Here is a 72,089-nt window from a genome sequence, read left to right as displayed (position 1 = left end):
CAGTTCAACCAGGAAATTCTGCAGGAAAACAAACACATTATAACAAGAAAACTGGAAGAATAGTGTGGGAACAAATAAATTTTCCAAAGTTGAATACTACAGTGGATAAAGTATGGGAAGACGCTCTCCTAATCTATGATATTTCAAAACCACATAATGTAGGCGAAGAGCCACCGCCAGGGAGGAGGAGTAAAGAATTTTGTGTCTATCATACATTCCATGGTCACACAACAAGCAACTGTAGAAATGTGAGGAAGATTATATTACGAATTATTGATCAAGGAAAGTTGGACCATTTCTTACTAAAAAAACCAAGGAATTTACCACCACCACCACCTCAAGGAAATACATATGCAAAGGAGAAAGACAGGAATACATTTGTTATTGAAGTGGGCGCGAAGGAAAATAATTTATATTGTAACTCGATCATACACTCATTCAAAAACATTGAATATTTTCATGATAATATCTTAAGTCGAGTATATGCAAGAGATGCTGAAGGAAGGGAAATTCTTAACCTGGAAATGACGGATTCTACAGAGGAAAGACAGAGAATCGGGAACGAATGACCAATTACAGCGAGTGAAGGAAATGTGACGATTGCAGAACTTAGGCAAAGATTAATAATTGAACGAAGAAGAAAAGAAGAAGAGTGTGCGAATCTAATCCGTCAAAATGATGATTTATGAGAAGAGAATCTTAGACTACAAGAACAAAGGTCAAGGAGTGTTGCACGTTCAAGGTCAAGATCAAGTAGAAGTTATTCCCGACAGAGTTGATCTAATCGAGGAAATGATAGGCGAAGGCAACATATGGAAGTCATTGAAGAAAACTCGCAAGAAAATGAAAATTTAGAAGATCAAAGGGAAAGGAAACGTATAGTTGACTTGGAAACTAATCGGTACGAACATCCACGTGAACTTCTTCGTCACGCACATACTAATTTTGAAAGGGAAGAAGAGGATCCAAGGCAAGGACAAATGATATTACATGGCACAGAAATATTAAGAGACGAATATGAGCGCGAACGAGAGATTGCACGTGCGAGAGATAGACAGAGAAGAAGGGAAGAATTAGAAGAGAGAGAATTACAAAGCGGATTGCGTCAAGTTGATTATGATGATCGAGGTAGGAAACCCGAGCGTCATCACATAAATGATACAAAACAAGGTCGAGCTACACCACAAGAAAGAGAAATATCAAGACATTGATATGATCGCATAAGTAACGAAGAAAGACATGATAGAGTACAAATTGAAGCAAATACTGAAAGGGATAGGCGAAGAAGAGAAGAAACTGAACAACATGAGATACAAGAATCAATACACCAAAAAAATCATGAGAATATATTGAGACAAGCAAGATTAAAACGACCCATGCGAGAGGATTTGGATCAATCATTAAGCAAAGAAATTCTTAAGGAGATGGCAGAATTAAGAGAAATGATGACTACAAAAAGAAATGATGGAAAAAGACAACTAGAGGAAGTAGTGGAGGAAGCTGGAAAAACTCCATTTACAAAGGAAATTCAGAGAGCACTGATACCATCTAAGTGCAGTTTACCGGCATTTACAAGTATATTTGACGGAAGTGCATGTGCGATACAACATGTGAAAGCTAATGCAAGATCTTTATTGCAATGGGAAAATAATGATGCAGTAATGTGCAAATATTTTGCTGCAAGTTTAGCAGGTGAAGCTTTAAAGTGGTTTGAAGGATTACCAATAGAATCCATTGGTTCGTTTCATCACTTACAAAATGTCGTTCCGGGGAAATACATAAGTAATAATATATCCAAACCGGGAATTGAGACAGCATTCGGATTTCGCAGAAGAACAAATGAGAGTTTGCGTCATCTAACGACACGTTGGAGAACCATGTGTAGTGAAATGGGAAGACGAGTGGATGAGCGACATCTTATTCTTGCATTCATTAATGCTCTCTTTGCAACAGATCTATTATATACCCAAATCTTCAGAATAAAGGATACAATAACAATGTCGGAGATGCGCGAATTTCAAGAAGAATACATAGCACTTGAGGAAAAGCAAAGAGATATGGAGTCTTACCCAGTCGCAATATCTGATTCGAAAGGTGGAAATACAAGTTTACTTCTGAGACTGACAAATGTTGTTGCGAGTACATCGCAAGGAGATCAAGGGAAGAATAATGCAGAGATGGAACAAAAGTTAGTGGCTATGGGCAGTGCAGATCAAGCAGAATTTGATAAAGAGTACAGAGAAAAGTAACTACAAAATCGTGTAGGTACTAATACAGTTCAACCAGGAAATTCTGCAGGAAAACAAACACATTATAACAAGAAAACTGGAAGAATAGTGTGGGAACAAATAAATTTTCCAAAGTTGAATACTACAGTGGATAAAGTATGGGAAGACGCTCTCCTAATCTATGATATTTCAAAACCACATAATGTAGGCGAAGAGCCACCGCCAGGGAGGAGGAGTAAAGAATTTTGTGTCTATCATACATTCCATGGTCACACAACAAGCAACTGTAGAAATGTGAGGAAGATTATATTACGAATTATTGATCAAGGAAAGTTGGACCATTTCTTACTAAAAAAACCAAGGAATTTACCACCACCACCACCTCAAGGAAATACATATGCAAAGGAGAAAGACAGGAATACATTTGTTATTGAAGTGGGCGCGAAGGAAAATAATTTATATTGTAACTCGATCATACACTCATTCAAAAACATTGAATATTTTCATGATAATATCTTAAGTCGAGTATATGCAAGAGATGCTGAAGGAAGGGAAATTCTTAACCTGGAAATGACGGATTCTACAGAGGAAAGACAGAGAATCGGGAACGAATGACCAATTACAGCGAGTGAAGGAAATGTGACGATTGCAGAACTTAGGCAAAGATTAATAATTGAACGAAGAAGAAAAGAAGAAGAGTGTGCGAATCTAATCCGTCAAAATGATGATTTATGAGAAGAGAATCTTAGACTACAAGAACAAAGGTCAAGGAGTGTTGCACGTTCAAGGTCAAGATCAAGTAGAAGTTATTCCCGACAGAGTTGATCTAATCGAGGAAATGATAGGCGAAGGCAACATATGGAAGTCATTGAAGAAAACTCGCAAGAAAATGAAAATTTAGAAGATCAAAGGGAAAGGAAACGTATAGTTGACTTGGAAACTAATCGGTACGAACATCCACGTGAACTTCTTCGTCACGCACATACTAATTTTGAAAGGGAAGAAGAGGATCCAAGGCAAGGACAAATGATATTACATGGCACAGAAATATTAAGACGAATATGAGCGCGAACGAGAGATTGCACGTGCGAGAGATAGACAGAGAAGAAGGGAAGAATTAGAAGAGAGAGAATTACAAAGCGGATTGCGTCAAGTTGATTATGATGATCGAGGTAGGAAACCCGAGCGTCATCACATAAATGATAAAAACAAGGTCGAGCTACACCACAAGAAAGAGAAATATCAAGACATTGATATGATCGCATAAGTAACGAAGAAAGACATGATAGAGTACAAATTGAAGCAAATACTGAAAGGGATAGGCGAAGAAGAGAAGAAACTGAACAACATGAGATACAAGAATCAATACACCAAAAAAATCATGAGAATATATTGAGACAAGCAAGATTAAAACGACCCATGCGAGAGGATTTGGATCAATCATTAAGCAAAGAATTCTTAAGGAGATGGCAGAATTAAGAGAAATGATGACTACAAAAAAAATGATGGAAAAAGACAACTAGAGGAAGTAGTGGAGGAAGCTGGAAAAACTCCATTTACAAAGGAAATTCAGAGAGGCACTGATACCATCTAAGTGCAGTTTACCGGCATTTACAAGTATATTTGACGGAAGTGCATGTGCGATACAACATGTGAAAGCTAATGCAAGATCTTTATTGCAATGGGAAAATAATGATGCAGTAAGTGCAAATATTTTGCTGCAAGTTTAGCAGTGAAGCTTTAAAGTGGTTTGAAGGATTACCAATAGAATCCATTGGTTCGTTTCATCACTTACAAAATGTCGTTCCGGGGAAATACATAAGTAATATATATCCAAACCGGGAATTGAGACAGCATTCGGATTTCGCAGAAGAACAAATGAGAGTTTGCGTCATCTAACGACACGTTGGAGAACCATGTGTAGTGAAATGGGAAGACGAGTGGATGAGCGACATCTTATTCTTGCATTCATTAATGCTCTCTTTGCAACAGATCTATTATATACCCAAATCTTCAGAATAAAGGATACAATAACAATGTCGGAGATGCGCGAATTTCAAGAAGAATACATAGCACTTGAGGAAAAGCAAAGAGATATGGAGTCTTACCCAGTCGCAATATCTGATTCGAAAGGTGGAAATACAAGTTTACTTCTGAGACTGACAAATGTTGTTGCGAGTACATCGCAAGGAGATCAAGGGAAGAATAATGCAGAGATGGAACAAAGTTAGTGGCTATGGGCAGTGCAGATCAAGCAGAATTTGATAAAGAGTACAGAGAAAAGTAACTACAAAATCGTGTAGGTACTAATACAGTTCAACCAGGAAATTCTGCAGGAAAACAAACACATTATAACAAGAAAACTGGAAGAATAGTGTGGGAACAAATAAATTTTCCAAAGTTGAATACTACAGTGGATAAAGTATGGGAAGACGCTCTCCTAATCTATGATATTTCAAAACCACATAATGTAGGCGAAGAGCCACCGCCAGGGAGGAGGAGTAAAGAATTTTGTGTCTATCATACATTCCATGGTCACACAACAAGCAACTGTAGAAATGTGAGGAAGATTATATTACGAATTATTGATCAAGGAAAGTTGGACCATTTCTTACTAAAAAAACCAAGGAATTTACCACCACCACCACCTCAAGGAAATACATATGCAAAGGAGAAAGACAGGAATACATTTGTTATTGAAGTGGGCGCGAAGGAAAATAATTTATATTGTAACTCGATCATACACTCATTCAAAACATTGAATATTTTCATGATAATAGCTTAAGTCGAGTATATGCAAGAGATGCTGAAGGAAGGGAAATTCTTAACCTGGAAATGACGGATTCTACAGAGGAAAGACAGAGAATCGGGAACGAATGACCAATTACAGCGAGTGAAGGAAATGTGACGATTGCAGAACTTAGGCAAAGATTAATAATTGAACGAAGAAGAAAAAGAAGAGTGTGCGAATCTAATCCGTCAAAGATGATTTATGAGAAGAGAATCTTAGACTACAAGAACAAAGGTCAAGGAGTGTTGCACGTTCAAGGTCAAGATCAAGTAGAAGTTATTCCACGAGTTGATCTAATCGAGGAAATGAATATGGCGAAGCAACATATGGAAGTCATTGAAGAAAACTCGCAAGAAATGAAAATTTAGAAGATCAAAGGGAAAGGAAACGTATAGTTGACTTGGAAACTAATCGGTACGAACATCCACGTGAACTTCTTCGTCACGCACATACTAATTTTGAAAGGGAAGAAGAGGATCCAAGGCAAGGACAAATGATATTACATGGCACAGAAATATTAAGAGACGAATATGAGCGCGAACGAGAGATTGCACGTGCGAGAGATAGACAGAGAAGAAGGAAGAATTAGAAGAGAGAGAATTACAAAGCGGATTGCTCAAGTTGATTATGATGATCGAGGTAGGAAACCCAGCGTCATCACATAAATGATACAAAACAGGTCGAGCTACACCACAAGAAAGAGAATATCAAGACATTGATATGATCGCATAGTAACGAAGAAAGACATGATAGAGTACAAATTGAAGCAAATACTGAAAGGGATAGGCGAAGAAGAGAAGAAACTGAACAACATGAGATACAAGAATCAATACACCAAAAAATCATGAGATATATTGAGACAAGCAAGATTAAACGACCCATGCGAGAGGATTTGGATCAATCATTAAGCAAAGAAATTCTTAAGGATGGCAGAATTAAGAGAATGATGACTACAAAAGAAATGATGGAAAAGACAACTAGAGGAAGTAGTGGAGGAAGCTGGAAAAACTCCATTTACAAAGGAAATTCAGAGAGCACTGATACCATCTAAGTGCAGTTTTACCGGCATTTACAAGTATATTGACGGAAGTGCATGTGCGATACAACATGTGAAAGCTAATGCAAATCTTTATTGCAATGGGAAAATAATGATGCAGTAATGTGCAAATATTTTGCTGCAAGTTTAGCAGGTGAAGCTTTAAAGTGGTTTGAAGGATTACCAATAGAATCCATTGGTTCGTTTCATCACTTACAAAATGTCGTTCCGGGGAAATACATAAGTAATAATATATCCAAACCGGGAATTGAGACAGCATTCGGATTTCGCAGAAGAACAAATGAGAGTTGCGTCATCTAACGACACGTTGGAGAACCATGTGTAAGTGAAAGGGAAGACGAGTGGATGAGCGACATCTATTCTTGCATTCATTAATGCTCTCTTGCAACAGATCTATTATATACCCAAATCTTCAGAATAAAGGATACAATAACAATGTCGGAGATGCGCGAATTTCAAGAAGAATACATAGCACTTGAGGAAAAGCAAAGAGATATGGAGTCTTACCCAGTCGCAATATCTGATTCGAAAGGTGGAAATACAAGTTACTTCTGACTGACTGACAAATGTTGTTGCGAGTACATCGCAAGGAGATCAAGGGAAGAATAATGCAGAGATGGAACAAATTTAGTGGCTATGGGCAGTGCAGATCAAGCAGAATTTGATAAAGAGTACAGAGAAAAGTAACTACAAAATCGTGTAGGTACTAATACAGTTCAACCAGGAAATTCTGCAGAAAACAAAACACATTATAACAAGAAAACTGGAAGAATAGTGTGGGAACAAATAAATTTTCCAAAGTTGAATACTACAGTGGATAAAGTATGGGAAGACGCTCTCCTAATCTATGATATTTCAAAACCACATAATGTAGGCGAAGAGCCACCGCCAGGGAGGAGGAGTAAAGAATTTTGTGTCTATCATACATTCCATGGTCACACACAAGCAACTGTAGAAATGTGAGGAAGATTATATTACGAATTATTGATCAAGGAAAGTTGGACATTTCTTACTAAAAAAAACCAAGGAATTTACCACCACCACCACCTCAAGGAAATACTATGCAAGGAGAAAGACAGGAATACATTTGTTATTGAAGTGGGCGCGAAGGAAAATAATTTATATTGTAACTCGATCATACACTCATTCAAAAACATTGAATATTTTCATGATAATATCTTAAGTCGAGTATATGCAAGAGATGCTGAAGGAAGGGAAATTCTTAACCGGAAATGACGGATTCTACAGAGGAAAGACAGAGAATCGGGAACGAATGACCAATTACAGCGAGTGAAGGAAATGTGACGATTGCAGAACTTAGGCAAAGATTACTAATTGAACGAAGAAGAAAGAAGAAGAGCGTGCGAATCTAATCCGTCAAAATGATGATTTACGAGAAGAGAATCTTAGACTACAAGAACAAAGGTCAAGGAGTGTGCACGTCAAGGTCAAGATCAAGTAGAAGTTCTTCCCGACAGAGTCAATCTAATCGAGGAAATGATAGGCGAAGGCAACACATGGAAGTCATTGAAGAAAACTCGCAAGAAAATGAAAATTTGGAAGATCAAAGGGAAAGGAAACGTATAGTTGACTTGGAACTAATCGGTACGAACATCCACGTGAACTTCTTCGTCCGCACATATTAATTTTGAAAGGGAAGAAGAGGATCCAAGGCAAGGACAATGATATTACATGGCAGAGAAATATTAAGAGACGAATATGAGCGCGAACGAGAGACTGCACGTGCGAGAGATAGACAGAGAAGAAGGGAAGAATTAGAAGAGAGAGAATTACAAAGCGGATTGCGTCAATTGATTATGATATCGAGGTAGGAGACGCGAGCGTCATCACATAAATGATACAGAACAAGGTCGAGTTACACCACAAGAAAGAGATATCAAGACATCGATATGATCGCACAGTAACGAAGAAAGACATGATAGAGTACAAATTGAAGCAAATACTGAAAGGCATAGGCGAAGAAGAGAAGAAACTGAACAACAGGAGATACAAGAAGCAATACGCCAAAACAATCATGAGAATAGATTGAGACAAGCAAGATTAAAAAGACCCATGCGAGAGGATTTGGATCAATCATTAAGCAAAGAAATTCTTAAGGAGATGGCAGAATTAAGAGAAATGATGACTACAAAAAGAAATGATGGAAGAAGACAACTAGAGGAAGCAGTGGAGGAAGCTGGAAAAACTCCATTTACAAAGGAAATTCAGAGAGCACCGATACCATATAAGTGCAGTTTACCGGCATTTACAAGTATATTTGACGGAAGTGCATGTGTGATACAACATGTGAAAGCTTATGCAAGATCTTTATTGTAGTGGGAAAATAATGATGCAGTAATGTGCAAATATTTTGCTGCAAGTTTAGCAGGTGAAGCTTTAAAGTGGTTTGAAGGATTACCAATAGAATCCATTGGTTCGTTTCATCACTTACAAAATGTCGTTCCGGGGAAATACATAAGTAATAATATATCCAAACCGGGAATTGAGACAGCATTCGGATTTCGCAGAAGAACAAATGAGAGTTTGCGTCATCTAACGACACGTTGGAGAACCATGTGTAGTGAAATGGGAAGACGAGTGGATGAGCGACATCTTATTCTTGCATTCATTAATGCTCTCTTTGCAACAGATCTATTATATACCCAAATCTTCAGAATAAAGGATACAATAACAATGTCGGAGATGCGCGAATTTCAAGAAGAATACATAGCACTTGAGGAAAAGCAAAGAGATATGGAGTCTTACCCAGTCGCAATATCTGATTCGAAAGGTGGAAATACAAGTTTACTTCTGAGACTGACAAATGTTGTTGCGAGTACATCGCAAGGAGATCAAGGGAAGAATAATGCAGAGATGGAACAAAAGTTAGTGGCTATGGGCAGTGCAGATCAAGCAGAATTTGATAAAGAGTACAGAGAAAAGTAACTACAAAATCGTGTAGGTACTAATACAGTTCAACCAGGAAATTCTGCAGGAAAACAAACACATTATAACAAGAAAACTGGAAGAATAGTGTGGGAACAAATAAATTTTCCAAAGTTGAATACTACAGTGGATAAAGTATGGGAAGACGCTCTCCTAATCTATGATATTTCAAAACCACATAATGTAGGCGAAGAGCCACCGCCAGGGAGGAGGAGTAAAGAATTTTGTGTCTATCATACATTCCATGGTCACACAACAAGCAACTGTAGAAATGTGAGGAAGATTATATTACGAATTATTGATCAAGGAAAGTTGGACCATTTCTTACTAAAAAAACCAAGGAATTTACCACCACCACCACCTCAAGGAAATACATATGCAAAGGAGAAAGACAGGAATACATTTGTTATTGAAGTGGGCGCGAAGGAAAATAATTTATATTGTAACTCGATCATACACTCATTCAAAAACATTGAATATTTTCATGATAATATCTTAAGTCGAGTATATGCAAGAGATGCTGAAGGAAGGGAAATTCTTAACCTGGAAAAAATATCACCCTTGAAGGAATGGCAAAAGCAGAAAATCTCGTTCAGCGCAGATGAAACATCAGGAGGAGGAGAATCACATGAGTTTCCATTGGTGGTGCGATTGGGAATTAATCCGAAGCCATCATAAGAAGATGAGGAAGAAAATGAGAAAAACACTTGCGCGATAAATAAAATATTTATAGATACCGGAAGTTCTGTAGATATTATGTTTTATCATACATATAAAACCATGGGTGGAAGAGATGATGAGTTAATCCCTTCAACATACAAAATCTATGGCTTTAATGGTTTTGCGAATAAACCAAAGGGAGAAGTGACTATGCGAATTCTTCTACAAAATTTACCAACAGATATCACATTATGTGTAGTGGATATCGAATCGCCTTATAATGCTCTCATTGGAAGACCATGGCTGCATAGTATATTAGCTGTTGCATCAATATTTCATCAATGCATCAATTTTCCTTTACCTCAGTGTGTTGGCATTATAAGAGGAGATACAGTCGAAAGTAAAAATTGCCAAGAAATTGATGTTGACAAATGCGAAGCAAGAGAATTCAAGAGACAGAATTGGAAAAGATATGCAGTCAAAGAGCAAAGAGACTGATGGTTGATGCGGTTTACGAAGTTGGGGAAACAAGTATGCGAAGTGCTGATGAATAGATTCTTCTGTAAATAAAGAATGTTAATCAAGGTTAGCAACATAGTTTCTATGGAAAGAAAAAGCGTAGAGGCGAAATATCAAAATTGGAGGGAACAGTGACTTTTGCACAAAGCCAATTGAATGGTTATGCGAATGAATATTCTGGAAAACATACGTGAACTTAAGAAGATTCAAAAAAGTGCAGAAGACAAATGAGTAGAATGAAGTGTATCTGATTTTCTTTGAACAAGATGATTCGATAAAAGCATTTATGTACTAGAGTTGTTCGAATTAAAAGATTGGAATGAGATATTTTAATTTCATATGGTAAATCTATAATAAGAAAACAAAAAGAGATCTTTATAATAAGACCTTTATAAAAGGCTACAAAAATTGATATTTATTATCAGATTGGCTAGGAATCCGAATGTGGCGTGCATCCTAGTTCGCTCATATGCAAGAGGAAATATAGTAAGACATATCGCACGTCATAATTGGAAAAAACTAGAAGGAATGACTCAAGGGAAGGCTACACCGACCCCGGAACTCGAGTTGTGGAGATTTGGGGTGAGAATTAAACGATAATACCCATCCGGGAGAGATACCTTAAAATTTTCAGTCTAAGATAATAATCTTAGATTGAGAGCCTAAGGTGAGAAAGGCTCTCCCAAGGAGTGCAGAAACTCGATCAGGGCCGAGGTACACGGTTGAGTCAAGAGTGCCCGGGACGTTTGGAGCGTACCTTGCCACTCTTGACAAGTCCTGACTACGATGCACTCGGTCAAAAGAAACCCCACTTAGGGTGAAGCCTTGTAGCGGAAAGGTTACAAGACTGCGAAATCAACTGGTTGTTGAAAAACTGGATGGGAAGATCCATAATATTAACCCGATAGAGGTAAGCTTCCTTGAAGGGGAAACCAGGGGGAAGATAAGGACGACACCCTCCATTAGGGAGCTGAATTTGTCAAAAGTCGTAAATATCACAAGACTTTTAACTCATACGAGTATTAAGACTTGTGATATTTATGCGAATTAACCTGAAGAGGAAATAATACAAGAAAATGATAAGACGAGATCAATGGGTCAATACACTATGGTGTAAAGACTGCCTGCGATTTCTTTGCACATAAACAGAGGCAACGTAAGACCTTTACATAGGAAGGAAAAAATAAGACCTCATAGATAATACAAGAAAAGAAAAGAAATCATTCATGTTCCACATGTGCTCGCACCAAGAGAAGTTTATGATAAAGGATAACAATCATACTTGGTCTATCAAGATATGCCAAATAACAAGTGGCAAGAATGGGAACGCAAAGGAAGTGTTATTTGCCCCATTTTGATAGTATTATATGCATATGAAGAGTTCATAAATATGAAGCGAAGAAAAGAAGATTTATATTAAAAAGATGAAAGCTGAGTTTAAAAGAATTTACAACAAGAAGAAGCGATCAATTTTGATCTTCCTCGTTTCGTTCAGTTTCAGAATTACTAGTTTCTTCTTCGGAATATTCTTCAGAATCTTCTTCTCCATCAGTAACTTGATATCAGGAATGGGTACATTTTTAGGAATCATTGGAAAACTGTACTTTGACAAAGGAATACCATTCTCCAGACAAACTCTTTTAACAGCAGCCTCACAAGAGCGATTAGCGTCGTTACTGTTGTTTTGGATTAAGTTGAACCAATTTTCCTTCAATTGTTGATACTTGGAGTTACGAGCGGATGATTCTTCTTCTTTAGAAGCTAAGCCAGTTTCTAACTCTGCAATTCTATTTTGATACTCCTTCTGTTTCTCTGCGAAGTATCAACAAATGAGTTAAAATAACGGACAATTATTCTTAAAAGTATAAGCGAAAGAACAACAAATGACCTTCATAATTAGAAATAATGTCTGCGATCTGTGTGCGATGCTCAGTTTGAAGACTAACATTTACACCTAAATTATTTCTAGCATCGTTCAGAACTTTAGCAGCCCAATTAAACTCAGCTTCACTTTCTATAAGGAGTTGAGATCGAATTAAGTTTCTTTCCTCGATAAGCATGTCCCTCTCACGAAAAGCTGAATCACGTTCTATTCTAACTTCAATAATAGATTCTTGAAAATGTTCTAATGCCTTCGCACCCCTAAGAGCGATTTCATCTTTTTCTATAATAAGTTTGTTCTTCTTCGCCCCCAATACTTGAATTGCTTCCCTCTTCTCATAAAAACGTCGTTTAAAACTATTGGCAGAGGATAACGCATTTCTATGGCATTGTCTAAGGGTAGTATATTTTAATTTTAACTCTTCCAATCTAAGGTTTTCAAATCCTCGAGTAGGACAATTATTTAAAGAGGAATTGAGGTGCTCTAAAAGAATTTCAGCATCGGGAAGATTAGCCGCTTCATCTGAAAGGTCATACAGGTCTGCGAAGATAACTAAGTAAGAAGTATGAATGATCGCATAAAAGAAAAGGAGTGAGAAAGTATAAGTTACATACCAATGAGTTCCTTGTTTCTTTCTCGAGTTTTGAGAATCAATCGAGAATTAGTTAAATTCTCATTTCTAAGTTTTGTATTCTCGCTTGTAAGATTCGCATTCGCATCCAAAAGATTAGACTTCTCGTGTCTCAGCTTGGCATTCTCATCTTGCAATTTTGGAAAGCTTTCTTTCATTGTCTAAATAAATTGCATAAGATATGCGGGCATTCTGTGAATATAAAAGAAGCATTATAAATAAAATAAGAAATGTTAAGGAAAAGATAAAAGACAAATGTTGCAGAATATTACCAAGCTATTCATCGCAGATTGAAAATCTGGGTTTATCGCAGAGGCAGCTCCACGAAGAGATCGATCTTCCCAATTAGAAGCAGTACATATCTTTGAGACCATCTTGAAGGCACGATCCATTTCATCATCCTCAAGAGTAGAAAAAGCATCTCCAGAAAAAAGATCGGATAACTTCTTCCGATACAAATCGATCGATACATCTTCTTCAGAAACAAAAGTATCTTCATCTGAAGATTTCGAACTTGAGGAAGAATCATATCTCGCACGCTTCCTAGAGACATCATCTTTTAACGAAGTTATCTTGGATACAGATTTTGAGGTGGGTTTCTTAGGAACTCTCTTGCTCTTTCCTAAAGTTATGTCATTCAAAGGATTCACCTACGCGAATAATCAAGATAAGAAACAGAGGCAACAATATTGTTAAAAATAGAAAGAGTGTTTCTTACTTTCTTATTCTGCGAAGTTGATACCTTGCGCGAAGTATTGAACTTTTTGGCAGCCTGCGAAGGAAAAGAAATAAGAGATAAGAAGGAAGGTTATGAGAAGTTACAAATTGGATCACGAAGATCACATACCGCTACTTTCTTTTCCTCATCTTCGAGTAATTTAAACTCCCAAGGTTGGTAAAGAGGGAAATCTTCGGGCAGAGGATTGTCAGAACCATCCTCAGCTTTACCAAATACAAAGGAACCTTCTAAGATGACAGGGCAATTAAGCCAACTAGAATCATTGGATCTGCGAGCAGCTCGGTTAGAATTTGAATTCCAGTCAACATCTCGCATAATTTTCTTATCTTCGGCGATATCATCTACTCTTCTTATGCGAACAACCCATTTAGTTACGTTACTCTTCATAACAGCGACGTAATAGTTATTAAGGAAATTATCAAGGGTATAATCAGCGGGATCTATAATTTTATCACGATGATCCTCTTTTCGCACTTCATCAGGGTAAGAATTTCCAAGACCAGCTGCGCGACGAGCATACTCTAATGGTATCCTAATAGCATCACCACTCAACTGAAATATTCCTCGTGCGAATCCATCATCAGCAAGAATTCTATAGAAGAGAGGAATCTCAGGGTTATATAGCGGAATTGGTAGAAATTGGAGTTGACCTAACGCAATGATGATTTTTCGATTATTCCATTGATCAGATTTGATTAGATCAAGGTTAAGTTTTGATGCGAAATTAGATGAAGGAGGAAGAGAAAGTTCATAAACCCTATGATTGATTTCAGTTTTTAATCAGTTAAATTCAATCTCCATCTTTTTACCAGCGGGAGCCATTGAAGAATGAGAATGAAGAGTATAAACTTGCAGAGAAGGTAAAGAAGAATAAAAGAAATAAGAGGAGTAAGGAAAAAGGTAGAAGAGAGCATATAGGAAAGTGCAACCCGTTTATCGAGATTTATTCTCATTAATGCGAAGAATTGAATGGATAGAAACATACGGTTAAAAGGACGTGTCGGAAGATGAGTGGTTAAAAGGACATTCGTACATAAAGAAAGCTTGAAATCAGGGAAATTGTCGGAAAAATAAAACATACAAGGATTAACATGTGCGATGACATAAGATGGAAGTTTCTCATATCGCTCACTCTGAAGAATAATCGAAGTGAGACGAGGCAAAATGTATGAGTAAAATATCGCACACGTTAGTAATCAAGCGAAGTAAAGAATAAAATCTAAGAGAAGAGAATCGCACACAACAAAGTTGAGATGACGCACCAGATGATGTCAGCAAAGTCACGAGTAAAGTGTGAAGAACTGTGCGAAGAGGTACGCTATGCGAAGATGAGAGATTGTGTATGAGCGAATGTTTCACATAGTGATCCCGAAAATAGTGGGTTTCTTAGCTGTCAACCACTATGTAAAGTCCTATATAAAGGAGAGAGGTCATTACTTGTGGGGGTTCTAGAGTGAGTCTTGGTCAAGAAATAGATAGAGAAAGTAAATCTAAGTCAAATAAATCATTGTAATAGCTTGATCAATCCTTGTAATTCTATCCACATTTCATATAATAAGAAGATGATTACCTAAATTCTCATTTAGTGATAGTGGAATGTAATTGTCAGATTTATGACAACTACACCATTCTCCATTCGAAGGGAAAATAAGTTTTGCAAATTTTGATAAGTCTAGTTATTTATAATGATATAATCTTGGAACTTTTTTTATGTTTCCCACCATTTCTTTCCGTTCTTTCCAGTGCATCCATTAGTTGATCAGAAAGAGTACTATATATCAAAATAAGAAGAAAAGTTGCGAATAAAAGAATCAACTCATGATCATGCAACATATGATCATATAATGGATATTACAACTATAAGACGAAAACACAATAATTCTGTTAAGATAGCGTTATTCCATATATCTTTAGTCCATTAGTGAATCCATTTCATTATATTTTTTGTTTTTGATGGATTAATATTCAGTTCATGTTCTTACTAACATCGTCAAAAAACTGTGAAACCCAATAATAACATTGAATCATTCTAACACCCTGTTTACACCAGTCTCCAGCCTGTCAATACTTTACACTTGTCATTCATCTATTGTTTCTCTCTGTGAGTCCCTATTGGCGGTGTAATCGACCTGTAATAAAAAGACATTGTCTTCTTGCTTAAGAGAAAGAAGCTTTGTGCATAACCGAATCGAATGAGTTGATGATGCTCTTGAGAATCATTCTTCAATACTGATCAAAAGTTCATGAGAGGTTTCATATCTGGAAAAATATGTAAGAACAAATTCTGAAATTGTTGAATGTATCCACAGGATGATTGATGTATCATCATCAATCCAATCAAGATACAGAGGATTCTCTATTCCATTCACCTGATTACGTTGATTTATATATTGAGGAGGACAGGGATGAGATCCATCAAGATGTTTTTGGATTTTGAATTTACGAATAACAGGTAACATTAGATTTTCCATGTGATGAAATTGCTATCAGTAGGTTTGAGATTAACAAAACGAGTGAGTTGATGAACTGGAATACTATAAATCGAAGTTGCAGTAGGATTATCCATTGATGAAGAAGCAGGAAATTCTTGAATCATGAAAAATTAAAGAAAAAACTTGAAAAAAATTTGAAGAAGAGGAAGCAAAGATCGGAAAACCTGAGAGATGTTGTGATCTCTGAGTCTGATACCATAGTAGAATCAGATAATATGGAATCCATTAATGTTTAAAAGAATATAATCATTTATAGAACCTTACACACTTTTACAGAAAACACAAATCTTGATTGATAGTGAAAGCAAGAAGACAATGTCTTTTTATTACAGGTCGATTACGCCGCCAATGGGGACTCACAGAGAGAACCAATAGATGAAATACATGTGTAAAGTATTGACAGGATGTAGCCAGGATGCAGAATGGTGCAAGCAGAGTGTTAGACTGATTCAGTGTTATTACCCAAAACAGGGATCATTCCAGATCATGTAATCACCGTCAAGCTACAAACAACAATATATAAACTATATATATCTAAATCTCTACTTGATCTGTTAGAACACAAATTGGAAATAATATAATTCCGCCCTTATTACTTGATCATGTAATAGAGTGTTTCTCTCCCAAGGAAGATGAATCCCAGCAGAAATCAATAGTTTATAAAAATCGGGTGTGGAGTAGGAGATACAGTTACAGGAAAAAGTGCAGTCTTTTCTATATTTAGATTGAAATATCGGCTTGGCTTATTAGGCGTCAACATAATCCAAATCGCAGGATAAATGGAAATAAATGGCTAGGATATTTCATCGAATCTTTTTGTTAAGCTCGGTCTGAATTGTGTGTGGAAAAGAAATTTTTTCTATATAACATTGTTTAACGAATTCTTATTGGTCAAAATATCTTCTTATGAGGCCAAAAAATTTAGAAATCGACCTTGATTAAGCTTTTAATCACGACAGAGAAAACTCACCTGAAATCATATTATTAATAGTAGTAATTCAAGCACGTACATGGAAGGAACTAACTAAGTACGCAGTATTCTGGACCTCACAACCTAATTTGTCACCATAACAAATACACATGACATGTTTAGATGTTCAATGGTTTGAGGTATTTACAGTAATTTCATTCTAGACAACACTAAAAGATCTAAGATCTTTCTCGAAATCGAAAATTCTAGTTGGTCAACATTGATACGAGTCTTCTACCTTTGACTGTTTTTTGCTTTTCATATCCTTTTTGATCAGCAAAAATAGATAGATACATTCTTTTTGCTTTTCATATTGTTTTTGTTAGTTATTTTTGGAGCAGCTCTTCATACTTTTGTCATTACAAGTGTATATCATATTAGGCTATATATCATTACTAGAAAATGATCAGACATGTAATTCCCCAAACCGAAAATCCCGTGAACCAGTGACGAAACTAAGTCGGGTTGATATTGACCCACTAATTCACCAGATTTTTATCCACCAGCAAAAAATAATATGAACTCATAAAATTTTCTACCATTGATACCTTTTTTTCTCCATCATCTCATCATTATCCTTCAGACATCATTAACATCCAGATTCCACTACCACCACAACCACAAAAAACCAACTCTAACTTGATTACAATCAACACCATCACCACTAACCTAAAACTCCACAGCCATTAAAGACTTGTGATGCCCTAATGTTGTTTTAATTTCTCAATTTCATCATTTAAGAAGAACAAGAAACTGAATCGGGTTTTGAATTACCAGTATAACTCTTGATAATCATAAAGCAGGTAAGTTTCCTAACCCTAATTTTGTTTTTGATTATATTTTTTCTGAATAGTATGACTTATGTACATGATCTAATAAAATTTTGTTGATTTTGGGTTGGCATATACTCCCTCCGTCCAACTTTACTTGTCTAAATTGTGTTTTTTTTTTTAAAAAAGGAAATCCAATGAGAGATAAGCTGCCCATGAGCATCATGGTATAGGTCAAAAGGAAAGCAGGAGGCAAGCCCTACAAAATTTGTACCAAAAAATTGGTATATTTCCTAATTTTTTTTTAAATTATCAAGAAAGAAACAAAAACTATGATATGAAAACTAGTATATTAAACAAACAATTTGAAAGATCGATGGTGTATGTGGAAGTAATTTGAATTTCTTTCAAGTTTTTACAAAATCCAAATTAAACAAGTAAACTTGGACGGAGGGAGTATAATTTAGTTGCTGATGTACCTATATACAGGCGAGTCTGATAATTGAATCAACAATTGGTTGATTTTTCTTTCATTTTTGTCTAGTTACATATGGTTTTGATTCACGCATGTTTAATATACGATGAAACTGGTTATTTAATTTCACTTATATTGAAACCAGGATGAAATTGGTTTCATCTAATTTACATTCAGTTGAATTTGGTTTCACCCATTTTCAATCTAGGACGAATTTGATTTCATATTGTGTTAGATTGTGGTGAATTTGGTTTCATCTATGTGTAAACTAGTTTCATCTAGTTTTAAATTGGGTTGAATTTCGTTTTGTCCTGTTGAAACGAGGATTTTTTTTAGATTGAAAGAGAAAATAAAATAGAGGAAAGAATTTACAATGCAAACTACCAGAAGTAGCATTAACAAGAGAAAGAAAAAAACAGAAATTACAAAAATAAGATGTCCCAATTGTGGACAGTAAAAGAGAAATTCAGATAGTTTTGAGACCAATGTAGACGCCCAAGCAATAACCGAAGACTTGGCTTCAGTACCCAAATCAGAGTCAGTCTTGAAACTGTGTTTTTCATCAAAAGTACGTGCATTTCTTTCTCCCCAAAGGACCCAGACTACAATAGTTGGAATGAGAGACCAATATTGCCTACCATTAGAAGATAAGAAATTGGAATCCCAACAATGAGCAAGATCATATAAGTTTCTTGGGAAAGACCAAGCCCAGATGGACGGGGTGAGCATCGACCAAATCCTATATGAAACTCTACAGTGTAATAAGATGTGATATGCTATTTCTTTTGCATCTCCACAAAGAATACATGAGTCATCAAGCATGGTTCCTTTTCTGGCTAGAACGTCTGTAGTATTTAGTTTACCATGCACGGCACACCAAAACAGAAAACTTACCTTTGGAGGAATATTGTTCTTCCAAACAAAAGATTGAGGAAAATTGTTGACTCCCCTATCAACATTGAGATTAGCATATAAAGACTTGACCGTAAAGACACCATATGAGGTTAGAGACCATCTTCTTGTATCGGGAAGGCTATCAAGAGAAGGCGGAGAATCTCCTATGACTTGCAACAAAGAAGCAAACTGGTTAGCTTCAGAATATGTTAATCTTTTTTTGAAGTTGAAACTCCAACTGTCGTCCGAAGTAATATGCTCAGCTAAGGAAGTGAATTTTCCTCAATCCAATTTACAGATGACAGGGAAAGAAACAGAAAGAGTTTCATGGCCAACCCATTTATCAAACCAGAAGGAGATTAGAGTTCCGGAGTGCACTATAATATTAGAATTATTATTGATCAGCTCTCTCGTTTCTGCAATTGCCTTCCAACAAGAAACATTATAAGAAGAATTAACTGTATCAGGAATCCAATGTGAAGATTTAGTCCCATGTTTCTCAGAAATAATTCGATACCACAGATGATTCTTCTCAATACTGAACCTCCAACACCATTTTGACAATAAAGCTGTATTCATCATCTTAAGATCCAAAACTCCTAAACCACCTTTTTCCTTAGAGGAGCGAACCAGATCCCAATTGATCAGGTGAGAGGTTTTGGCACCATCTTTATATTCCCATAGAAAATTTCTAGGGTCTGTTTGGGAGTTTGAAAACGGGATAACATATCCTGGAAAGGTTTACCTTAATTTAATTTATGATAACCTTGTTCATGGTTAGTTTTAATAGTGTTTGTCTAAAATTTTCTATCATATCTTGGGCTAGGTTAAATTGTGTTTGTTTGACTACAGAAATAGGTTAGTATAAATAATTATTTCTTAGACAATTACTTATTTTAAAGGAAAATAACTGTCTAACACAGGTGAGAATACATGTATCCCAGGTATTTGTAAGAATACCTTAACCTCACTTTTTTAGCTTCCTAAAATCAAGGAAGGTTTAGTAATCCTTATCCAGGATTGGAATTGCAGTGAAACAAACACATTTTAACAGTTTTTTACTGGATAACCCAACCTAGGATGGGATATCCAGGATACCAAACACGACCCTAATCTTTTTCTCCAGTTGTTCTATAACAGATGCAGGTGCTCTAAATGGAGAAAAATAATAAAGAGGTAAAGTTGTGAGAATATTTTTAATAAGAGTTACCTTCCCACCTTTTGAAAGAGATATTTGATTCCAAAGGGATAACCTTGAGTCAAAATTTTCAATCACCGGATTCCACAGATCCTATTAGTTTGACTTTGCACCTAAAGGCAAACCAAGATAAATGAATGGTATTGAATCAGTGGAACAACCCAATTTTGAAGCCCAAATACGTAACCATGGAATATATCCAATAGGTATAAGTCTAGTCTTTGATGTATTAACTTTGAGACCTGCAATAAACTCAAAGCAGCGAAGAGAAGAAAAATTATTATGAAGTTCTTCTTTGTTGTTGTCCAAGAAGAAAATGGTGTCATCGGCATAATGAAGATGGTTTACAACAATACCATTTTGAGTGTAAGAACACCCACTGAAAAGTTTCAAATTTGCTGCCCTGTCCAAGTATCTAGAGAAGCCTTACATAGCAATGTTGAAAAGCAAAGGGGTGATAGGATCTCCTTGACTCACACCCCTAGAACTTTTGAAATAACCAAAAGAAGAACCATTGATCAAGACAGAAAAGGAGGTTGTTGAGTAACAGAATCGAACCCAATTGCCCCACTTTGAACTAAAACCCATTCTCTTCATAACCATTTCTAGGTAGCTCTCAAAAGCTTTTTCTAAATCAATCTTACAAATGATTCCAGGTTTATCAGAAGTAAGTCTAGAATCTACCAATTCATTGGCAATCAAGGTGCCATCTATAATTTTCCTTCCTTAACATAGACACACTGTACATGTGAGATAATCTTATTCATAACCATCTTGAGTCTAGGGGATAAGACTTTTGAGATGATTTTGTAAACACTGGTCAGCAAGCAAATGGGTCTGCAATCCATCACAGTTTCCACATAATCTTTCTTTGGTACCAATGAAACTGGTTTCGTCCTGTTTTATACTGGGTTGAAACTGGTTTCATCCCGTTGAAACTGGACAATTTTTTCTTATTGCCAAAGTTGTTTTGTATTCCCGTTGATTTTGATATCATTATACAATTGCTAATTTGAAATGATTTTTTTTGAAGTCTAAAGAGAACAAAAAATATAGCTGTCTTCAAAAGGAACCTAAGCAGACGTGTTGGTTATTTATTTTTGGAGTGTTATGCCGCGTATGTAAGTAAGTATGATGTGATCAGGTTTTTGTGAATTTCTTTTGCACTTCTGTTGTTAAAGTTCGAAAATTTGTCATACTTCAATGCTATTCATAGGAGTGCTGGTGTTCTTTCTATTTTTTCAATGTCATGGACGTTGGGAGTAACACAATCTCAGGATGCTACTCAGTTTCACCAATGTTTAACCTCACATGAAACTGGTTTCATCCTTTGTTAGATTGGGTTGAATTTAGTTATGTCCATGTTTAAACTGGGATGAAACCAATTTCATCAAGTTTTAGATTAGGTTGAATTTAGTCTAACACATTCGTAAACTAGGATGAAGCTAGTTTTATCATGTTCAAACTAGTTTATTTTGATATTCTCAAGAAGAATGAAAAAACTTGCTTATCTATAAATACGTTGTTAAGGAATTTTTAAATTCCAAAATATCTGCAAATTTTTCCACTCGCTTATAATATCTAAAACGTTTTTCTCATTTGCCGGAATATTAACAGCATCTGGAGGTATTTCATCAATGCTGCTGGTAAGTTTTTCCAAGCTCAACTTACCGTTCTCTTACAATATATTGGATTTTATTCATGTTTTTCCGCAGTTACGAAACAACCTTTATACGAGCATCCTTTGGAACATTGTGACTAGAATGAAATGAAATAAGTGCAGTACCATCTTTCTCTAATATTCTTTTAGTCGACATCATTGTAAGTTGCTTTCAGACAAATTTCGAACCAACTTGATTCTCTTATGTTTTTGTTTTTGTGTTTTGGGTCCTTGTGGCATCTCCTCGTATAGTCTTGGATCTTTTTGGGTTACATTTATTAGCACATGCTTCCTTCTTTAATATGATCATGTTTCTTTGTTGATCAAAGAGATGTCATTAAGAAACTTTCTAAAGTTCTGGGTGAAAATTTTGAACAAATTGATAATAGGTCCCGTGCATCTATTTTTGGACATTCAATTTAATTTACGTGTTGTGAGTTACTGGATGATGAGTCATCCCATAAGTTTTTGTATTGTAAGTCTGTAACTTAATAATGGTTGATCAGTTGAATACTGGCCCAAATTCACAATTTCAAATTCAAATTATTGTACTCTCCCTACTTTAAGTTTTTGTAAATAATGAACGTAAAACCTCTATGTATTTTTGATTTGGTCTATGATAATACACACCTGATAGCACTTATATACCGTCAGTTTTGGTTCTTTTAAACCATGTACGAAAGAGTGACAGTTTGAAGCATAAGTTGTCGGTTTTAAAACATGTATGAAAAAGTATACAGTGGTGAGTGAACACTTTAAAGAGAGAGCAAGTTTTTTTTTTATTACATTGTGAAAGCCGAACAAGAAAAGGAGGGTATTTTAGTGAACTATAAAATTAATTATACTAGAGATAAAACTTTGGGTCAAATACCCAATGGAAAATATTAGAAATGTATTTTTTTTTTGAAGGAAGAAAGAAGAAACCCTCTTAATTTTCATTAATATAATAGATTTGCATACATTAGAAAAGTATCTTTTAAAGGATGTTCCAAAATCTTTTAATTAAAAGAAAATATGATTCTCTATTAAAATAAATACACTCCGAAATCTTTGAGATATCGAAATCAAAATAAAATTACTGGTCATTCAAGGGGGTACTAATTGTAATTAAAAGAAAATATGATTCTCTATTAATATTGAATTTATTGTTTGGATCTCTTACTTTTTTTACCTTGTATATAAATGGGGGAAGCTGATTGAAGCAAAGTAGAGTTCGTATATAGGATCAATTTGTTAAGCAGAATCAGCACGAAAAATGTGTCTGTGGTCATTTCAAACTTCAATTTGAAAAATGTGTCTGTGTATGGTGTTTGATCCTAAGGGTTTTCTTCTTCTTTTCTTCCGGTCATGTTCCGGATGGATCATTTCAAACCTTGGGATCAAAAGTTATTATGATGACATGTGAAAGGGCATAAATAAGAAGAAGAATTTTTGTTTTAGGACAAATATTATTATGAAGACATTCATACGAAAAAAAAAATATTTGTCACCGCTTTTGCGATACCATGGGTTATAACTCTGATATTGAAGCATACATTATTGTGAAAGCTAATGATGTCGCCCTTACAAAACGATTATTGGCTATGAATTTTGCGTTGATTGTGTAGTGCAGGTGTATGCGTTAAGATCGGATTCATGGAGAACATTACCTGACATGATTCCTTACAAATAATTTCTCCTAAAGCTGCAGTATGTACTAATGATGGAATATTTCTTCACTGGATAGCACAACAAACTCCTTGCCGGATGGATTCCTAGGGACGTGATGAAGTTGTTTCTTTTGATGTACGTGACAAGAATTTTAGGGAAGTTCCCGTGACTCCACAAGTTGATGAGCTGGTTGGCGACACAAATAACAGGAGGAGTTTAGCTAATTTAGGAGGGTGCCTTTGCCTAGTGCAATATGGTGATTATCATGTTGAAGTTTGGGCAACCAAGCATTACAAAGCGAGAGAATCCAGGACTAAATTGTTCGTTGCGCAACTCCCATTTGAAAGACCCTTGTTCTACATGAAGTTACTATGCGGATTGAATATGGGAGAGGTCCTATTCATAGCCAAAACGGGATACGACGGCGTTTATTTTGCACCACATAGGAGCCTGGACCCGCATACATACTTATGTAGAGAGTCTAGTGGCACTTGCAATAAAAATAAAGTGCAAATTAATGTCAGCGGCTTTAACCAATTCGGACTGCATCGGGATTTTGCTACCCATGTACGGGTTTTTTACACCATCATTATACACCCATATGGGTCATGGATGGGAGCCATAGATGGGAAATGGTGGGTCTAGGGGCGCTTTCCAGGGAACCGGTAGATAGAAAGCATTTTCGGGGATTTTGGGATTTTCTTTGTTGTTCTGCCTAGCTACCTGGGCTCTGTAGGTAGCAGCACTCATGTGTGGGAAGATTTTAAAGTTCTGATCAACCTTGGTTATCAATAATAGATAATTATATTCTTTGAGCATCATGTCACGTCAGCCTCGGGTTCCTGTAGAACATAAACTCCCTTTCACCATCTTTTTTCAATGTTACAAAAGCCAATGCTGTTCTTGCATCCTTATCAAAGCAAAAACCTTTACTGTTCATTCCATTCTCTTTCAATACATTCACCAAGCTTAGTAATGGCGCAAGCGATATTGGCAGGACCAGCTTTAAAAAAAACCAGCTGATTCAGCTAGTGATACTGCAAATTCGTTGGGAAATAAATCCATTTACATCTCACCCCAGGGATAATAGAAAAAATGCCCCAAAATCGACCCCTATCTTGTGAATATGCCCCAAACGTTAGAAAATTAGTCAAAATATCCCAGCATGTTACTTTTAAGTTAAGTAGCCAAAATTAGGCATCTTGGCCGGTCAATGGTGTTATGAAATTCCAGTTCTATCATTTTTATACATTATTAAAAAGGGACATGTATTAAGATCCTAGTTGATCACCACCATCACCACCGCCGCGACCACCACCACCACCAAACGAACAACCACCACCACTACCACCAGAACAGCCACCACCACCATCATCCCCACCGCTACCGTCGCCACCACCACCGCCACCACCACTGCCGCCACCATCACCACTGTCGCCACCACCGCACATGAACCCCAAATTCTGAATCCTAAACCCTATGTTCTAAACCCTTAAAAGTGGACCCTGAAATTGAAACACTCAATCCTAAATTATAAACCATACACCCCGAAGGTGAATTTCGTCTTTTTCTCACTCACGGGAAGTCACATGTGTGCAATTTGACTACTTGACTCTCTGACTACTTAACTCTCTCTAACGGAAAGTCTAACATATTGGGGCATTTCGACTTATTTCCTATCGTCCGGGGCATAATCACAAGATGAGAATTGATTTTGGGGCATTTTGTCAATTAATCTCTCACCGAAACACACAATCTCTGATGACCATGAACTTCGACATTTTTTCTATCGTAAGCGAATTTGAAACGAAATTATTATACAAAGTAGAATAATAAGACAGAAATTTCAACGAGTCTAAAGATGGTATGACCAGATACAACATATCTGAGTTAGAACTAGTATCCAGTTACGACTATCCCTAATAACTCTAAATTTACCATCCAGAGAGCAAACTTCTTATTAGTGTTTCGGCAGTTTTTATCGCACAATAAACAGAGGTGTAATTCTAGGCGTAGCAACAGGTAACTAAAGCTGTAAATATATATAGGGAACACGCGTAGAATTAGGGATTGTCATGGGGTGGGTAGTGTCAATCCCAGTCACTGCCCCGTTCGTAAAAAAACACCCATCCCCGCCCTGTTATCCATATGAATTGGGGCGCGGCAGGTATGGAGAACACCCATATGGGGCGGGTTTCCCATCGATTACCCGTAACACTGAGTTAATATATAAATTTGATTATAATCAAAACTTAAATATGATTCAAACAAAATTAATAACGTAAGAACGATGCATTTTGGAATCTTAAATTCAGTAATTTATCTTAAAGTGAACAAAAGAATTTGTTAATGACTTATTAGTTTTTCTGTTTTTTCCTGTCCCGTTCTATCTTCGTCCACGTTAACTATTTCATTATCTGCTTCATTTTCTCTATTTTAACTTTTAGAGAATGCGTTTGATCACAAAAAAAAAAGAACGAAAGTGATGAATGTACAAGAACGATCGAGAATATGATAAATGAAAGAAAGCTCGACTAAGTGGTGGAAGTATAAAAATTATACACATTGTTTCATAAAAGTCTAAACTCCTAACTTGTGAAAGATATGGGGCGGGGACCTTGAATCACATCCCCACCCCATCCCCGTAGCTTAGTTTTCGGGTATTACCCGTATCCGATCCCATCTCCATTTGTGCGGGTAAAACCCTACCCGAACGGGGCGGGTACCCACGGGGATGGGTTTGGGTGGGACAAATGGCCATCCCTACGTAGAATATTGGAGTCGGAGGCTAGGGTTTTCTGCACCAGCCATCAACAATTTATACAGTAGTAACTCGGGTATTTCTTCGATCATCTCTTTAGAGTTTCTACGAACAGTATAAGGTTTTCATCTTTAAACCCTTTATATATATATAGTGCTGGATTATTGATCCATAAGAAAAATATATGGCATTGGTAAAAACAAGAAAGCTAGTATCAGCTTCTTCTGTCGATGAAGAGAAAGTAGTAGATAGAATTAGTATGTTACCAGATGACCTAATTCATTACATCACGTCATTCACTGATACAATATATGCAGTCCAAAATTGTGCTTTGTCAAAAAGGTGGATTCATATTTGGAAATCTCTTCCGTTTCTAGAATTCAACAGGACCTCGTTTTGGAATGCAAAAATCATAAATTCATAACGTTTGTAGACATGGTATTCCTTTTTCGCAGAGACTTTGATATTCATAGGTTTAGTGTGCATTGGGAGAAATCCAGATATGATGATTCGGTGACAATGCATGTTAATAGTTCCTGCCGCCGTTAAGCAAAATGTTCAAGAAATAAAGATAACAATCACTCAGTGCCATAACTCGGGATATGAAATTCATCACCATCTCCTTAATTGTAAATCAATGAGAAAATCGGAAATAGAAGTGTTTGGTTATAGAAGATATGCAGACATTGTTCTACCAAGATCAATGAATCTACCTCAGATTAAACTACTATCTCTTATTGGATGTTCAATCTCCAACGTAGAATCGTTTGAAAGAATCTTTTCAAGTTGTCCAGTTCTTGAAACGTTAAACATACGAGATTTTGATATACAAGCTGATAATCAACGAATTGTTACTATTACTTCTTTAACCCGAGAGATTTATGTACAGGCGTTTATATGGACATCTTCTTCAATCTCAATATCATACTATGGCCAACATCATCAAGTTGTCTGCTCCAAATCTGAGACACTTCATTTGTCGGTCTTTCATGACACAAGGTTATTCTCTAGAAAACTATTCTCTCCTGTCCTCTGTGGATTTTCACACAATACCCAAAGAAAGGGATGAAGATGAGAATGTTCGAACTTGTCTTCCGATGAAAGTGGTGTATATGCTAAACGTATGTATAGGGGCGAAATATCGCACAAGGAAAAGAATGCGAACAGTAATCACGCGACGATAAAAAAGAGTGCGAAAGAACAGTTACGCGATGAATATAATACGAAGATCAACTTTATTAGGGAAGTGCGAAGTACCAACAGACAGTATGAAGGAAAGTGACATCTTCCCAAAAGTCTGGCGAGTAAGACAAACTGAAGAAGAATTAGTCAACTGTGATCATGCATGTCAATTTTGGTTGTGTTCTACTAGGATAACTATCTATACAAGGAGCTAGAAGACATTGTAAGGGGAGAGATCACTTTAGGAGAGAGGAATAGAGAGACTAATTGAGAAAGATCAGTAGAGAGAGAGAAAAGGCACACAAAATATCTCCTCCTTCTCTTCCATCCATCACCACCATCACCCAAATCTAGAGCTCTACCAAAAATCCATTAATGGAGATTTTAAATGTAATACTCATGTAATTTCAACACTGATAGTGAAGAATCATGGATGTAGATCACATTGATCGAACCATGTAAAAACACTCGTGTCTCATTTACATTTCCATCACTTTTATCTTTAATTTCATGGTGTATGATGTTAGATCTAGGAATTATTTACATAAGATATCATAAGGGGTGTAGTTGTGGGATTTTCCACAACTACAGTATGATGAAATTTCTAGGAGCAGTTTATACAGCGAAACACATGAGATTATCACCTGGATTCCTTGAGGTATGGGTGCTTCCCATCTTTCATGATGTAAAATCTTAGCATATTTGTAGAAATAGTTTAGGTAAATGCCCAGTCCAATCTATTAGAAGGCCAAGAGTGTTGCTGCTTAAGCATCCCAACTTTCATTATTTATAGACATCAAAGAATGCCAAAAGTTTGTTATAAAAAGTTTATGCGGTCGCTTAGATAACTTCACTAATATTTCAAAAAGAAAATATTAATTCTTCTTTTCTTAAGTAATCTTGGTTTACTATGAGTGAGATTTTTGCTGCGCTACATATTATTAAAAGAATCTTCTTTTGTTTTTGAAGGTTCTCTCACGAGCTCCTAACTTGTTAGACCATCAAGCACCTCTCTTATGTAATCTGCAATGTTTGGTGCTGGAAATGTGGTTGACAAGAGGTTGCTTGAGGGCTATAGCATACTTACTCAAGATTTCTCCTAATATAACTGAAATTTACCTGATATCTAAGGAGGTAAAAATTTGACAAAGCTCTTTCTTTCTTGACATGTCCTGCCATGTTCATTTTTTTCAACATTTTCGGAACTGAGGTGTTTCTTGTTTTGTAATGTTATTCTTTGTCACTAACTGACCTATCACTTATTGTGATCGTTTGGATGTAGTCAAAATTAGCGGACGCTGGAGATGACTGGGAACCCGGATTGTCATCGCCCGAAGTGTTGTCTCCTCAAGTATGTCCAGATTGAAGAAGTGGAAGGATGTGACGCTGATCTCGGACTTCTGAGTTTTTTTTGTTGAAAAATGCAAAGGTTTTGGAGAATGTTTTTGTGTACTTTCGTTCTAGTGCTGACTCGTGTGTTAGAATGAGACAAGTTCAGCAATTTAAGGATAAGGTAAGACTAAGAGAAGTTCCTAAAGCTTCAAACATCAAAATTGGGTTTAGTAGGTGACATTGTGTGCCTACCAAATTCCCCTGCATCAACCTTGAAGACTAATACACGTAAGACATGTTGGGGAAGACTTGCAAAATCCGAGCCGCTATGTGCAATACGAAAACCACACAAGCAATGAAACACAATGCGGAAATGAAACAACTATGACGATGTAAGAAACAATCACACAACACCGGTAATTACGTGGAAAAATCCCTCCAAAATGAAGGGTAAAAACCATGGGAAAATCTTCCACTATAATCAAACAATGGGTTACACACAATTCTCCCAATTTGGGGATACACTCTTCTTCAAGGTGCATATAGCACTTGGATATATAACAATTTGCCTAAATTATACTCAGCCCAATGGATAGATCAACTATCGTTCACCCAATAATATAAATACTAAATGAGATTCACAAAGATAAGAACAATAGCAATTGATTGAGATACTTACTTTTAGGATTTGGTCAAACCGTAGGTTTTTCCCCTTTTAAAGAGATGTGAAATTGATGGAACAAACTTCACCACAACCAAAGATTAGCCCAAATCTCACCAAGGAATGATCTCTAATGGTGGATACTCTTTCTCTCCCACTCACTCTCTCTCTACCTCCTTTTCTTTTCTCAAACTTGAGAAGATAACCCGTGAGAAGAAAATGCTTCTCCTAATGCTTTTGTTATAGTGAAAACTACAGGGAGACCCATTTTTCCAATTTCTTCAACCGTGAAACCCACGCCCAGAAATCTAAAGGCGCGCATCCATTTTCTAGGAAAAAATTATTCCCGGACCCAAAATTATTGAAATTAAATTTAATCGTGAGATTTTATATGTTCATCGTACTCTTCTCTCTTTCTCCTCAATCTCCTTCATAAAATACAAAATTACTTCATTGAAAAACAAGTTTTAGTTGTAGATCTATGATTATCAAACCTTGTTTTACAAACCCATTTAAGGATTTTCTCTGAAAAACGGAAACATGGTGGTTTTAGCCTAATTTGGGTTACCCTTTTTGGATGAAGATGAAGAACAAAGAATCGCTACCAGCAAGGTACTTTTGGAGCTAATATCAAAGATGACATCCTTATTCTTCTGCCTCTACCATCAACTTTAGTATGTCTATCTTTATTTGAACTTCTTTGTGGTGCTAATTATTTCTTTAAACTTCCTTGCTGCTGATCATCTTTCTGATCTCCTGCTACTACTATATTGAAATCTTTAACTTCTGATGCTGCTTTATGATTATGGGTTTCTTCCATTTCAACAATATGGGTCTGTTTTGATCTCGATTTTGAATGTGGGTTTATGTTTATTCCTCCTCCTCCTTCTCTAGGGTCCATTCAAAGTACTTCAGAAAAAACTGGTCTTTTTCTTTCTGTTTTCTTAACAAAGTCTGAAACAAAGAAAAAAAGGACTAAACTTTCATGGGTATTCATTGTTTTTGGCAAAAAATACTTGATTTCAAAAAGAAGAACTGAATATAAAGAGTTGAGATCAAGCACGTCAGGTCCACTAGGATTAAACAAATGAGTGGGATGTGATGATGTACACAGAGGCTAAAGAAATGGTGGACGATGTTCACTAGAAATTGAGAGACAAATACTGGGGTACGTTGCTGGTGTTGGTATGTTTAGTGTCTGCAGATCTGTGCCATAGCCGATAGAAGGTGCACTTAGCCGCGTTGCATAATCCGTTAGGAGATTTGGTTAGTGCTGTGGAAGATTTGGTCAAGGCTAAACAACAAGAACATAACCAGCTGCAGCTGCTTGACCGCACCGTTTCCTTGCTAGTTTGTTGTGCGTTTGTGGGATGAGTACAAGGGTTGTTTGCAACGGATGTGGCGTTAATTAGAAACCAGTAGGGTGAGCTAACTTGGGTACCAATTTGTTTCAGCATCAGATAGAGTTTGTTATGATTGCATAACATGTCAAGATCAGATTTGGTTTTTAGTCTGTTGGGTGTTGTTTTAAGTTGTTATGCAGCTATGAAAATGGATGCATGACCTGTTATGCATCTACAAAATTTGTTGCATAACTTGTTATGCAGTCCAGAAAACGGTTGCATAACACGTTATGCATCAACTTTTTCATCACTATTGAAACCAACAAAAACAAAGACTGCACAACTTGTCATGCACCTACAATAATATCTGCATAACATGTCATGCAATCGTGAAAATTGATGCATAACCTGTTATGCATCCGAAAATATGGCTGCATAATGCATTATGCATCGAGAAATTTGTTGCACAATCTTTTATGCATCGAGAACATTGATGCATAACCTGTTATGCATCCGAAAATATGTTTGCATAATGCATTATGCATCAATTTTTTATGTACACACTAAAATCAACCAAAACAATGGATACATAACTTCTTATAGATGCATAACTTTGTTATGCAGTCGAGAAAATGGTTGCATAATTCGTTATGCGTCTGCAGAATGTGTTATGCATCTTTTTTGGTGGCTGCATAATGGTTATGTAGTCAGTTTTCGAAATTTTGCCTAAAATGATGATCACCTCCGATTTTTTCGTGAAAACTAAAATTTAATATTGTTGTTTGTACTCGTTGCGTAGCTCTCTTAAAAACATTTCCAACGATATAAAATTTGTAAAATTCCAAGGCGCGGATTTTTAGATATGTTATTTCCAAGTTGCGTTGCCAATTATACCCCTAAAAAATTAGGCTGCATAACGAGTTATGCCTGAAAAATAGTATGCATAACGAGTTATGTATTAATTCTTAATAATTCTGGATAATTTTGGGTGTCAGAGAAATAATTATGGGTGTCACGATATACAAAATTAATTATGGGCCTGAGAATGAGAATATTCTTTTTTTTGGTCTCCCCCTAAGTTCCCTTTTGTTATAACCTAACAAAGGCAACGTTATGTTCATCCCTTAAAGTGTCAAGGGGATACCTCCATTGCTGGGCCACCATAAGACGTGACCGTAGCCCAACAAGACATCCATTCAGTTTTGATTCCAATCCTTCGGTTTTTAGTCTTCATTTATGCTTTCCTCAATTTGTTTTCATTTAAAAGGGCCCTTCGTCCATCTGACCATGCCGTGCATGAAGGTAAACAAGGTTAAATATGTAACAGTAGATCATGCTGAAAAAGCCTGAAAATATTAAATAACTCTACCACTCATTTGCATTGTGTGAGACAAGTGACACAACTTGGGGAGAAAGCTGAGAAATAATATTGTTCTAACCGCTTAAAATGCACAAGACAATTGACTTTGTCAACTTTTTTTTTTAATGAATATTTTCGCAACAACCTTGATTAATTCTGCAGTTATTTTCGAGCCAAATTTACGTTCAAACTCTTCACTTCAAATTATCAAATTATGTCAATTACCATGATGCATAAGATTCAAATTGAGTAGGTACAATTGTGTTTGTGTATGCTCATGCTATGGTCAGGGTCATATACTTCAAGCCCATAGGTTCACATGATAATAAGTTATCACCTGCGGTCTGAAATACTACTACCCCCCAACCTTGGTCGGCATTGCGCAAGTGAAAACTAACAGATAGTTATTCCACACAACAACTTCGTATTTAATGCAGGATATGATTTTTAACCTACTCGTATACTCCTGTTTCCAGTTGCATATAAGCAAGTTTCTTTTGTAACAAACATTTCCAGTTGCATATAAGTAAGGCAAACCCAGTGCAAAGAACAAAATTTGGCTATACTTGTGTTTCATTTTATTAAGAGACACAAGAATATTCTCTTGAAAATTGTTAGGTACTATCCAAGGTATATTTTGGCATGAAACTCAAAGCAAAAGAAGAAGATGAGAATCCAAAAACATACTTGGATCTCCTTCAACGTAAAAAGCTGCGTCTGTACTAAACGTGCAACCCTGAGAATGGGTCCTTTCCTAATTAAATGTTTTTTTTATTTTTAAGTTCACCAAACAATCCCACAGGTGCCGCCTCGTCAATGGAACAACTAACATAGCTGGTACAGTTTGCAAAAAAGAAAGGGTCAATCATTGCTTATGGTTCAGCGTACGCTGTGTATATTGCAAATGGCATCTTTTTCCAAGTATGCTGGGTTCACTGGAGTTCTTTTCTCTGAAGGATTCCCCGTTGCAAAAGACTTCAACCGTATTGTATGTTTCAATGGTGCATCCAACATTTGTCCAGCCGGTGGGTTGGCTAGTGTTTCCCCGGAAGGTCTCAAGGCAGTGCGTGATGTAATTCATTTCTACAAGACTAATATATAAATATTGTTGGACACGTTTAACTGACTTGATTTTTTTTCTATGGTGCTCCGTATGTATGGCTGCACTTCCCTGGTCAGAGTTCGTGGGGTGTTTTCGCATATACCCTCGAGAAGTTGGTGAACTATTTGCCAGGGTTAGTTCCTTTAGTCATTGGGCTAATGTTTAGAAGCAGCCGAAAGGTTAAAACAGCTCTACAAGTAGAATCTAGCATTACGGTTTATCTTCTATCTGGGTTCTTGCTTCGGAAGTTCTAATTATTATTATTTGAAGTTGTAAACATTGATGCTTACTGCGATAGATGAGTATAACTTATGATCAAATGGACGGAAAATCTGATTGCCATCTCTTACCAACATATCCCATTTTAAGTATATATACCTTGGAATTTTGAAGAGTAACGAAAGAAATTTGAAGTATATGATCATGCATTCGGACGTCACCAAACACTATGGGCAAGGTTTGTTAAAAGCTTTGCCGAAAACTTTACTTGAAATAGGTATCTAAGTATCTTTCTTTATAACAAGAGACCCCCAAAGTGCCACATGTCATGTCTACAATAAATCTAATTCGTGGTTAAGCCATGTCAGCGGATCATTCCAAGTCACCGCCATACTTTCCTAACTCATCGAATCAAAGAGTTGCAACCGTTGTACCAAAGGTCACCATTTCAGATTGTTAAGCCAAGTCCTGAAGACTCTGCTAGAAAGACTGCACACCAAGTCTCTTGACCTAGTTTTATGGCAGATTCTAAAGCCTAAATTAGTGGCATGCTCAGTCTTTGATTTGTTTACCTAATCTGTAACAGATTATCTTTGAAAGTGATTAATATAAATTGAACCACTCTCTGCACATAGCAGGTGTGGAAGCATTCACCAAAATCCATATTCTAACTTGGTATCAGCCTGATCCAAGCCATCTTCCGCTCAATACCACAACAAAAAAAAAATCTTTCATGGCAGACACCACTAATACCCTAAGACAGAAGCAGATTCATCACCTTGTCACATTGAAACACACAGAAACAAATCATATCCTCTGGAAGGCACGGTTCAAACCAATCTTAAAAGGCTATGATCTCAGTGGATTTGTAGATGGAACAAAACAAGTTCCTTCAAAGACATTACCTGAAAGTGAAGATCTAAATCCCGAGTTTACAGCTTATGAGCATCAGGATTCTCTCATCGTTGGCTGGCTCAATTCAACTCTGACACCTGAGGTCCTGAGTAATGTAGCTCACCTAACAACTGCAAAGGATGTCTGGGATAAACTAGAATCCGAATATGCACCAAAAACTTTTCATCATCAGATGAATCTGAAAAAGCAACTGCATAGCATGTCAAAAGGTAACAAAACTCTCAAAACCTATTTGAATGATGCTAAATCTTTGTTTGCTCAATTGGCAGAATCTGGCTGTGCTGTAACAACAAATGAAAAGAAACAAGCCATTAGTAATGGCCTTAACCAAAGGTATGATCCTATTGTCACTGCTTTGAGCACTGTTGAGGATATGCCCATAGATACCTTTTACTCTCATCTGATCACTTATGACTTGCACCAAGAATCACAGTTGTCATCACTGCAGTCTCCATTAGCAAATGTAGTTGTCTCAAACTTTCCCTCCACAAGAAGAGGTAATCAAAAGAATCCAGTCCAATAGAAATATCCGTATTCCAACAATAATATGAATGCTCTTCAGCAGCAGAATCAGAAACCTCCTCAGTTCATAGAAAAGTGCCAGATTTGTAAGAAGAAGGGCCATCTTGGTGACAGATGTTGGTTTCGCTATGACAAACCAACAACCAACAACCAGCATCCTGCGCAGGCCTATATTGCTTTACTTGGAGACCAGTTTGGAAATCAGTGGGTAACTGACACAGGTGAAACTCATCATCTCACTTCTGATATGAGAAATCTGTCCATTCCTCATGAATACAATGGCACTGAGCAGGTTCATGTTAGCAATGGTAATGCACTGGAAATCTCCAATGTTGGTAATGCATCTTTTACGCTTAATTCCCGAACTTTTGCATTGAATCATATTTATCATGTTCCTAAAATCAAGACAAACTTGTTGTCTGTATCTCAATTCTGTAAAGACAATAATTTTTATTTTGAGTTTCATGCTGGTTTCTTTGTTGTTAAGGACAAGCGCACGGGGATAATGCTGCTGAGAGGGTTTAACAAGAATGGCCTTTACATGTTTGAAGGGGTAGATTTGATTCAGAACTCAATAAAACCTGAAGCTATGGTGACTTATACTCTTCCTCTTTGGCACCAGCGACTAGGACATCCTATGCTTAGCACTGTGTCAAAAATCTGTCATCAATTTTCACTTCCAGTAACAAATAAAAACTTTGGCTTCTGTCATTCTTGCCATGTGAGTAAAAGCAAGAAGTTATCTTTTTCTCTAAGTAAAACAGTTTATAATAAGCCTTTGAGCTTAGTTGTTTCAGATATATGGCTCTCACCCTCCTTATCAAGAACTGGTTTTCGGTATTACATTTTGTTTATGGATGTCTATTCTCACTATACCTGGATTTTTCCCCTAGTTCTACGGTCTGATGCATTGCAGACTTTTATTCTCTTTCGCAAACAAGTTGAGAATCTCACTGGTCATAAGATTAAAATTTTTCAATCTGATAATGCTCTTGAATATCAAAAATTTACTTCATATTTAAATGAGTCTGGCATTCAGCATCGTTTTTCATGTCCTCACACGTCACCTCAGAATGGTTTGGCAGAACGTAGAATCAGACATGTCACAGAGTCTGGTTTGGCCTTACTGTTTCATGGTCATATGCCTAGGTCTTTTCGGGCACATGCTTTTGTTACTGCATGTTATCTTATAAACCGCCTACCAAATTCAGTGTCACACTCGAAAACACCATTGGAACTGTTATTAAACAAACTGCCAGACTATTCCTTCTTGAAAGTTTTTGGTTGTCTTGCATATCCTTGCTTAAGGCAATATAATAAAGACAAACTTGAACCTAGGTCAATTCAATGTGTTTTTATAGGATACAGTAATGCACATAAGGGGTACATGTGTTTATACAGAGAAACAAACAAAATCTACATTTCTAGACATGTGGGCTTTGAGGAATCTACATTCCCATTCTTGCCTCTCAAGCATCAATCCCCAGTGCCAAATCCAGGTATTGTACAATCCAGCACAAGTATTTTCTCTAAGACTCCATTTGGTATAGGAAATACTATTGTAATTCAGGGTAATGCTTCACAACCTACTGCTGCACATACATTAGACAACGTGAATATTTCATCATCCCCCTCAGAAGGTTTTCCTTTCTCTGATGCAGCTATCTCTCCTGCGGCTAGTTCAGCATCTTCAACTTCTGAACCTGCTTCAAATCTGCCTGCTGCATCTTCCCATATTGGTGGCGAAGTTTAGAGAACAACTCTATCCCATCCAATAGTCACAAGGGCAAATGCCGGTATACACAAGCCTATTCAAAAGTTGTGCTTAACTGCGTCCAAGCATATTTTGCATGATGATGATTTCATGGAGCCAACTTGTTTCTCGGCTGCAAGAAAAATTCCGGAATGGCGGGATGCAATGGATGTTCAGATCAATGCATTAATTAAGAATGGCACATACTCTCTGGTGCCATATGAAAAAGGTATGAATGTGGTGGGATCCAAGTGGGTGTATCGAGTTAAAAAAAATTCAGATGGTTCAATCAACAAGAGGAAGGCGCGTCTTGTTGCGAAGGGATATAACCAACAAATTGGTATTGACTATGGTGAAACCTTTTCACCAGTGGTAAAGCCGTGCACTATTAGGCTTTTACTGTCAATTGTTGTTATGCACAACTGGGATATCAAACAGCTGGATGTGGAAAACGCCTTTCTTCATGGAGACTTGAAAGAGGATGTGTATATGCAGCAGCCTCAGGGGTATATCGATGAACTGCATCCATCCCATGTCTGCAAGCTGCACAAATCACTCTATGGCCTTTAAACAGGCGCCTAGAGCATGGTTTTCAAAACTGAGCAACTACTTGGTAAAGTTGGGGTTTAAAAGTTCCATCTCTGACACTTCTCTCTTCATTCGTCAAACAAAGGAATCAACATTGTACGTTTTAGTTTATGTTGATGACATAATAGTGACCGGTTCACATTCATTTGAGATATCTGGCTTAATTGAAGATCTCAGTGCTGTGTTTGCATTAAAAGATTTGGGTGATCTTTCTTTCTTTTTGGGAGTTCTGAACTGAATCTATCACGACGTAAGTATGTTACATACCTACTGCGCAAGACAAAGCTAGATGGTGTAAAGCCAGTGAACACTCCTCTGACAGTGAATGCAAAAATTCAGAAGCAAGGTTCAAAAAGGTTTTCAGATTCTACATTGTATCGCAGTGTTGTGGGTGCACTGCAATATCTGCACTTAACCCGACCTGATATCTCTGTGGCAGTTAACAAGGTCTGTCAATATATGCATGATCCATTTGAGGAGCATTGGGAATTGGTCAAAAGAATTATTCGTTATCTTAAACATACAGTAAACTTTGGGCTGCATATTCGTTCTACCTCAGACTTCTCTTTGCAAGCATACTCTGATGCAGTCTGGGCTGGAAGTATGGATGACAGACGCTCAACTAGTGGATATTGTATATATTTCGGGGGCAACTTGATCTCTTGGAGTGCACGCAAGCAGAAGACAGTATCAAAGTCCAGTACTGAAGCAGAATACCGCGGAATTGCAATAGCTACTTCAGAAATTATCTTCAATCCTTGCTGCAGGAACTTGGTTTCAATATTTCACCTCCATTACTCTGGTGTGATAATTTAGGAGCCACGTACTTAACTTCAAATCCCATCTTCCATGCCCGCACAAAGCACATTGAGATAGATTATCATTTTGTCCGTGAACGTGTGACTGCTGGTCTACTACATGTCAGGTTCATCAGTTCACGTCATCAAGTTACAGATATTTTTACTAAGGGGCTTGCATCACCAAGGTTTAATATTTTACGTAGCAAGTTGAAACTTCGCCAGCTGCAGTTCAACTTGAGGGGAGATGTTAAGCCAAGTCCTGAAGACTCTGCTAGAAAGACTGCACACCAAGTCTCTTGACCTAGTTTTATGGCAGATTCTAAAGCCTACATTAGTGGCATGCTCAGTCTTTGATTTGTTTACCTAATCTGTAACAGATTATCTTTGAAAGTGATTAATATAAATTGAACCACTCTCTGCACATAGCAGGTGTGGAAGCATTCACCGAACTCCATATTCTAACTCAGATATTAACCATCATGAGACATCTCATATGGTAAGGCTATAACTGTGTGCAAAGATGGTTTCAAATTTAAAACAATACAAAACCAACCCGAAAGCAGATACGGTAAGTATGCGGGAGAGAATAGTGAACATTTAATTTGAAATGATATTCTTTACCATTGATCAAGTTATCAAATCTGTGTAAGAATGAGTAACAGAAAAATACAGTGACTGAGATAAAAACAACCCTGAAGAAGAACGAGAAGCAGTAATACCCAAAAAATGATGTAACGGTCCAAGATCAGTCATAGAAAATTCCAGTTTCATCAGGTCGATAAACCGGGCTAGGAGAGCATCAGTAGAAGCAGTGAGTATGATATCATCAACATATAGTAATAAGTATGCAGTTTCCCGGCCGGACCGGTAGATAAATAGAGATGGATCACAAACACTACCCCGAAAACCACAACCTGTGATGAAAGTCGCAAACCTCTGGAACCACGCCCGAGGCGCCTGTTTGAGACCATAAAGAGAACGGCGAAGACGACAAACATAATCAGGTCGAGCAGGGTCAACAAATCCCGGAGGTTGTTGCATATAAACTGTCTCAGATAAGTCCCCATGTAGGAAAGCATTCTTAACGTCCAATTGGTGAATCGGCCAAGATTTTGATGTGGCAATGCTGAGAACGGTACGAATGGTGGCAGTATTAACAACCGGACTGAAAGTCTCAAAACAATCAACCCCAACCTGTTGCGATTTACCATTGGCAACAAGACGGGCTTTGTATCGCTGCAATGTACCATCTGCATTAAACTTGTGACGAAATAACCACATGGAACGAATAACATGAGATCCAATAGGTCGTGGTACTAGATCCCAAGTGTTAGTTTTTAACATAGCAATAAACTCATCTAGCATGGCCTTGGTCCAGTTGGGATCCCTAAGAGCATAAAGGTGAGATTTTGGCAAGTTGGAGATGTGTTGTTGTGTCTGAACATTGAGGTTCAATCTGTGAATGGGACGGAAGATTCCACGAGATGCACGAGTGACAGGACGAGAGGGGTTGGCTGAAGTGCCAGGCTGAGCAGAAGATGTAGGCGTGACTGCCTGGATAGTGCAGTCAGGCGCTGAAGTGGTGCAGTCAGACGCTGTTGCAGGTGTTGAAGAGGTGCAGACAGGCGCTGAAGTAGTGAAGTCAGGCGCTGTTGCAGGTGCTGAAGAGGTGCAGACAGGCGCTGAAGTAGTGCAGTCAGGCGCTGTTGCAGGTGCTGAAGTGGAACGACGATGAGGAGGTGTCTAGAGCTGTATTGCAGGAGACGGAGTATGTGTAGTGGCGGAAGATTGTGGAGCAACGTCAGGGCGTTGCTGTGCAGTAGATGAAGAAACTGATGTAGCAGCGGAAGGAGGCTGGACAGTAGGATTAGGAGAGGTTGGGTAACTGAAACGAAAGGGAAGGAGAGTGGAAGATGTTGTAGAGGAAGAGTCCTGACAGTTTGATGAAGTAGAGACAGTGTTCTTGAATGGAAACACGTTTTCATCAAAAGTCACATGACGAGACAAGATGATTTTGTTAGTGGCTAAGTCGAGACATCGATAGCCACGGTGATGGGTTGGAAACCCAAGAAAAACACACTTAGTAGAACGAGGAGAAAGCTTATGAGTAGTGGTAGCGGAAAGATTGGGGTAGCAAAGACAACCAAAAGTACGGATATGAGAGTAGGTTGGTTGACGTTGATAGAGAATGGACACCGTAGAAGAGAAATTTAGAATTTTGGAAGGAAGAATGTTGTGGAGGTAGACGACCATGTGTAAGGAGTCGGCCCAATATTTGGGAGGGATAGATGCATGAGACATAAGTGTGCGAGTGATGTCATTGACACGACGAATCATTCGCTCAGCTCTGCCGTTTTGAGAGGAGGTATGAGGGCATGAGAAACGGAAAACTAATCCATGTTTGTGAGCAAATTCATGAAACGATGAGTTGTCGAATTCACGACCCATGTCACATTGAAAAGATTTGATTTCACGTTCGAACTGAGTTTTGACGAAGGAACGAAATTCCAAGAACTTGGTATAAACTTGGGATTTTAATTTGAGAGGAAAGATCCATAGATAATTTTTGAAGTCATCTAACAAGATAAGATAGTAATTAAAACCAGTCTCAACATGTAATGGTGAGGTCCATAAGTCGCTATGAATGATATCAAAAGGAGCAAAAGTAACAGAATTTGATTCAAAAAATGGCAGACGAACATGTTTACTAACTTGACAAGAATGACAAAGTTTGGTAGACTGAGTTTTATTACATTGAATGGAAGAGTTTGCACGTAAATTATCTAAGATAGCTTTCCCTGGGTGGCCGAGACGGCTGTGCCAAATGTCATGAGAGCACACGGCAAGGGATATAGGATGAGACAGAGACGATGTTGAAGGTTATACGACAGAGGCAGTAATAGGATAAAGCTCCCCGGAACTGTTACATCGAAGGAGAATCTTCCTCGAATTCAAATCCTTCACAGAAAAACTAGACGGATCAAATTCAACAGACACATGATTATCAGTGGTGAATTTACGAACAGAAACCAAGTTTTTGATTATGTCGGGAGCAACAAGAGTATCTTTGAGTTTTAGGGTGCGGGACGGAATATCTATGAACTTGGTACCGGAGGCAGTGACTGGAATACTGTGACCATTGCCAACTAAGATGGAATGAATATTACTAGTATTAAAAACAGTATTCAAAGTACCTGAATCCGCAGTGAGATGCGATGTAGCACCGGTATCCATATAGAAAGCATCGTCAGGTGAGTGTAAACTCATGGAGCTGTATGCTTCGGCAATGTCACTTGGTTGAAGATATTCCGTGGATGGAGTAAGGTATGCCTGTGCACGTCCAACTCCAGATGTTCGACCGCGTGACTGACCAGGACGGCCACGGCCTTGGAAGGAACCGCGGCTGGAAGGTTGCTGCCAATGTGTTGCCGGAGGTGCTGTAGGATACGGACAAGGTGGTACTGCCCATTGTGGTGGACAGTGGATGTTGTACGTAGGATGAGGTGCACCGTAGAGCTGATAAGGGGATGGAGGTGTTGGCAGCAAGGGTGGTTCGGTGGCTGGAGCAGATGAACAATGACCACCACTTCTGGTATGACCACCACGTTGTGAGCGCTGGTTGTTGCGATCTGTGGTTGTAGCTGCAGCGGCAAGAGCCGTAGGTGCAGACTGTGATTGTTGTTGGGAGCGTCGGATCTCTTCGGTACGCAGCTGGGATCGAGCGGCATCAAACTTCGGCATTGATTGTTGGATAAAAGATGCTACCGTGTTGTATTCCTCCGGAAGGCCGTTGACAAGTTGGATCACAAGGCGTTTGTCATCCATGGGAAAGTCAAGATCAAGTAATCGATCGGACAGGGATTTTAGCTTATCGCAGTAATCATCAATACTATTGCAATCAATAAACTTAAGATTGACAAACTTACGTTCAAGAGTCGCAGCGCGGTTACCTTTGTTGTCTTGAAAAGCTTCTTAAGATGATCCCAAAGTTCTTTAGCAGTTTTGCCATATTTGAGGACGGTAAGCATTAAATCCTTGGCCATGGTGGAGAACATGCACTGTCGACAGAGAGCGTCGAGTTGGAGCACGGTGTCGGCGTCAACATCTACAGGGGGTTTGTCTTCGTTGATGAGAAAAAGAAGGCGATGAGCCTGAAGATGGAGTTCAAACAGAAAAACCCAAGATGAGTATTCATCCTGTTTAATATATATTCAATCATTTTTAATTGCGGATCCCTGACGGACACGATGGTGCGCAGGGAAGTTAGGTTGATGATAAAACGTTGTGTTCTAACCGTTTTCCCTATACAGACATCTTAATGAGTTAACAAAGATAGTAGGTTGATGATAAAACATGTTCTACTGCCTCGTGCTAAATAACTTGTGGATCGGCTCAACGAAATTAACAAAGAACCAGTGGTAAACGTTGTTTTACCAAAACAAGTGAGTACATACCCAGAGGAACAAGAAAATTATTATTGAGAATATTACATCGAATAACAATGGAAAAAAATAAAAATAGGATTCTATGCTTCCGTTGTCTGCTATATTGAAGAAATAACAAAAAAAAAGCAAGTATTTGTTAACAAATGAGCTCTCCCCTCTCTGCTCACCACCTTTCCCCTGAATTCTCCCCTCTTCCCTTAACGGCTAGTTCTGGCCGGTTTTTTTCTGTCCTCTTCTCTCGACGTCTCTTGCAACAGCTAGTTTTTCACCGCCGGCAACCTGATTCTCACCGGTTAATTCATATCTTCTCTTTCTAATGGTTTCTACTTTCGATTTCAACACCCAATCATGAACACTACTCACAGGAACCACGACCACAACTTCAATTACACTACTCAAATCACATGAATCACTCAAAACACACAAATTACAAGACTCTCTTATCTCACTCAAATCCCAAAACTCACCCATGTCACTCAAATCACATTCTCAGGAAGTAACATTCAAAACAATAAAACCTCACCTGGATTACCATGTTTTGTTAATGTAAACATCACCACAATCTACTCTTCAATTAAAAAATTTCCCTCCCTATGGGATAATCTTTCTATCTGAGTATTTTTCTCACACTAAACTATCTCCAAGTCATGTTGTTGATCTGAGGAAGTTTTACTTCATTTTAAGCTACCTCAAAATACCAATTATAAGCTTCAAGCTAGGCATCTCAATCACTAATTCGGGCTCAATATTGGACTACTTCTTTCAAAATCAATTTCTGAGGTATCCAGCCTTCTATGAACCTTTAAGCATCTGCTGGAAACCTGCTAGCTTGAATTCTGGTATGTTTCTTGTCTCTTTTTTGGCTGCTACGCCTGAAGGTAAGAATTTAACTCTAATCTCCTTTAGGGATTTAAGCATATATCTCTCACACCCTGGTCATTTGTTTTTCATTTCACTCATTTTCTTATGCTTTCTTACCACAAGGTATGCTAGTCCTGCTCTTTCTTCTAGCCATGATTATAATATGAAACCTGTTATCTCTCAGGTCTTGTAATTATGGGGAAAATACACTGATTATTTCAATTATACTCATATAGATGATCTGCACTGCACTTTGATTTCAAGCATTAAAAGTATTAACATGCAAATTGTTTTAACCACAATTACACAAATTCTAAAACCCATTCTTTCATTGGTTCACATACTTAAAGCTTGGTCTCAAACAAAAAATGAAACTTTATGTCTTTTTGTTACTGCTAATTTCACTATGTGCAACATTTTGGAAACTACCTGGCTAGATCCCCTTTTCTCCTCCAGTTGCACTGGCAGCATCCCTTATAGCTAAAGCCATTACACTTCTGTACACCTGTGCAACAGCCATTGCATCAGCTGCTAGTGGCAATGTATCTTCAGTTGGCAATTCAGGAAGTTGAGGTTCTTCTCCACGTTTTGCACTGGCTTTTGCAGATCTGTATATCTATCCCACAATTCTAGAATCAACACCAGGGATCAAAGGCTCGTCTCTAGGAACTTCAAGTGCATATGTAACTTATCCAATTCCAGTCTGGGATACTTCGACTACATCCTGAGCCATCTGCCTAAGAGTGGGTGCAAGCATGAACAAGTTTTGGAAAAATATCTTTCCAGGAGTAGGAGGACGAGTAGCATTAATTTAAATTTGATTCTTGGTTTCGTCAGGAAGTGGGGCAGCAAAGAATCCCCTGCTGAGTCCCACCACGTACGATCCTCTCATCATCCACTAATACAATTGTAGTTGCAGGAAATCCTACAACATACCCCTTGTAATAATTTGTAGATATAAACATAAAAATGATGATAAGAATGCTAAAATTGTAAAGAGACACAAGGTTTAAGTGGTTCGATCAACTTGATCTACATCCACGGGGTTAGGTTTTACTATGATTGTTTGTAATTACATATGGATTACAATTGAGACTCCATTAATGAGTATTTGGAGCTTTCTCTCTGGTTTTTGGGGAAGAATAAGAAGATAATAATAATACCAGTTATTTTTCTCTCTCCTACCTTTCTCTTTATATAGATATTTACATAGTGGATGACAACTCATATGTGGTGGGATACAGCTAACATTTCCCTTAATTTCGGAATCACCGTGCGATGTTCTCGCAGGCTCACGTTGGATCTTAATTTGCACATATGTTACGTTCTCTCGCAAGCTTCCCTACATTCTCGCGAGATCTTATTATTGTGCGATATTTGGATCCTACATCTTGCCTCTTTTTTCTTGAATATTGCTTGAAGAGCAATCTTTAAGGAAAAATCCGTCTTGTTGAAGTTATTGGAGTAGTCTTTAATATTTATTGATGAAGGAACGAGCGAAAGAATACTGGACTTGAAAAGTACGTACTTACCTCTATTCTTTTGTGAAGTTCTGGAACGTTGCGAAGTAAATAAGAAGTATCATCTCTTGAAGTATGCGAAGTATGAAGTATCCTTGAAGAAGTATAAGAAGCATGAAGTATCCTCGATGAAGTATAAGAAATGTTCAATTCTCGAAATATAAGAAGTATCCGTCCTTGAATGAAAATAATAAGTATTGCCTCTATTCATGCGAAATTATTACTCCATTTTTGGTGATTCTTGTCGAGAAGATAAAGAACATAAAATGGTTTCTTGGTAATCCATAGTTGCCTCTGTTCTTTATCTATGAGGGTAAAATCTTTGAGAAAATGTTGAATGTGCGAATTGTTTCCTCATTCTTATCTTGCCTCTGTCTCATGTGTTGTTCTCATGCGATAGTATAATCTCTCCAAGTTGCTTATAATTGTGTAAAATAATTGAGCGAAATAATCATATCGTTCGGAATAATCACATTCTGCAAAATTCTGACACATTTGACGAAATTTTGAATCATTCTGCGAAATTCCGAATCATTTTGCGAAATTATGAATAATCCTGCGAAATTCTGAACAATTCTGCAAAATTCTGAACAGTTCTGCGAAATTATGAATAATTCTGCGAAACTCTGAACAACTCCGCGAAATTTTGAACAATTTTGCGAAATTCGAACCCGTGACCTATCGCTTACTCGCTCCAGCTCAAACCATCCGTGCGAATTTCTGTTTGTGATAGAAATTGCAGCATCTGCCTCTTATCTTTTCTCCGTCCTTCCTTAATTTCTTTCACATTTGCCTTCTTCTCCTGAACATGAAAATCTTCCACTGAAACTTCCATTTTCTCCTTAAATTTTCACCACAACAGCTAATTTTTTCTCTCACTTTTTTCATGTCTTTGAATTGTTGATGATGTTTACTACCTGAAAGTGTGATTTATTCCATAAAATTTCCATTTTTGAACCTAAAATTTCCATTCTAGAAAAATATGAACAATAGCTAATCTTCATGAAAATTTCTTGAATCAATAAGTTACACGAAGGATAAATCCTTTACTCGTCCCTGTTTCTAGCGCCATTATGTAGTTGCAGGAAATCCTACAACACACCCCTTGTAATAATTTGTAGATCTAAACATAAAAATGATGACAAGAATGCTAAAATTGTAAAGAGACACAAGGTTTACGTGGTTCGATCAACTTGATCTACATCCACGGAGTTAGGTTTTACTATGATTATTTGTAATTAAATATGGATTAAAATTGAGACTCCATTAATGAGTATTTGGAACTCTCTCTCTCTCTGGTTTTTGGAGAAGAATAAGAAGATAATAATAATACCAGTTACTTTTCTCTCTCCTACCTTTCTCTTTATATAGATATTTACACAGTGGATGACAACTCATATGTGGTGGGATACAGCTAACATTTCCCCTAATTTCGGAATCACCGTGCGATGTTCTCGCAGGCTCACGTTGGATCTTAATTTGCACACATGCTACGTTCTCTCGCAAGCTTCCCTAGATTCTCGTTAGATCTTATTATTGTGCGATATTTGGATCCTACAACAATCGCCTCCGTTACCACTCGTCGGCCCTTTGTGAGATGAACAACAAACAGATTCCATCCATCTTTAACACCCACAAGCTCCCCATTCTCAATTCGGCCTTGTTGAAGACTCTGTGGTGGTCTCCCAATTCTGGTGGATGCATGCACAACCCTTTCTTCAGCGTAGATTCTTCCACCTCCAGTGCATGCTCTATCACCCTCAAAACCTGCTCTTTCATGCATTGCACCAGAAAGAGAGTGCAATTGACTCTCATTATATCCAGAAAAACCTTCCCATACCCTTGCAGTAGCAACCTACAATTTTCAATTTCCAAAAATCAAAACATTCACAAATTGATCACTTACTTTAAAATTCAATTCACTCTCAACACAAATTTGAATTACAGAAAAACTAACCTATTCCAAGGATTCCCTGACTCGGGATTTCTTTTGTGGTTCGTCTTGCACACCTTCTTGGGAATTCTGACCTTCTTCCATTCCTTGAATTTTCAAAGAAAGATTTCTTCTGGGAATTTCTTTAGACAGGGGGAATTTTCTGTGATAACTGTCTCTTCTCAAAGGAGAATGGCTGAGAAACTAAAAAGATTTACTCTCACAGCGGTTAAAATCGGGCAAAGAAGAGTAACAGTTACACAATCTCAATCGTAAAAATCTTCTGGGGGCAACCAGACTCACATTATTAAAGATTGGTCTTGCAACTTGATACGTATAATTATGCCTACTGGCATATTTATTTGGCCTAGTACAAGTAATGAGCCACCACTGGTTCATGGGAAGCGGCAAACAACACTTGGCAAGAATTTTTTTTCCCTGCATCGGGTCAGATCATGAGTGAAAGAATACGGAGCATACCCATCAAAACCGACCCGGATACACCTCCCAGTCAATCAGGCTGAACCACTTAGTCAATCTGACTCAGACAACTTCTACAACCCAGATGCAAACACATTCAGATTCCAAAAGGCCAACTAAGGTATGGTGGATATCAACCTCTTTTCTTCTAGGTTCTCATAAAATACAAAGGGCCCTGATAGACGCATTTATGTGTCTAATATAGCTCATTTGTATATATTGTTAGTACTCGATATTGTACTTATTTGGTTATTTTATGTATTTGTAGGTGTTTTTGGAAAATAATCTCTTGCGGCGAATTTGGCTAAAAATGTGGCATTTGGACCTCCGTTGATAACGTACCGGAAGCGCCTCAGAAGTATACCAGAAGTATCCCAGAAATACCCCGGAGGAACCCCGAAAAAAAATGCGGAAAATTCCCCAGAGGACACTTGCTATACGGACCCTTGATTTTGGATAAGGGGTAACCTAATTACTAAGGGGTGACCCATTTCCAGGCATCTGCTAAAGGGAGACCAACCACAGATAAGGGGAGGTCAACTTCTCAAATTCAAAAGAAAATTTTGGCGGGAAAAAAAGGCAGCAGCGTCAACAGTTTTGGATCAAGGATTTGAGCGACCTAGCAGGCGATTCAATGGGCAAATTTGGTACCCACAGACTCTACAAGACATAAGGGACCTGTTAGAAGCGATTAGACCCATCTAATTGGGCTGGATAAGTCAGAAAATCCACACAAAGTCAAGACAGTGCACACGGTCCCTGTTTAGGGTTTTGAATTGGTTTGAAAGATTTGGGAGAGATTCTTGCGTGGGATATACTTCAAAGCAGTTGAGTTCAAGTCAGAGAAGATTTTGGGAGCAATAGAATAGCTCACAGACGCATACAAAGATCGACAGATGGAATTATTGTTCAAACTGCATGTGAAGAATAAGAGATTTATTCTCGAATTTGATCGAGTTTCTAGGGAATCTGAAGGCTATATAAGTGTTGGTTTACATCAAAGAAAGGTTAGAGACCTTTAGGAGAGAGTTTAGAGTTGATGAGAGCCTAGGAGAAGCAATTATAGAGGAGACAACGCTGCTGCTGCTGCTGCCATTAAAGCTTCTGAAGAACACGAAGAACAGACTCGCAGAGTCAGTCGTTCTTCAGCAGACTTATTTTCATACCACTGTTGTTGTTTCACAGCAGTAGATAGTTATCGTTTACAGCAGTCTTAAACTACCATACCCCTTTGTAACAGTGGCGCTGTAACACCATTACAGCGTTGCAAATTTCCGTTTCATCTTATATTCATCAATAAAAACACCTATTTTAGCCATGAATTCATCTTGTGAGTGTGTCTTTGGGATGAGGAGCTAAACCCATTAGCCGAGACGACGGAGGAAGCCATTGGTCCATATTGATTGGTATAATTCTAATTTATTATTTATTTGCAATATTATTATTTGATTATTTGCATGGAATTGAATTTAAAATATTAGTTTTTATTGAATAGTTGTGAATTATTTTGATGAAGCATGCTGGGTTTTAAAACTTTTGATGTTTTATACTTTGTGATTACAATTATTACTTCAAAATATATTTGAGGCAAATATTAGAATTATTTTTAAAGATAGAATTGCATGAATATTATTTAGAATTTACTATTTAATTGGTCAATGGTGGAATCCTAGTCTTGGTATTTTCTCTAAAGGTTTGAACTATTTTATTTATTGCCTGTTTAATTTAAATCTAGAAAAATTGTTTTCTTCACAAGTCTGAAAAGACCCTGTTTTACCACTACTACAATCACTTTTGATAAACCATCAAATTTTTGGCGCCGCCGACGCGGATTTGTGTTTAGTAGCATTTTTTGATTTTTTTTTTTTATTTTATTTGTTCTTCTTTACGTTTTTGGTTTTTTTTTGTTTCCTTGCAGATTTTTGAAGTTGGAGCGAAGAAAATTTTGCCAAAGCTTGTGGTGATTTACTTAAAGTTTGGGAGTGAAAAGCAAAGCTAAAGGAGCGAAAGAAGAAGAATTTTATTTATTTTTTTGATAAAAAGAGAAAAAAAAAAGAGACATTTTTTTGTAATTTTTTTTTTTAGACTTTCTTTTTTTTTGTATTTTTTTATGGACTTTGGACATTAATTTTGGGACATTTTTATTTTTATTTTTAAACCCTACGGAAGGGTACCTTAAATATAAACTGTTTGCAGGGAAGGACGACGATTACAATCGTCTCGGCCCCTCGGGTTCGCACACGGCATAGGAGTCGTGGCCCGAGTCGACTTCAGCGGTTCTTCGCCCGTCTGGTACGGGAGGTAAAATTCTAAACACCCGCGAATCTCCTGCAAGCGGGTTACTGGACTCCTTAAGGTGATATATGCTGAGGACTTGAATATGGACTGTTTTTAAATTCCTAGTAAAGGGCAAGGACTGGACCATATAAGATAAGGGTTCGGATTTCATCACCGCTCCCTTCTTGCCCGCCTTAGGAAAACGAAACCTAAAGCGAACCTAAGCCTAAAATTTGGACTAGAAAGAGACCTATAGGGTATCGAGCTTAACAGGACAATCATTCGAAAAATATTGGTTACTCTTTTAAGCACACCTCGAAGTTCTTGACGGTTTCTGCGAGTTGAATGCGTGACTGCGCCGCATTGGATCGGTGAGGTTTTGGGTATCAAAGCTCCACTGAGCTTCCCTCGCCTCGATTCAACTTGCTTTAACTCGGATTGATTCCAGAGGGGTTTGCTCAAATTGTAACGAATTCCCTTTCGAAGGATTAGAAGCTGGTCTAGAAACAATCTAAGTGGAGCCATCATGCTTGTTGTTTGCTAGAAATCTTTAGGTTTGCTGTGGTAAAGTCGAGTCAGCCTGCTGTGTGATTGCTAGAACCTTCCTGTTAGGATTTTTATTTCTTTTTGAATTCTTTTTAGTGTATGCCCGATTTTGTTAGGGCTTGGAAAAGAGATACTCTAGGTCGATTGATTAGCGAAAAACCTAGTAGTTCTTCTGATTTAAGCAGGGAGCTCGAAGACTCTTCTTTGGAGAGCCCTGTTTTTTGGAAACTTCAGTTTTGAGAATTTATCTCTGAGTGAAAAGTACCCCTAGTACTCTGTTGTGCCAACGATGGCAACTTTGAAAGATTACATGTTCCCAACTAGGACCAACCGAGCTTCATGCATTAAATTGCCAGCCACTACGGCTAATTTCGAGATAAAACCTAGTATTCTTCAGATGATCCCTATATTCTTAGGAAAAGATGATGAGAACCCTTATTTTCATATTAGGGACTTTGAGGAAATCTGTGGGACAATTAGAAAAGACCTTACGATGAAGTCTTGAAACTTAAGATGTTTCCCCTTGAGAGATAAAGCCAAGACCTGGCTAACAACCTACCATCTGAATCCATGAAACATGGCAGGAACTTATCGCTGCTTCTATATGAAATTCTACCCTAAGCATAAAACTGCAGCTGTTAGGCAGAAAATTAGTGCTAGTGTGCAACAAGAGGGAGAGTCTCTTTATAGGTTTTTAGAGCGATTCAATGATCTCCTATCTCAGTGTCCTCACCATGGATTTGATAATATGAAACTTGTACAGATTATTTATGATGGTTTAGACTATTCGACCAAAGCCATGGTTGAGTCTATGTGCGCTGGTGAGTTCACTAGTAAAAATGCTGATGATGCTTTTGCCTTCTTAGGAGCTATCGCTGAAAAATCCCAACAGTGGGAATCTTTGTTGAACCCCCTAAAAGACTCTTGGTCAATAGAAGTAGCACCAATATGGTAGATACGAGTTTTGCGTCAGATGCTAAGTTTGCTGCTTTATCCAGAAGGTTAGAAGCTTTAGAAATGGGTCAGACTAAAAATAGGTCCCTTGTTGAACCTAATAGAGCCTCTCAAGTCTCTAGTTGTGGAATAGAGCCCGATAATTCATTTTGGGAAGGTCAGGTTAGTGAAGAGCAAGCCCATGCTGTCTATAACAATCTAGGTTTGAGAACCGTCAGAAGTTTGACCCATACTCAGAAACCTACAACCCTGGTTGGAGAAACCATCCTAATTTCTCTTGGTCTAAGGGCCAGAGTCAAGGCCAGTCTAGCAATTCTCAGCCTCCCCCAGGTTTTGGTTTTAAGAACTCTTCAGGTCAAACCCAGTTTCAGAACACTTCCGAGAAAAAGATCTCTACCTTAGAGGATACTCTCACTATGTTAGCAAATAACCATGAAATGCTAACAAAGAACCACATGAGCTTTCAACAAGAAACTAGGCAAGAATTGAAGAATAATTCCCAGAGTCTTGCCAAATTAGAACTTCAAGTAGGACAAATAGCTAAGTTCATAAGTGAGAGAGAAGATGGAAGGTTCCCTAGTCGTACTGATCCCAACCCAAAAGGAGAGAAATCGTACAATCATGTGAATGCTGTCACAACCCTTAGGAGTGGAAAGAAAGTTGACAACAAGGTTGCCATGCCTGATAGTGAACATGCTGTAGTTCACCCTGCTGAGCCAGAAAATGAGGAGACTGATAGAGTCTCCAAAGAGACCAATGAGGGTCCTGTTAAGCCCGGCTTTGTTCCCAGAGCCCCGTTTCCCCAGCTGCTAGTTCCGACTAAGAGGGAGTCCAACTTTAATGATATATTGGAGGTTTTTAAGCAGGTTAATATCAACCTTCCATTATTAGATGCAATTAGGCAGATTCCCTCTTATGCCAAGTTCCTTAAGGACTTGTGTACGCGAAAGCGTAAGCTCAGTGTCCAGAAGAAAGCCTTCATAGCTAGTCATGTGAGTTCTATTATTCAGAATACCACTACTCCTAAGTATAAAGACCCAGGGTCCCCTACCATTGCTTGTACAATAGGTAAGTACCGTGTTGAGAAAGCTTTGCTTGACTTAGGAGCCAGTGTGAATTTACTTCCATATCATGTGTACCTTAAGCTAGGACTTGGTGAGATGAAACCTACCCAGATGACACTTCAGTTAGCTGATAGGTCCGTTAAATTCCTCGTGGTGTGATCGAGGATGTTCTCATAGAGGTTGACAAGTTTATTTATCCAGTGGATTTTGTTATCCTAGATACCCAACCTGTCCCTGACCCAGAGAACCAAATACCAGTGATTTTAGGTCGCCCGTTTTTAGCTACATCCAATGCGATCATTAACTGTCGAAATGGTATTATGAATTTGTCTTTTGGTAATATGACTATTGAGCTGAATATTTTAATATTAGTAAGCTACCCTCTGAACTAGATGACTCGAATATAGAAGAGGTGAACATGATAGGAACATTAGTCGAGGAGTCATTACCAAACACTTTGTTAGAAGATCCATTAGAAAAATGCCTAGCTCACTTTGGGATTGATTTTGATGATGATAATGTAATTAATGAGGTGAATGCTTTGTTAGATTCAACCCCTTTGTTAGATACTAGTAATGGATGGAAACCTAAGTTCGAACCACTACCAGTTTCTAAGTCTACCCTAGTTCCTTCTTTAGAAGAGCCTCCTAAGTTGGACCTAAAACCATTGCCAGATACCCTGAAGTATGTGTTTTTAGGCCCGTCTGAGACTTTACCTGTGATTGTTTCTTCCGACTTGGATAGAGATCAGGAAAGTAGGCTAGTAACCGTCATTCAAAACAACAAGGAAGCTTTAGGGTGGACCATAGCAGACATTAAGGGTATAAGTCCTACTGTTTGTATGCATCAGATCTATTTAGAGGAAGACACCAAACCTTCTAGGGAGATGCAACGTCGACTAAACCCCAATATGAAAGAAGTAGTTCGAACTGAGGTTCTTAAGCTATTAGATGCAGGAATTATCTACCCTATTTCAGACAGTAAGTGGGTCAGCCCCGTTCAGGTTGTTCCCAAGAAATCTGGTATTACTGTAGTCCAGAATAATAACAATGAGTTAATCCCGACCCGAATGACCACGGGTTGGCGTGTTTGTATTGACTATAGGAAATTGAACAAGGTCACTAGGAAGGACCACTTTCCCCTTCCCTTCATCGACCAGATGCTAGAGAGATTAGCTGGACATAGTCACTACTGCTTTTTAGATGGCTACTCTGGATATAATCAGATCGTTATTGCCCCAGAAGACCAGGAGAAAACCACTTTTACCTGTCCCTTTGGTACCTTTGCGTATAGACGCATGCCTTTCGGGCTATGTAATGCCCCTGCGACTTTTCAGCGTTGCATGATGAGCATATTTTCTGACATGGTAGAACGGTTCTTAGAGGTCTTTATGGATGATTTTTCAGTGTTTGGTTCGTCTTTCGATGAGTGCTTGCATCATTTGTCATTAGTTTTGACTAGGTGTAAGGAAAAGAATTTAGTGCTTAATTGGGAGAAATGTCACTTTATGGTTCGTTCAGGAATTGTTCTAGGGCATATTGTATCTTCAAAGGGTATAGAGGTGGATAGAGCAAAAGTTGACCTTATTAAAACTTTACCGGTCCCAAAAACCGTAAGAGATATTAGGTCATTCTTAGGACATGCTGGTTTTTATCGTCGTTTCATTAAGGATTTTAGCTTGATGTCTAGACCTCTTTGCAATTTGCTTGCAAAAGATGTTAAGTTTGTTTTTGATGATGCTTGTTTAGAGGCTTTTGAGAAGCTTAAGTCATTACTCACTACCGCCCCCATAGTCCAGGCACCCAACTGGAACCTACCCTTTGAGATCATGTGTGATGCTTCAGATTATGCTATTGGTGTTGTGCTAGGTCAGCGAGAAAATAAGTTACTTCATGTGATTTACTATGCTAGCAAAACTCTGAATGATGCCCAGTTGAACTATACCACTACCGAGAAGGAACTATTAGCCATTGTGTTTGCCTTAGACAAGTTTAGACCCTATCTCTTAGGTTCTAAGATCATCATATATACTGATCATGCTGCTTTAAAATATCTTTTGTCTAAGAAGGATACTAAACCTAGATTGATTAGGTGGATTCTGTTGTTGCAAGAGTTTTCTCCAGACATTAGAGACAAAAAGGGTGCCGAAAATGTTGTAGCAGATCACTTGTCTAGGCTAGTTGTTAGTTCCCCAGATGATTCCCTTCCTATAAGGGATAGCTTTCCTGATGAACAATTGTTCTTTGTTACCCATTACCTTGGTATGCGAATATAGTGAACTATCTTGTTACTGGTCGAATGCCCCAACATTGGGGTAAACAAGATCGTTCTAGATTTTTAGCTGAGGTTAAGCACTTCTTTTGGGATGATCCTTATTTGTTTAAGTATTGCCCAGACCAGATTATTAGGAGATGTATACCTGAGAGTGACCAGTCCAGTATTATTTCCTTTTGTCATGATCATGCTTGTGGGGGTCACTTTAGTGCTAAGAAAACTGCTGCTAAGATATTGCAGTGTGGATTCTATTGGCCTTCGTTGTTTAAAGACTCCCACAGTTACTGCGTTACTTGTGAACGATGCCAGAAATTAGGAACCATTTCCCGTAGGAACATGATGCCCTTGAACCCTATTTTAATTGTTGAGGTCTTTGATGTGTGGGGTATTGACTTTATGGGTCCGTTTCCTAATTCTTTTGGTAACCTATACATCCTTGTCGCCGTAGACTATGTCTCTAAGTGGATTGAGGCGGTTGCGTGTAAAACCAATGACCATAGGGTTGTGATTGAGTTCTTGAAAAATAATATACTTACACGTTTTGGTACACCGCGAGCTATAATTAGTGATGGAGGGTCGCACTTTTGTAATGGGACTTTTAGACTTCTGATGAAGAAATATGGTATTACACATAAGATAGCTACCCCGTATCATCCACAGACTAGTGGTCAGGTAGAGGTTTCCAATAGGGAGATAAAACGTATATTAGAGAAAACAGTTAATCCTAATCGGAAAGACTGGTCGTCTAGGCTTACTGATGCCTTATGGGCTTACCGTACTGCGTTTAAGACCCCCATTGGAATGTCGCCTTATCGGCTTGTTTATGGCAAGGCATGTCACTTACCTGTTGAGTTAGAACACAGAGCTTATTGGGCTGTTAAGCTAAATTTTTCACTTGACAAGGCAGGAGCCCATAGGAAACTCCAGCTCAATGAGTTGGACGAGATTCGTATAGATGCTTACGATAGTGCGAAGGAGTATAAGAACAAAATGAAACTTGTGCATGATAGAAACATATTACGGAAGTCATTTTCTCCAGGTCAAAAAGTTCTTCTGTATGACACTCGTTTGCATCTATTCCCCGGGAAACTGCGCTCTCGGTGGACCGGTCCTTTTGTGGTCCGTACTGTTTTTCCTCATGGAGCTGTTGAATCGAGACACTGGATGGTAGTAGTTCTTCAAAGGTTAACGGTCAGCGATTGAAGCCCTTTTTAGAGCCTTTTCCTACAGTGATGTTGAGGAGGTCCCTCTGGAGGACCCTGTTTACCCTTGATTGACCATCGAGGTGATTTGTATGTTGTATAATTTCATATTCAGTTTTTGGTTTCACTTCACTCAGGTACTATCTTTCCGAACTCTCTCTTTACTATTTCCTCATGTTACTTATATTCTTGGTACTGTTCTTTCATGAGAAACATTGAGGACAATGTTAGATTTAAGTTTGGGGGTGGGGAAGAAACTTTTTGTTAGCTTTTAGTTGCAATAAATAAACTCCAGAGCCTAGAAATTTATGCCTATTGATGGATTGCACTAACTAATCTAAGTGGATGGAAGCATTTTGATTGTAGGAGTTTGAGGAACCAATCTGATTAGATGGAAACATCTAAAGAGTCTATTCATAAAAGCACAGAGCTCAGTGTTAGAAATAACATGATAGTTTCACCATATCTCGTTGAGTCCTTTTCACTTCTATTTTTATTTTATTTTGTTTTTAAACTATGTTTCTCTAAGTGATAGGTGGGGCCCACGATTCAAGTTGTTACCAATGCTAGGGTGAATTAGAGTGATTGAGATACCATGAAAAAAAAAAAAGATGAAAAAAAAAAAAAAAAAAGATGAAAAAAAAAGTGAAAAAAAAAAAAAAAAAAAGAAATTGAGACCAGACCATTTGACCAAAAGGAATAAATTCAATAAAGTCGACCACTGGTACCCTTGTATATGCCAGTTGTGTTGACCTAGAGTTAGGTTATCGACCACTGGTACCCTTGTATATGCCAGTGTTGATATTAGTCAGACTAGTATCTCAATCCATTAGGATAGGTTCATTTTGGCGGAGGCCTTCAGACAGATATGGGAAACGCCGTTCACTTAGTAAACATCAAAACCATCTATGTTTTTCTATATCCATCCTTGATCTATCCATGTGATTAGTTTTGACTCCGAATATGATGTCCATAGTGCAACTATCTGAGTAGAGCTCTGTCACTTTATATGAATTTTAGTATGCTTGAGTGCAAACTCGTGTACACAATTGGAATTTCGCATCAGGGTACTTCTTCCTGTAGTCAATAAGTATGCCAACCAAGGAGATTCTTTAGTGCCTTCCAAGGTTCTGCGTAGATAGCTAAGGTCTGGAGTACAGGTTTTGTGGGTATATCTCTGGTAAGCCCTCCCGAGACTATAACTCGGCCACTAGGGCCACCTAGGGGTTTAAAGGCTTATTGCATACGCTAAATGCAATCGACGATGTCTGCGACAATGAGTTAGGATTTTATTTTGTAGTTTTGATTTGCTCGGACTAGCAAATAATAAGTTTGGGGGTATTTGATAGACGCATTTATGTGTCTAATATAGCTCATTTGTATATATTGTTAGTACTCGATATTGTACTTATTTGGTTATTTTATGTATTTGTAGGTGTTTTTGGAAAATAATCTCTTGCGGCGAATTTGGCTAAAAATGTGGCATTTGGACCTCCGTTGATAACGTACCGGAAGCGCCTCAGAAGTGTACCGGAAGTATCCTAGAAATACCCCGGAGGAACCCCGAAAAAAAATGCGGAAAATACCCCAGAGGACACTTGCTATACGGAACCTTGATTTTGGATAAGGGGTAACCTAATTACTAAGGGGTGACCCATTTCCAGGAATCTGCTAAAGGGAGACCAGCCACAGATAAGGGGAGGTCAACTTCTCAAATTCAAAAGAAAATTTTGGCGGGAAAAAAAGGCAGCATCGTCAACAGTTTTGGATCAAGGATTTGAGCGACCTAGCAGGCGATTCAATGGGCAAATTTGGTACCCACAGACTCTACAAGACATAAGGGACCTATTAGAAGCGATTAGACCTATCTAATTGGGCTGGATAAGTCAGAAAATCCACACAAAGTCAAGACAGTGCACACGGTCCCTGTTTAGGGTTTTGAATTGGTTTGAAAGATTTGGGAGAGATTCTTGCGTGGGATATACTTCAAAACAGTTGAGTTCAAGTCAGAGAAGATTTTGGGAGCAATAGAATAGCTCACAGACGCATACAAAGATCGACAGATGAAATTATTGTTCAAACTGCACGTGAAGAATAAGAGATTTATTCTCGAATTTGATCGAGTTTCTAGGGAATCTGAAGGCTATATAAGTGTTGGTTTACATCAAAGAAAGGTTAGAGACCTTTAGGAGAGAGTTTAGAGTTGATGAGAGCCTAGGAGAAGCAATTATAGAGGAGACAACGCTGTTGCTGCCATTAAAGCTTCTGAAGAACACGAAGAACAGACTCGCAGAGTCAGTCGTTCTTCAGCAGACTTATTTTCATACCACTGTCGTTGTTTCACAGCAGTAGATAGTTATCGTTTACAGCAGTCTTAAACTACCATACCCCTTTGTAACAGTGGCGCTGTAACACCATTACAGCGTTGCAAATTTCTGTTTCATCTTATATTCATAAATAAAAACACCTATTTTAGCCATGAATTCATCTTGTGAGTGTGTCTTTGGGATGAGGAGCTAAACCCATTAGCCGAGATGACGGAGGAAGCCATTGGTCCATATTGATTGGTATAATTCTAATTTTATTATTTATTTGCAATATTATTATTTGATTATTTGCATGGAATTGAATTTAAAATATTAGTTTTTATTGAATAGTTGTGAATTATTTTGATGAAGCATGCTGGGTTTTAAAAACTTTTGATGTTTTATACTTTGTGATTACAATTATTACTTCAAAAATATATTTGAGGCAAATATTAGAATTATTTTTAAAGATAGAATTGCATGAATATTATTTAGAATTTACTATTTAATTGGTTAATGGTGGAATCCTAGTCTTGGTATTTTCTCTAAAGGTTTGAACTATTTTATTTATTTGCCTGTTTAATTTAAATCTAGAAAAATTGTTTTCTTCACAAGTCTGAAAAGACCCTGTTTTTACCACTACTACAATCACTTTTGATAAACCATCAGGCCCACCGGGGATCTGAAGCCATGCCAACAACCCAAGGTAAAGTCTTTCTAGTTTCGATTGCTATGTACAGGTCCTGGATGACTATACTCCTAAAACTGCTGGCAAGAGTCAACAACTCTATCTCTATCCGCCACAACTGCAAGTACAAGAACCACTTCAAAATCAACTAATTCCTTGATGACAAAAACCAGAACCAACCCGTGCCAAACTTTAAAATTAAAGTTAGTCACATCACTTCCAGTCTCTCTGAAGGTTATGCAATTATCATCTACTACCCCCAATGGGAAGGACAAGGTAAGACTCTCAACATTTTAGATAACAATGTAACATCTTCTGGGTGCAGGTACTTGAGCCAGATTCCATTAGTCATCTACATCAATAACAACTATCACAAGTTCAATTACAATGAGATTCCCTCATCCTTAGATCAGCACCTCCCAAAACCATTTTTGACTAGATTGAGCACAACCCACAACTACTTACAAAACCCTGCATTACTGACACTTTCAAGAATCTTTTTCAAACTAAAGTTTGGTTTGATTCCCCTCAACATCTTTACTGGTCTTATTCCACCACAATACATATTGGTCAATATACTTACTGGCTGCTCTCTGTTCACTACCCCCTCTTCCACCCACAAATGGCTTCTTCCTCAAAATGCCCCAACCCATCCATTTAAAACCTTGTTGCTCAGATGAACAAAACTCTCAAAATGCATGAAGCAGACTTATATCCAAAGGTTTTCTTAAACCCTGAAAACATCAGAACCAAGGAAGCTTTAGATTGGAAATGGTGTTTTATTGGAACACTCTGCAGCAACATCTGTTTTGAAACATCCAGAGTCAGCAACTTCATCAACAAAAACTGGGAATTCAATGGAAGAGTTGAACTGGATATATGGAACATGAGAAGGAACTATTATATTCTCAGAATCACGCATGAAGAAGATTATTCAACTCTCAGGAATGGAGGAACTAGAGGAGTATTTGATAAACCTATGGTTCTAGTTGGTGTACCCTTGAGAGGTGCATACTTAATTGATGATGAACAATTCTCAAAGGTTATGATTTGGCTTCTCATCAAAAGAATTCCAACCCATATCATTCCAGATATCAACAACATTCTACAACCTGTTGGAGATTATCAAACTGCCTAGAAACCTTATGGTAGGGACAATTTTGAGAAAAACTTAGAAGTCAAGCTCACCATTGAGGTTACTAAGCCATTAAAGTTAGGTATTGAAGCCTTTGAAACCCCAACTATCTCTCATTGGCTTGAATTTGCTTATGCTCTCAATGGTATCAAATTCTGTAAAGTTTGTAAAATTCTAGATCATCCATCCCCACCGTGCCCCATCCCACCTAGTCCCTCAAAATACCACTACTATAACTACAAAAGCCTGCCAACACCTCAACCTCTACCACCACCCCAAACTGCTTATCAAAAATATGTTCAAGAAGGAATAAATGTCATTCACAGAGGTTACACTGATGCTGATGCAGCCCAAGTCTATGAAATCAAAATGATTAATGCAAGACAGAAAGAACTTGAAAAGACAATAGAAAACATTGCTCCTTCATCCTCTAAACACCTCACTTTTGGAGCTTCCTCCAGAGCTGATTCCACCTCTCCACACCAAGATGTCATTGCTAACCAAATAAGGAACATAAACTTGATTTATCTAAGAAAATCTTCACCAACTACAATAACCATCAAGCTAAATTAAAGATCAAGGAAGCAGCTAGAGCCAAACACCCTATCCCATCAAACACCAATGTCAATCATGCTCTAGACACTACTGGTATCTTCCCAGCCATCCCCACTCAAATTTTACCAACCCTTTCTCAAATCAAAAAAAGGATGGATGCTGAATCTGAACAGTTCAAAAAAAAGGGTTGTATGGCTAGAAAGACACTTCATGTCTTTATTGAAGCAAACTCACTTTCTAATCCTGCTTCTCCTAAGGATTCTGACAAGCAAAAAGCCATGCCAAAGAGGAAACAATCAACACATGCTTCAGTACCTATGGAAACTAGTGAAACTTATAACATCAAAAGATTCAAGGACTATTGTGACAATTATGTTGAACCTCCGGACTCAAGCATTCCCCAAATGACTAATGATGCATCTGGCTCATCAACATCTGCCTCTGAGGTACATCTCTTTATTCTTTATCTTAGTCTAAATCACTTGCACCATTACCATCTGCACATATACTGTTGCATTATATTATACTATGATCCTATAGCTAGGAGACCAACCTCAAAATATCCCCATGTATCATATTTTTGGGAATTTTTTATCTCAATAGCCTGGAACTGTCAAGGGCTAGGGAAAAGAAATATCAAGAAATACCTAAATGATATATTTACCAAATTCAATCCTGACATCTGTTTCATCTCTGAAACAAAGCAGAAATATGGAAAACTTTTAAATTACATGCAACAACTAAATATTCAGAATTATTGGCATGTCAATCCTGGAGGGGCTAGTGGTACTGCTGGAGGACTAATAATGATATGGAAGAACAATCTTGATGTTGAAATTATGAACTATTCCATTCACCATTTCAATGCTACAATCAAGCCTACCAGTGGCCCTTCTTGGCTTTTTACTGGTTTTTATGGCAGCCCATATGATACTCCAAGTAAACTTCACTCTTGGAAATCCTTGGAGACAACAACTACCAATCACTCACTCCCTTGGTTGGTTATTGGAGATTTCAATTTCATCTTGCATGATAATGAAAAATACAGTACTCAACCATTGGACAGTGTAGAAGCTAATATTTTTAGTAACAAAATTGTGGACTTGGATCTAAATGACTTAGGCAGTACATGCTTCCCTTTCACTTGGTCTAATAAGAGAAGTGGTTCTGCTCTCACTGAGCAGATATTGGATAAAGGACTTGCCACGAATCCTGACTTCTCTTATATCCAAACTCCACTATCACTAATCTTCTAGCAATTGGATCTGATCACCACCCCATTATTCTTAACACTAATCCTCATTGGTGTACTGGTAAAATTCCTTTCAAGTTCATTGGTCCCTGGTTGGACCATAAGGACTGTAAGGATATTATTCTTGAATGCTGGCAAAAAAATATGTCTGGTTCTAGTGCTTTCCTCATTGATAGAAAGCTCAAAGACATTAAGCTGAAACTTAAAGTTTGGAACAAAGAAGTGTATGGCAACACAAAGTCAAATATTGAAGAAAGTAAGCAACATCTACATTGGTTACAAGAAAACTACTTCAAACACAACAAAGGTGAAGCTATAAAAACTGCAAATCAAGTTCTCAGAGAATGGCAAGACATTGAGGAAAAATTCTAGAAGACCAAAAGCAACGATCAATTCATCAAATTGGGGTAAAAGAATACAAGTTATTTCCATAGAACTACAAAATGAAGAATAAGAAGAAACAAGATAGATTCTATACAAGACAGTGCTGGAAATTGGATTGAGGATTACCAAGAAATAAAACAGTGTTTCACAAACCATTTTTCTAAGATGGCTACTGATGAATCACCTGACTTGAACCCTGAAATCATTAACCTCATCCCTAAAATTATCACCATTGTTGGTAACAACATTCTCAACAGAATTCCTGAAGATCATGAGGTCAAGGATATTCTTTTTAGCATGGCCAAAGATAAATCTCCAGGTCCATATGGTTTTCCACCAAATTTCTTCCAAGCAAACTGGGATATTGTAGGAGAAGAATTAGTTAAAATGGTACAACATTTCTTCAAGTCTGGGCATCTCCTCAACGAAATGAATTCCACTTTTATATCTCTGATACCAAAAATTGAAAATACAACTTCCCAAGCCACTTCAGACCCATTAGTCTCTGCAACACTACCTACAAAATAATATCAAAACTTTTAGCTCAAAGAATGAAACCTCTCCTCAACAAAATCATATCTCCCTACCAGTCTGCCTTCATACCTGGAACAAAAATTGCTGATAATATAGCTATTTCCCATGAAATTATTCACTACATGAGAACCAGAAGAGGTCTCAAAGGCAATAAATGAAGCATGGTGATCAAGATTTATATGGCTAAAGTATTTTATAGAGTGGATTGGAAATTCCTTCATACCATTATGACAAAAATTGGATTTGATTCTGAATGGTGTAACAAGATTATGCAGTGCATCTCCACTACTACTTCATCTGTCCTGATAAATGGCTCCTCTGATAAATTCTTTAATCCTTCTAGAGGTGTCAGACAAGGGGATCCTTTATCCCCATACTTATTTCTTTTCTGCATGGAATCTCTGTACAGAACTTTATCTCGTGCTGAAGACTTGGGAATTATCTCTGGAGTAAAAATCTGCAAGAATGCTCCATCTATAAACCATCTTCTTTTTGCTGATGACTGTATGGTCTTCTGCAAAGCCAATCCTACTGTATCCCAAAACCTCAAGGACATCCTCAACATCTTTGGAGATACTTCTGGTCAACTCATCAACTTCAGCAAATCTGGTATCTTCTTCAGCAAGGACACTGACCCAGCCCTAATACCTCATATCTGCAATCTGCTAGGAGTTCAAGCTCTACCTATAAATGACAAGTACTTAGGCTATCCTTTATTTACTCATAGAATAAAAATCCAATCTTTCAAACCAGGAGTGGATAAGATGAAGAGAAATCTGTCAAGTTTGAAGAATTCCCCTCTAAATCCAGCTGGAAGAGAAGTTATAATAAAATCTGTCACTTCCACAGCTAGCATTTATCAAATGAAATGCTTCAGAATACCAAAGCAAACCTGTCAAGATATGAACAACTTACAAAGATATTTCTTTTGGGGGAAAATCTGGAACACCCCACTGGATATTACCCAAAAGCTTGGACAACTATATGCAAACCAAAGGATCTTGTTGGAATATGGTTCATGAATATGGAACTTTTCAATAGTGCAATGATAACAAAAATAGGATGGAGGTTGGAACAGGATAAGGACTCTCTTTGGTACAAATTGATGGATGCCAAATACTTATTCGGAGAAATGTTCTAAACATGAATACCAAAGCCAAAGATGGAGACTCCTGGATTTAAAAAGGGGTTCTAGAAGGAATTCAGAATATTGAACAACACTGTATCTGGAGAATAGGCAATGGTAACAAAATCAAAATCTGGGAGGACTTATGAATACCTGACTCAACTTACAAGCTCACAAAACCTGCAAACTGCCCCAATGGTATACAACTGCTAGCTCACTTAATGACAAATCAAAAGGAATGGAATTTCCAACTCATTCAGCAAATATTCAATCCTGACACGGCTCAGGTCATCATTGATCTTGTTGTCCACTTCCGAGAAGAAGACATCATTCACTGGAATCTTAACAACACATGAAAATTCTCTGTTAAAGCTTTGTACAAAGCCAAAATAGAGAACCTGTATAGAAATGATCATACAATAAGAAACTAGGGAGCTATATGGAACTTGGAAGTGGCACCAGCCATTAAAATATTTCTATGGAATTGTGCTCATGAAATTCTTCCAACTAATGCTAAAACTGCAAGCAATCTCCACTATATTGATCCCATATGCAAAATATGCAATAGTGGGGAAGAGACAATGACACATATGTTCCTCAACTTCCCTGCTGCCACTGAGGTTTGGAAGCACATGTTAGGTGGAAATAATGCTCTTTTTAGCCATCAAACTCCTTTCATGGATTGGTTCAATAGTTGGTTTCACAATGGAAGCAGCAGTGACAATACCTGCACTTATGCAGCCACTTGTTGGTTTATACGGAAGACTAGATGTCATCTAGTATTCCAAAAAATTACTCCAAATGCTAAGAATACAACTCTCAGCATACAACAACATATATGTGATCATAACAGAATCCACAATTTTCCACACCATGCTCTGAATACACAGGGGCATACTTATGATACTGATATATAACAACAACATGAATTCATGTTGGGATTCCTACTGAAAAGCAGACTTTTGGTTTCTTAATCAAAATCTGCACTATTCAGGATCCTCACACTTATCAGTTCTTCTCAGCAGTAACTATCACTGATTTTGCAGGAAACTATGTTGATAGCAGAGGACACACAGGTCAATGGGGAGCAAGGAGCCACAGGAGGAGCAAATTTAGCATTTGGGTGGGCAGAGGAAAAGAAGCACATGAACATTGAAATACATGCTGGAACCAATGAAATTATGGAACATTTCAATGCTCTCTACATCAAAGCTATAAAGGGAAGATTCAGCAGGAACTATCACATGGAAAAACAGACATTGAGTGAAGAAACGGTCTTAAATGTAAAACCTGTATCTTTTGTTTTATTGGGTCTTAAACTTATTCATAGAACCCAAAATCTCCAAGCTCTAAACTTGGCTATTACTTGTAAAAACTTTAGCAGTGGGTCTGATGTTTTTTTAAACAATGACACCACTAGCTCTTCTATCAATCTATTCCCTTAGGCTATGCCTAAGTTTTTCTAAAAAAAAAAAAGAAATCAAAAAAAGAAAAAAACCAATGAATCATTATTTCTAATTATTAACTCGAGATATGTACAAATTTATGATCCAATATCCAAGGGTTAGAAAATGCATGACTCACATAACACTAACAGTTCCATCCTGTAAAGCATTTGCCATGGATTTCGTGGGATAATTTGCCGCACAGTGACAGGCCTCTCCAGGGATCATTAAATTGAATTTCTCATCTCACTTGGAGGGGCAAGGAGCCAATCATATCCGGTAATTTTATAAGCATCCCTGCACAAACATGAGCTTAGCATACATAAGAATAATATAATATATAGATGTAGGTGTAAATAATCCACAGATCCAGGTGGAGCAATCCTAGGTAGTGAGACATCGACAACAGATGAAGTGTGAAGCACCAAATCAATCTACATGGCCTAGGCGCGAGAAAAGAGACACTAGGGGAACCCGTGAAGACAATACGTGTAAAGGTCGGAGGTGACAGAAGAGATATCCATCGAGTACAAGAGCAATAAATGGGTTGACGAAGTAGTTGAGAAGATAAGGAGAATCTGGTCAAATTAAGACTCGGCTAATAATATCAAGGGCGATATCGTCTATACTCACTAACTGATCGATATCGAATGAATGAATGTCGGGAGAATATATCACTAGGCCCAGACATCGCCTGCTACCCGGGAAGGACATCAAGGAAGATACACCGCAACTTACACTGTAACTTGGATGTATCATCACTTCTAGATATAAATAGAGGGCCATGTAGAGAGCTAAAGAACCAAGTAATCAGTGAGGGTGAAGAGAATATCAAGAACTTGAGAGAGAATAGAGTGCTTGTTAGTGAGATGCCTAATTTGTAACCTTGAATCGAGTAATAAGATCATCCTTTTACCCCCGTGGACGTAGATAATCAAACTGAACCACGTATATCTTGTGTTTTTGTGAATCTCTTGCTGGTTTACTTCATTAGGTGTGTGTATGTGTTTCTTTGGATGTAGTTGTAGGATTATCCACATCTACATTCTGGCGCCGACTAAGGGAACCGTGTAACATCTTTTGATACCTTTCATCAAAACCATTAAAGAGAGATTCAAAAGCTCCTAAAACATATTTTGATGTTAGTTGATGCTAAGTGAAAGACTCGTATGGTTGAGGCATATGAGTTGATAGATGAGTCTTTTAAAGCATTTATTCCTTCAAAACTTGGATTTGTTACATTCGTTTTTATCTAATCTTCATTGAGTTTGCAGAGTCCTCATTTAGAGTCGAAAAATCCTGTCAACGGTCTGAACTGTTTTTCTCTTGTTAAACAAGATTCTTGTCGCCTGTTAAACAAAAATCTTCTTATCTTACGATTTCGAGTCAAAGAAACTTGTGATTTTTTTTGTTTTTCAATACATTTTCTTTACATCGAAATCTCAGGTTTGAGTTATAGTCGATCGTGTTTTCTTTTATGACTGAGACGAGTTGTTAGAAAGATTTAAAGATCCCAAAAGGATCATCTTTGATGCTTGGTAGAAGCTAGAATGAAACTTCATCTCACTGGTCATATCTCGGCGTGGTTTAATTAAACACAATAGTAGTGGCGGTAAAACCAACTCAAAATCATTGAGTTAGGGTTTTCCAAAGCTGTGTCTAGAAAGGGTACGGTGAGCACTTCGATGAAAGTCTCATCCTAATCCTATAACAAGAGATTTACAACGTCATCAGAAATCCAAAAGGTCGAGCAACCTTGTTTTGGCAACCTGTGCAGTTGAGACACCGACAAAATGATTGACGGAAGTCAGCACTACAAACCCTAGCCAAGAAACAAATTTTCCGACCAAGCGTACGGATGATTAATGATTTCTGGCACAAAGAATGTTAGGACAAATAATGATTAATGCATGGGAAAAGTACCGAAAGAGACGTAGCAAAATAACATTTCAAAAAAATCGTCTTATTCGTCAAAACCACCTCTTTTGCTGAGTTCAGCATGTTGAAGTAAAAAGGAATCGTACTTGGTTGAACTTTGTTGTTTGCTGAAATTCAGAACTATTGTACTTCATCCTTAACATTTTCGAAAACAGTCCAAAGTGAAGCGTTGCCTATTTTTTTGACGTAGGTAGGGAAGGACGAGCCGAAGAGTATCAATCATGCCCGAGATGATGGAAAGTACTTCCGGGACGGGCAGGATCCTGAGGAATCGAACTATAGCAGGAACTAGCGCGCAGAAAGGAGTAACGGACTCTCGACAACAAAACAGTGGACAACACCAGCAGGAAGAATCCCGGGCACCGGGTGGAGGCATTGCAACTGTCAATGAGGAACTCGATCTAGGCCGAGACGATGATCTTTCCCCGATAGGACTAAGGATCAACCCGATCCAAATGAGACCAGGGTACATGATAGACGGAATGACTGCATCGGACATAGAGGACGACGAGGAAGCCGCAAATGATGAGAGAGGACCGTATACGATCAAGGCAACGTGCGGAATATCGATTTTCCTTGGAACAAGAAGGCGAGAGGCTTAGATAAGTGCATCTAGAATTGGGAAACACCACCAGAGACATCCCACCAGTCGCAACCGATCCCCACGTAGCTCCTCATGTGGCACCATCGGTTCCACCACCCAGCATGATAGAGAACAATGTAACTGGTCATTCCAGTCACGAATGCACCAACCCGACATTGCTAGAAATTCTGTCCAACCAGAGAAGACAAGAATACATGATGAGGAGTTGCAGAGAAGGAATCTGGCACTAGAGCATAAAACTATCAACTTCGGAACCATAGATCTGGGTCACGAGGGTCATCGAGCCGAGGAGCTTCCAGCAACCACACCCGATCAGGACGAACCTGAACTGCGCCCCTTGTCCGAGGACGCATACCCGATCCTAACCGTACAAGAAGTGGGTAGTCCCTCCCGAGAACTCCTCAACCGACGAAGAAGTGCATAACGGGAGACCCGAGGCGGCGACTGAGGCCAAACTCAAGCAACTTGAGGAGATGGTTAAGAAATTGGCTGGAGATGGCGAGAACGATAAGTTGGCAGAGGTGATTAGCGAAGCAGAAAAAACTCCATTCACCAAGGATCTTGAACGAGCATTGTTCCCTCCGAAGTGTACACTCCCAACCTTCCCTTCCAGGTTTGATGGCACCAGCGACGCAGGATATCACATCAATATGTATAGCATGTCCCTATTACAATGTAATAACTATGATGTGGTTATGTGCAAGTTTTTTCCGGCAAGTCTAGAAGGCGAGGCGAAGAACAGGTTCTATACTTTTCCCGATGAGTCCATTGGCAATTATGGTGTCCTAGTGGAAACATTTCTTGAAACCTATATGAATAACAACATTGCTCGCCCAAGGGTAAATAAGCAATTCACAGTGGCACGAAGGTTCAGGGAACTCTTAAGATCTCTAACGGACAGATGGAGGAAGCTGTGTACCGATATTGGGAAGATACCTGTCGACCAAAATCATTGAGTTAGGGTTTCCCAAAGTTGTGTCTAGAAAGGGTACGGTGAGCACTTCGATGACAGTCTCATCCTAATCCTATAACAAGAGATTTACAACGTCATCAGAAATCCAAAAGGTCGAGCAACTTTGTTTTGGCAACCTGTGCAGTTGAGACACCGACAAAATGATTGACGGAAGTCAGCACTACAAACCCTAGCCAAGAAAGAAATTTTCCGACCAAGCGTACGGATGATTAATGATTTCTGGCACAAAGAATGTTAGGACAAATAATGATGCATGGGCAAAGTACCGAAAGAGACGTAGCAAAATAACATTTCAAAAAAATCGTCTTATTCGTCAAAACCACCTCTTTTGCTGAGTTCAGCATGTTGAAGTAAAAAGGAATCGTACTTGGTTGAACTTTGTCGTTTACTGAAATTCAGAACTGTTGTACTTCATCCTTAACCTTTTCGAAAACAGTCCAAAGTGAAGCGTTGTCTATTTTTTTACGTAGGTAGGGAAGGGCGATCAGAAGAGTATCAATCATACCCGAGATGATGGCAAGTACTTCCGGGACGGGCAGGATCCTGAGGAATCGAACTATAGCAGGAACTAGCGCACAGAAAGGAGTAACGGACTCTCGACAACAAATAGTGGACAGCACCAGCAGGAAGAATCCCGGGCACCGGGTGGAGGCATTCCAACTGTCAATGAGGAACTCGATCTAGGCCGAGACGATGATCTTTCCCCGAGGGACTAAGGATCAACCCGATCCAAATGAGACCAGGGGACATGATAGACGGAATGACTGCATCGGACATAGAGGACGACGAGGAAGCCGCAAATGATGAGAGAGGACCGTATACGATCAAGGCAACGTGCGGAATATCGATTTTCCTTGGAACAAGAAGGCGAGAGGCTTAGATAAGTGCATCTAGAATTGGGAACACCACCAGAGACATCCCACCAGTCGCAACCGATCCCCACGTAGCTCCTCCTGTGGCCCACCGGTTCCACCACCCAGCATGATAGAGAACAATGTAACTGGTCATTCCAGTCACGAATGCACCAACCCGACATTGCTAGCAATTCTGGCCAACCAGAGAAGACAAGAATACATGATGAGGAGTTGCAGAGAAGGAATCTGGCACTAGAGCATAAAACTATCAACTTCGGAACCATAGATCTGGGTCACGAGGGTCATCGAGCCGAGGAGCTTCCAGCAACCACACCCGATCAGGACGAACCTGAACTGCGCCCCTTGTCCGAGGACGCATACCCGATCCTACCGTACAAGAAGTGGGTAGTCCCTCCCGAGAACTCCTCAACGAGAAGAAAGAAGTGCATAACGGAGACCCGATGGCGGCGGACTGAGGCCAAACTCAAGCAACTTGAGGAGATGGTAAGAAATTGGCTGAGATGGCGAGAACGATAAGTTGGCAGAGGTGATTAGCGAAAGCAGAAAAAAACTCCATCTTCCAAGGATCTTGAACGAGCATTGTTCCCTCCGAATCCGAAGTGTACACTCCCAACCTTCCCTTCCAGGTTTGATGGCACCGGCGACGCAGGATATCACATCAATATGTATAGCATGTCCCTATTACAATGTAATAACTATGATGTGGTTATGTGCAAGTTTTTTCCGGCAAGTCTAGAAGGCGAGGCGAAAAAGAACAGGTTCTATACTTTTCCGATGAGTCCATTGGCAATTATGTGTCCTAGTGGAAAACATTTCTTGAAAACCTATATGAATAACAACATTGCTCGCCCAAGGTAAATAAGCAATTCACAGTGGCACGAAGGTTCAGGGAACTCTTCAGATCTCTAACGGACAGATGGAGGAAGCTGTTGTACCGATATTGGGAAGATACCTGTCGACCAAAATCATTGAGTTAGGGTTCCCAAAGTTGTGTCTAGAAAGGGTACGGTGAGCACTTCGATGACAGTCTCATCCTAATCTATAACAAGAGATTTACAAACGTCATCAGAAATCCAAAAAGGTCGAGCAACTTTGTTTTGGCAACCTGTGCAGTTGAGACACCGACAAAATGATTGACGGAAGTCAGCACTACAAACCCTAGCCAAAGAAAAGAATTTTCCGACCAAGCGTACGGATGATTAATGATTTTCTGGCACAAAGAATGTTAGGACAAATAATGATTAATGCATGGGCAAAGTACCGAAAGAGACGTAGCAAAATAACATTTCAAAAAATCGTCTTATTCGTCAAAACCACCTCTTTTGCTGAGTTCAGCATTGTTGAAGTAAAAAGGAATCGTACTTGGTTGAAACTTTGTCGTTTACTGAAATTCAGAACTGTGTACTTCATCCTTAACCTTTTCGAAAACAGTCCAAAGTGAAGCGTTGTCTATTTTTTTTAGTAGGTAGGGAAGGGCGATCAGAAGAGTATCAATCATACCCGAGATGATGGCAAGTACTTCCGGGACGGGCAGGGCAGGATCCTGAGGAATCGAACTATAGCGGAACTAGCGCACAGAAAGGAAAAGTAACGGGACTCTCGACAACAAAATAGTGGACAGCACCAGCAGGAGAGGAAGAATCCCGGGCACGGGTGGAGGCATTCCAACTGTCAATGAGGAACTCGATCTAGGCCGAGACGATGATCTTTCCCCGAGAGGACTAAGGATCAACCCGATCCAAATGAGACCAGGGGACATGATAGACGGAATGACTGCATCGGACATAGAGGACGACGAGGAAGCCGCAAATGATGAGAGAGGACCGTATACGATCAAGGCAACGTGCGGAATATCGATTTTCCTTGGAACAAGAAGGCGAGAGGCTTAGATAAGTGCATCTAGAATTGGGAAACACCACCAGAGACATCCCACCAGTCGCAACCGATCCCCACGTAGCTCCTCCTGTGGCACCACCGGTTCCACCACCCAGCATGATAGAGAACAATGTAACTGGTCATTCCAGTCACGAATGCACCAACCCGACATTGCTAGCAATTCTGGCCAACCAGAGAAGACAAGAATACATGATGAGGAGTTGCAGAGAAGGAATCTGGCACTAGAGCATAAAACTATCAACTTCGGAACCATAGATCTGGTCACGAGGGTCATCGAGCCGAGGAGCTTCCAGCAACCACCACCCGATCAGGACGAACCTGAACTGCGCCCCTTGTCCGAGGACGCATACCGATCCTAACCGTACAAGAAGTGGGTAGTCCCTCCGCGAGAACTCCTCAACCGACGAAGAAGTGCATAACGGGAGACCCGAGGCGGCGACTGAGGCCAAACTCAAGCAACTTGAGGAGATGGTTAAGAAATTGGCTGGAGATGGCGAGAACGATAAGTTGGCAGAGGTGATTAGCGAAGCAGAAAAAACTCCATTCACCAAGGATCTTGAACGAGCATTGTTCCCTCCGAAGTGTACACTCCCAACCTTCCCTTCCAGGTTTGATGGCACCGGCGACGCAGGATATCACATCAATATGTATAGCATGTCCCTATTACAATGTAATAACTATGATGTGGTTATGTGCAAGTTTTTTCCGGCAAGTCTAGAAGG

This window comes from Papaver somniferum, chromosome 9 (genome assembly GCF_003573695.1).
Source record: "Papaver somniferum cultivar HN1 chromosome 9, ASM357369v1, whole genome shotgun sequence".
NCBI lineage: Eukaryota > Viridiplantae > Streptophyta > Magnoliopsida > Ranunculales > Papaveraceae > Papaver > Papaver somniferum.
Note: the sequence above shows the minus strand (reverse complement) of the source record.